This window comes from Paroedura picta, chromosome 9 (genome assembly GCF_049243985.1).
Source record: "Paroedura picta isolate Pp20150507F chromosome 9, Ppicta_v3.0, whole genome shotgun sequence".
In the NCBI taxonomy this organism is placed as follows: Eukaryota; Metazoa; Chordata; class Lepidosauria; order Squamata; family Gekkonidae; genus Paroedura; species Paroedura picta.
Window position 1 is genome coordinate 85371449 of NC_135377.1, and position 72089 is coordinate 85443537.

The 72089-nt window shown below is 43.8% G+C and overlaps 1 long non-coding RNA gene across 1 annotated transcript; it reads right to left on the bottom strand.

Annotated features, from left to right (window-relative positions):
- Positions 1 to 27803: 27803 nt before the first annotated feature.
- Positions 27804 to 57024, bottom strand: LOC143844962 (uncharacterized). The gene is made up of 3 exons (XR_013234206.1): positions 56969 to 57024; positions 55365 to 55480; positions 27804 to 27865 (listed from the first exon to the last, which is right to left on the bottom strand). It is a non-coding gene; the product is annotated as an uncharacterized LOC143844962 (long non-coding RNA).
- Positions 57025 to 72089: the final 15065 nt, after the last annotated feature.

Below are 72089 nucleotides of genomic sequence, written 5' to 3' on the forward strand. Positions count from 1 at the left end.
ACTTGAAATTTCTGAAGGGAAAGAGAGTCATATGGGATGCTCATCTTGACCGTTTATGCACTGGGAACTTCACTGCCCCAGCTCCTGTGCAGGAGCACAAATCAGGGGCAGATGACATGCACCAGGTCAAATGCTCCCCCATGTGGGTGCAGGAAGAGGTGGGGCAACCTGCCACAACTAAAACTCCAGCCTGCAGCCCAGCATGAAACCTCCAGTGCATAAACGGTCCTTGAGGGAAAATCAAATCAACAGATTTGAAAGAGTCATACTTGCAAAAACTGAACTGTATGTAAACAGACAAAATTAAGCAAACCTGACATTTAAACTACATGGCAAGCAAAAGCATAGTAAATTTGGTCTGCAGACATCCTAGGAAATTAATTTGTGGAAGTTTCATCATATAGATGGGCTGGGGACAGAATTAAGCACATTTAAGAAAGGACCAAAAAAGCAGTGGGACAAGGTATCATGGAAATGATGGATGGACTTTGTATCAGGTTCTCCATATGTCAGATTTGGATTCAGAAATAAATTATGGCTGGACCCAGAAAACTAATAATCAAGGGAGGGATGCTGAATATAACTAGAGCTGGACTAGGGCCTATAACCATCCCTTTGGATTCTTCCAGCCAGGGTGAGCGTCATTAATTTTGATCTTGCTTTTGTAGAAAAAAGAGATTGTTCTGATATTTGCTATAGTCAGTAGTATTGTATTTTCCACTGCCTTCACTTGAAGAAAATGGCACTAAAATAGTCATTACGCTACAGTTGACATTTCCTTAGTTATAGCTAGTAAAAGCAACCTTGCTGAATACTAGCATCATTTGGGGTACTGCCAAAAAATGAGACACCATGATAATTTGGTGCTTGGAACATATTCCTGAAAAGAGCCTCAGAGTTCCACTTGATTGGTCCTGGCAATAATCTCAGCTCACCCAACAGCATGGCTTGTCCTTAGATAGCCAACATCTGCCTAGGGAATTCCTGGTGAGGGGTGTCTGTTTAGGGGAATGGGCATTTGGGAAGGCATTTCACCTAGATTCTATGGTATGCCATAGGGTCTGCCCTCAGAAGCTGCTATTTTCCCAAGGGAACTGATCTCTAGAATCTGGAGCTCTGCTATTAGTCTGGAAGAACTCCAGCACTTACCTGGTGTATGACAACCTGTATGATGTTAAACATTCCCACACTTTTTTTCTGTGTTATCCACATTGTTGCAGTGCATGCCGACGTATGCTCCAGCACAGTGGTCCCCAACCTTTTTATCACCGGGGACCGGTGAATGCTTAAAAATCTTACTGAGGCCCAGGGAGGTAGTATTTTGCCGAGGGACGTCGCCTCCACCTGAGCCTCTGCTATTCTTGCTTTCCTGCTGGTGCCCCTGTCTTCCCGCAGCCCGCTGGGAGGCGCTGCCAGCAGTAGCTGCGCAGTGTCATGCCAAGGGGGACTCCCAGCCATGGTGGCCACTGGAGAGCACCAAAGGTGAGCCAGTGGCAGAGTGGCAGGGCAGCCCCTGAGGCAGCAGCCGGGAAGGAGGACGACAAGGAGCCATGGCCCGGTACCAGCTGATCCACCGACTAGTACCGGTCCTCGGACCGGGGGTTAGGGACCTTTGTTCCAGCACATGGCCACTGAAATGCATTTCATTTATTTGTTTGTTTTAAAGAAATTCTCATTTAAATATCTTTTATTTATTTCAGACTAACACAACAAGCCCATCTTAATCTATCCTTGTGGGCATTGTTAAACATTCCAGTTTATTCAACTTTAGTCATCTGTTTTAAATGCCGGTTCCTTAAAATAGAAGAAATAAATTATTTTCTGCAATTACAGAACAGAAAATTCTTTAGGAAAAAAAAGGGGGGGATTTTTAGCCTCCCCAGCCAAGATTGATAGCTTGCCTTTATTCATTAACCGAAGATCTAATTTACATATGAACAGTGCATTTCTTTCCTTTAGGAAATTGTAATCATTAAAAAAGAATACCTCATTAGCGACACTGATTGATTTCTTTCAACAATAACTCATCACAAATTAACCAAAATATAGAAGAGAAATTGTGCTTTAAAGTGTATATTAATTTCACTTATCTCCTCCAACTACCCATGGTCTTTCAAATGCAAATCCTGAATTATATGCCATTTGCGATGTTAAACTGTATCCCAATATGCATGCTAGCGTTCTCCTATAAAATGAGTCTTGGCCAAATTAACATTATTTCATTGCTATGTGCTATGGCATTTAAAACACAACTGTGTGGAAGCAGAATTCCTGCCGGAGGGTATAACTAAAAAAATATGACCATCACGGCATATCTCTGTCAGTTGAGGCTAGTGCCTAAGCAAAACACACATACCCTTCAACAGCAACATTTAGAATATTACGCATCAAGCTAATAAGTAAATCAGGAAAACAACTGAGAAATAGGTAGCTCATATGCATTGGCGGTGCTCCAAAGTATCAAGTCACAGATGACTGCAACCTCATGTGGTTTCAAGGTGTTTACAGGTGGTTTGCCATGGACTCCCTCCATGTCGAGATTTATTGGAGGTCTCCCATCTAAATACTAATCAGGGCCAACCCTGCTGAGCTCCTAAGAGTTGACAAGAGCACTTTCAATGGACTTTAGAAGTAGATTTTTCTGTTCCACAAAGGAAAATCCAGCTGCTAAAGCACCTTGAAAGTGCACTATCCAATGTGTGCAGAATGGACCAGGCCAGGGTCATATATGTTAGGGATGGATGGACTAAGTTGAGGGAGGAGGGAGTCAGGAATTAATGTAAAAAGCAAATAAGTGTAAATTCATAATCCCAGAGACTAAGAGAACAGGCAGGAGAAAGGAGATTATAACAATACAGAAAAACAAATGCATGGCATATTACCTCTCCTCCCCCTCGAACCCTACTGGACCAAGTCTTGGAGACCAGACATATTCCAGGACCAAGCACAATAACATATTCAATCAAAATCCAGCTGCAGCTTGTAGTGAAAATGGAAGTACACCTACTATGTCCTAGTCTAAGATTTTTCTGCATTCTTTTTTTTGTTGCTCATGTGTCCCTGTTGGATTGGCACAGGGGAGGAGAGCACTATCATAAAAGAAAAGTCGTAGTAAAGCTAGTTTAAAATACTGTGCAGAAACCAGCAGAAAAGGTGCAGTCACCACTATGGCCAATTATGCACGGCCGCCGAAACGGCGATTTCGGGTCACATGGAAAACACGGAGGGGGAAGAAGTGAAGCAAACCACTTATGCACGGGACGGGATGCAACAGCGGCAAAACCCAAAGTAACCGATTATGCATGCGGCAACCCCGGCGCCATTTCTGGTTGCTCCCCGGTCACCCGGAAGCTGCGCTTTCTTCTGCGTTTCCCTAACGTAGCTTTTTCGGCAGCATGCACCAAATCTGCAGCCGGTTGCAGCTGGCACTGTGCATTATCGGTGATTTTAGTCACCACCATTCCACCCCGAATGCATAATGCTATTCCCTCCGTGCATAATGGGCCTATGAGGGGGGAGGACAATGCATAATCAAAAATACTATGGTGAGTTTCCCATTATGAAAAGGTGCCACGTGCAGAATTTTTAAAAAGTCTTTTTTCCCAACAAATTTTGCAATATTTCCTGCCATGCACAATAACCCCTGGATCATCCTTGTTGCTCTCCTCTGCACCCTCTCAATTTTGCCCATGTTGTTTTTGAAGTGAGGCCTCCATAACTGCACACAGAGGTAACCATTATAGTTGCTAGAGTTTTAACTAAGATGCTTTTATAATATGCTGCCTACCTTGTATTTTATCTTTTATAGTTTATTTAATCATTTTAAGATCTGTTCGGTTATGTAACCCCATGGCCTATTTTATTATTTTGTTGAAATTTTAAACCCTATTTTTATATGTTTTATACATATTTTATGCCAATAAAAGGTTACTGACTGACTGGCACACAGTATTCCAGGTGGGGTCTGATTAAAGTGGTATGTAGCAGGACTATGACATCTTGCCATCTCTGCATCCCAAAACTGGTACAACCAGCAGTCGGTTAGAACAACTTGAGATGCAATTTGTTGTCATGATCAAGATATATTGGGGGGTGAGCTTAAATAGTTCTCTTTCAAGTTGAAAAGGTACTCCATTTTTGGCTGTTGCTTTTAGCAGCTTTCCTCTTCCTAATCAGCTGGTATCATATGTGTAACCATTCCAGGAAGTTTGAAAGTCATTCTAATCCACCTATGTTTGGCCTTGGTGACTTCAGTACAAAGTGAAATCTGATTGATAATGGAGATTTGTGATGCTACCATGCTAACTTCAGCAAGCCGTAGCCAATTGGTCATCACGCAATGAAGTAACAACCTCTGACACAGGAAATGGAATAACATTGAATCAACAGCAGATTTGGAAAACAATGGGTGTGGGCATAAATAATCTTGTTGCCCTGGTTGACTTGGGGGACATAAAGATGACCCAGGCTGTGGACATGATAGTACCTTTTCTCCTGCCATGGACCTGGAATGCCCCCTGGCCTACTGAAATATTTGGCTGATGAAGTAGTTGGGTAGATGGTTAGAGTACAAGTAGAGGAAAACTCTCAGCAAATGTGTCCAAACACATGTGAAAGCACACTATCAGGCCTGCTCTGTGTTTAGGATAGCAGCCAAGCTAGCTTACTTGCCAGCTACAAGTCAGGAAATTCTTGGATATTTGGGGAAGTAGAACCTAAGGAAGGGCTTCAGTGGCATATAATGCCACAGAGTACATTTTCCAAAGCAGCCATTTTCTCCAAACATCGCCTGGAAGTTGATAATTAATACATGCAATTTTTTGTGATCTCAAAATAAGTTTTGTTTTACATCCAAGAAAATAATTTTATACATAGGTCAATTCTCAACAAAACAATATTTTTCTTGTTTGCATTTCATTCAGCTGTTGAAGAGTCCTAAGCAAAGATTTCAACTCCAATCCATAACACTGTTTCCCGATGTTTCGCCATGGGCTTTGTCAAAGGGAGATGTGGGGTTATAGGAGATTCTCCATTGTAATTTCTCTCTATAAAGAGCTGCTTATAATGTAGCAGCAACAATGTTTCCCTTCATTTAAGAACATAGATTTCTTTTAGTGTATGTGGCAGTATAATAATAGGACTAATCTCTGCAATTCTTAGCATTAAAAGAAAGTTATAGTTTTGTTGAGAATTAACCTTTGTATAAAATTATTTTCTTGGATGTGAAACATAACTACATTTGTTTTGTTTTTATAGCAAAAACTGTGTGCATTGATTGTTATCCAGCTTTTAAGAACTACAGTTGCTTTGTGTATCTCCCTTTTGATTTTTGCCTGTTGTTTTCCATGTACTATTGTGTTGTTTGACCACCTGAAGCTGATCTTCCTCACTGCCCTGGTCCCTACCTGGTGGAATTAGCTCCCAGGAGAGCTGAGGGCCCTGTGGGAGCTTCTGGAGTCTGCAGGGCCTGCAAAATGGAGCTCTTCCGCCAGGTCTATGATTGAGGCCAGGGCAGTGAGAAAGATTGCTTTGGGGTTTCTCTCCCCCCCCCCTCCAGTGTTAGGCAGCAGTTAGGCCATTACCATCTTGGCCCCTCTTCCTACCCCTCATTAGAGGTTGGTTGGGAGTTGGATTACCAAGGAATTTCACCATGTTTGTGCCAGTTTTGTTCTATGATTCTGTCCTGGTTTTAATGGGGTGTTATTGGTGTTTTTATGGGATACCTTGTAACCCACCATGAGCCAGTCTTGGTAAAGGTAAAGGTAAAGGTATCCCCTGTGCAAGCACCGAGTCATGTCTGACCCTTGGGGTGACGCCCTCTAGCGTTTTCTTGGCAGACTCAATACGGGGTGGTTTGCCAGTGCCTTCCCCAGTCATCACCGTTTACCCCCCAGCAAGCTGGGTACTCATTTTACCGACCTCGGAAGGATGGAAGGCTGAGTCAACCTTGAGCCGGCTGCTGGGATTGAACTCCCAACCTCATGGGCAGACAGATTCAGACAGCATATCGCTGCCTTACCACTCTGCGCCACAAGAGGCTCTTCAGTCTTGGTAGTGGCAGGCAATAAATAACTACAACAACAACAACAATATGCACAATGATGTCTGGGAGAGCAGGGAAACAAGGCTGCTGCCTTAACTTAGGAATGCATTTTGCAGGTAAAGGTGCTTGCATCTGCCACAGCTTGGGTACCATAACTGAGCAGGTTCCATCTCACAATGTTTTCTGGAGGCTTATTTGTATAGATTACTTGTAATTGGTGAGGTCTAATGAAGTGGGCAAGGTGCCTCAAAGTGTGTGGCCCACCATTGTCTACTCTTCAGTCATGGCATCCTTCCAGATAGGCTGGCTGAGTCAGAGTTGGTAACCCTAGTTATGCTGTTAAAATATGGAATTTCCTCCCCAAAGTGCTGTCTATTCTCTTCTGTCATGGTCTTCTGCCAACAGGTGAAGTTGAACACGTGGAATCAGACCCTTGGTCTATCAAATCCAGTATGGTCTTCTCAGACTGGCAAAAATTCTCAGTGGTCTCAGGCAGAGTTCTTTTATGTCACCTACCCCCATATATTTTGCTTTAACCAGACATACCAGGGACTGAACCTGGTACCTTCTGCATGTTGACTAGATGCTATATCACAGAGCCATAGCCCCTACCTAAATTTTATCTTTTTCATTTAGTCTTCCTATATTGTCCCTCAATGTTGGATATGTGTTTTAATGGTAATTTTTAGTTGTTTTATATTATATAGTTTCAACTTTGTTTCAATGTTTTTGATTGTTTACTGCCTTGGGGAATCTAATACAAGGGGAGTAATGGGTTAAACTTTAAAAATCATGGGGCTAATTTGCACCATACAGAACATGCAGTGGCTCAGAGACCACCTCCATATTTGTTACTGCTAGAAAAATACCTCCATGAAAGCAGAAATGATGGTGCCCCCACTGATATGCCCATATTTTAAAAGACAGAATATATCACTGCAAAGATTGCTGCCAACAACTTGCCCTAACGAAGAGGCTTTTCAGCATGTCCAGAAAAGAATTCCAGTCTGGGCTTTGAGTGACCTCGGAAAGTTTTGCTTTCGACAAATTTGAGATCGATAAGGACAGCACATCATAAACAGAAGAAAAGCTGTGCAATTAGCTTCCTGACTGCACAGAAGACAAACCATTAGGCACAGTTTAAAGATAGCTTTGGAATGTGCCCATCTGTTTTTGACAAAATACTTCTCTTACATGTTAAATTTCTTTAAAGTATTTTTACTTTGTGCCCTTAAAACAGTGTGTGTGTGTGTCTAAGTTCCCATATTCTACCTGAAGCACCATGGTGGGGCCTCGTGATTGACACATTGATTCATGCTCAGCAAGGGTCTTCTAATTAACATGACCTTTTGATAAGGGGGGAGATGGGGTGTAAGATAAGTGCTCTCAGGAGAGCTATTAAAACTTCAGAGCAATTACTAATGTTAGAGTGGTTCTTTCTGCTATTTTTAAAATGAAGCCTTTAAAAATAATTTAAAACTGCCATTGTAAAAACGGAGGACAGGAGGTTGCTAAGAGGAGTCGGTATGTTAATTAACCCCACCCCACAAAAGCAAACGTTCCATATTAAAGCTTGCAAATAAAATGCAAGGGTGAAATCAAAGATATACATGGACCAACCCCCCCTCCCCAAAGAAAAAGTATCAACTTCATCTGTCTTAAGACGACTTAACATTGGTTTTGTTCACCATAACAGGTGGGTTTATTTCTCTCTGTCAGATGGTCTCTGTACCATGGGAATTCTTAGTTTGCTTAACATCTGGTCCCATGTAGTGTGACTTTATAACCAAATGCAAAGATGACAATGTTTTTTTTTGTTTTTTTTTTAATGGAACTTGGCACTTGCTTTGCTAACTGGGCAGGCATCTTGCTGAGGTATTTAATCCATTGGCACAGGTTTGCAGCCAACCTGTGTCCAAGTTGAAACCAAAATGCCAAATATCATCTGTATGCTTTCAAAAAGAGCCTCTTGTGGCGCAGAGTGGTAAGGCAGCTGCCTGAAAGCTTTGCCCATGAGGTTGGGAGTTCGATCCCAGCAGCCGGCTCAAGGTTGACTCAGCCTTCCATCCTTCCGAGGTCGGTAAAATGAGTACCCAGCTTGCTGCTGGGGGGTAAACGGTCATGACTGGGGAAGGCACTGGCAAACCACCCCGTATTGAGTCTGCCATGAAAACGCTAGAGGGCGTCACCCCAAGGGTCAGACATGACTCGGTGCTTACACAGGGGATACCTTTACCTTTACCTTTATGCTTTCAAAGGAAAAGCCACCTTTATCCCAAGCCAAATCAACTGTGTCTCTAATAAACATAAGTAAAGTTGGCATTGGGCAGAGTTAAAAGGCTGATAGTAGTATGGCTTCTACACCCAGTTTTCAATTCAGAAATTAACAAAAGGAGACTGAGTCTTAATTGTGACTTTTCTGTGGATCCAGCTGATATGGGGAAGACACCAGGAACAGTTTAGCTATGAAAAAGAGGGCAGATATTACAGAAGCTCAAGATTTCCAGTCACAGGGCAACAGATTCAGTGTGTAGCCATGTTGGTTTGTAGTAAAACATTAAATTGCATCCAACAGAGTCTCAGAGTAGAAGGTTTTGAGAGGCAAAGCTCCTTTTGTCAGACACTGATATAAGTGTCATGGCCCCAGGAGCGCTGTCCAAAAGTTCCCTCAGAAAAAACACACAGGAATCCCAGATATACAATCACCTTCCCTTTCCTCTCCCCACAACAGACACCCTGTGAGGGAGGTGAGGCTGAGAGAGCCCTGATATTACTGCTCGGTCAGAACAGCTTTCTGAGTGCTGTGGCGAGCCCAAGGTCACCCAGCAGGCTGCATGTGGGGGACCGTGGAATCAAACCCACCTTGCCAGATTAGAAGTCCACACTCCTAACCACCACACCAAGCTGGCTATGGTGTATTACAAGAGGACACCAAGGGGTACCTATACCCGCTGAACCCACACACCCCAATAACCAGACTTTGGGCATGAATATACTTTTTTCACATTCTGTTTGTTAGGTCAGTTATGGTGTGAAAATAGGAGACAGTTTGTCTGAGTCATGTGTAGGGGTTGTAGAACTGAGAAGGTTGTTTATGCATATCATACGAGAACAGAGAGCTAACAGGGTCAGAGAATAGCTGGATGCATTCAGAACGGAGGGGCACCATCCAAGAGTACAACTCAAGCTTGGGAGAAAACAACCAAACTGATCAAACTGACATGAGCCAGGCACGGCACATGACAATGAACATGTAAAACATGTGGATCCAGCTGTCACAATCTTCTAAGTCCATTGAATCCAGTACATTAGAAAGCACTAAGCTCCTTTAGGATGGCACAGCATTTGCCTTATTTTGGGATTTCAAAAGTTTTTATTTGCTAGAATAGAACTGCATTATGGAATGCATTACTCTTATTTACTGATCTCCAAGGAGTTCAGGGTGATTCCAATGGGGGTGCTATAATGGGAACTTCAACAACAACAACAAAATACTCCAGGAAGAAGAAGAGCTGTAAAAAAAAAAAAAAATTCACAGTCAGAGTAGTTCAGCAGTGGAATAGGCTGCCTAAGGAGGTGGTGAGCTCCCCCACACTGGCAGTCTTCAAGCAAAGGTTGGATACACACTTTTCTTGGATGCTTTAGGATGCTTAGGGCTGATCCTGCATTGAGCAGGGGATTGGACTAGATGGCCTGTATGGCCTCTTCCAACTCTATGATTCTATGATTCTTATATGCCACTTTTCTCTACCCGAAGGAGGCTCAAAACAGCTTACAGTTGCCTTTCCTTTCCTCTCCCCACAACAGACTCTGTGAGGTAGGTGAGGCTGAGAGAGCCTTGATATTCCTGCTCGGTCAGAGCAGTTTTATCAGTGCCGTAGCGAGCCCAAGGTCACCCAGCTGGCTGCATGTGGGGGAGCGTAGATTCAAACCCGGATTGCCAGATTAGAAGTCCGCAATCCTAACCACTATACCAAGCTGGCTCACAAAGAACTGATATCCAGGTGATTGTCAATACGGATGGACATGAACTGCATCAAAAATTATGGTTCATGAATAATTTTGTCCAGTTTCAGCATCACAAAGTCATGTCATGATAGGGTGATCAGCATGAACTTTCCATGAACTTCCAAGCTGTTCATGGAGGTTCATGCTGAGTTGTGAGTGAATACATTCCCAGGCAGACTACCTTTGCCCCATCAAAATGATTACAAAAATTCCAATCAACAACTTGGAGGGAATGTGGAGAATTTGTTGGGCTCTTTGCTGGGAGGGAGAGATGTTTTTAAGGCTCTATGTCTGTTTAAATATCTTCCCCCACAATGCGCCTCTCCCCCAGTGTACATCTCAATGAATAGCTTAGGATCAGCTATTTGTTGGGTTCTGCACTGGAGGAGGACAATGGCATTTCATACCCCAAGTGACTGATTGAGGGCTTATTTCTGTGGATCTATTGTTTGCCAGTCTATGGCCAAATTGATTCAGCTGCATTTGAATCACCTGAATCCATATCCCTGTAATGATAATGAGATTCTAGTGATTTGAATATACCTGAATCGATTCAGTCTGAATTGAAACAGTATTGAATTCCCCACCCACCCACCCACCCCCAGTGTACCTCCCTATTAGAGAATACTCAAAGAAAGTGAATGGAAGTGTTTGGGAGAACACTGGGAAAAAAGCCTCTCAAGATAAAGATTTAAGTCGCTGTGAAAAGCTTAAGAACTAAAGTCTGTATAGTATTGGTTTTATGTCAGAAATTTAAAATGACACATGAACTTTCCCTTTATGTTAAATAAAATATTGTATTATTTTTGAATTTTAAAATGCCTCAAGTGCCATTTAAGTTGTCTAAGTTAAAGAGAGCTCCTGATCCCTCCCTCAAGTTCCTTGGCTGAGCTAAAAGCCAAAATACCATACTGGGACAGACTGGGACAGCCAGAGTCCTTCAGAAAAGAAGAAAACACATTGCAAGGTGTCCCAGTCACAGAAGGGAAAAGGAAAAATGGAGTAAAAATCTTACCTATTGGGGAGGGAAGTGGATGGACAATTATAAAGTCAATCGCTGGAAGAAAACAGGGTAATTATCAGAAGAGTAACTGTCTAGGTGGGCTTTATGGATATAGAGAATGGTCTAAAAGTCAAGAGTACATAGAGCACTAAAGGGAAGAGGAGGAAGAAGAGAAGTTTCTCAACCCTAAGGGATCTCAAATAAACTTACAATCTCAAAACAAGTTACAGTTGCATTGCCTTCCCCTCCCCGCAGCAGACACCTTGTGAAGTAGGGTCACCCAGCTGGCTTCATGTGGAGGAGGAGTGGGGAAAGAAGCCTCTGGATTAGAGTCTCCTATGCTTAACCATATGAGCCTCTTGTGGCGCAGAGTGGTAAGGCAGCCATCTGAAAGCTTTGCCCATGAGGCTGGGAGTTCAATCCCAGCAGCCGGCTCAAGGTTGACTCAGCCTTCCATCCTTCCGAGGTCGGTAAAATGAGTACCAAGCTTGCTGGGGGATAAACGGTCATGACTGGGGAAGGCACTGGCAAACCACCCCGTATTGAGTCTGCCATGAAAATGCTAGAGGGCGTCACCCCAAGGGTCAGACATGACTCGGTGCTTGCACAGGGGATACCTTTACCTATGCTTAACCATTGCACCATGCACCATGCTGGATAGAGTTGTGAATCCAGCTTGAAGATGTGAACACACAGAAGTTATGTCTTATGAGATCCCCAAATCTTACTTCTTGAAGAAAATGCAGTTGAAGCACAGGAAAGACAATCCTGATGTTCCTATGAAACTTGTCTCAAGGAACAAAGATGAAAGCCATCCTGATACAGTTAGAGATATTACACATTAAAAAAGGTACAGGGATGCCAATATAAAATGTTGCGGTTCATTCATGAATAAGAAACCCATGCATTCATCATAAAATACTTTTCTGAAGAGATTAAATTTTTAGATGGCTTGGAACAACCGTCATTATCACCTGCCAATGCAGGATCGCCTGTGAATGATTTCGGCTTGAAATTCTCTGGTAGGCCACACTATATGTGTCATTTAAAAAATAAAATAAAATGAGACTCGATCGTACATCTTAAAACAGGCAGTACAAAATGAGGATGACATTTCAGTGTAAGGTGTCATTTTGCTTTCCAACCAGCTGTTTGAATTTTCTCATACTGTTCGGTGTGTGATTTAATATACCTTGTTAGATCACTAGGTAAATTTAATGGATGCAAATCAACTTTATAAAATGTCACAGGAAAAGAAAGGTCAGAGTTGGACGAGGAAATCAAAAGCAAAATTCTGCAGGTAAAGTTTCTTATAAATGAACTGAGCCTGGATATTGAAGTCATGCCCTTCCATGGGGGCAAATTCCAATATCCTGACTCCCATGAGAATGAAAGAACATTCAAGAGAAATTAAAACAATAGGATGTTTGACTGGGGTTAAAGACACTTTTATATGTACAATTTCTAACCTTGGAAGGCTAACAGCCACAAGAGTAGAACTTTTTCAATTTGCTATGCCAATTATGGCATCTTTTTAATTTTGACAGCCATTTAACAGGATGACCCTCAATGGACATGCAGCTGCCCACCACAACTGGAGTTAAATAATTCAGCAAAACAAATACAGTTTCTAAACATGCAGAAGTTACAAGCCCTGACCTGGATGGCCTAGGCTAACCTGATTTCATCATGTCTTGAAAACTACACAAGATTGGCCTTGGTTAGTTTGCATAATAAAAGCAATGCCCTCCAGCACCATCTTTAGACCCCCTCTGCACCCACCCACTAGCTCAAGAACTGTGCATGACATGACCAGAGGATCTTCACAGGAGACTTTGGGGGGCTGCATTTGAGGTGACCTTGGAATTGGCCATGCAATTATATTGTAATCAGGAGTATAACTACTTTGTTTTTGAGAGCCTTCATGCTTTCTGCCTTTTGGATCACTGCTTTTAGATCACTGCTTCAGGGAGCCTGTTCCTCAACTGATGAATAAGAAGATCTTTTGGTTGGATTCTGCCTTTGATGTGTGTGTGTGTTTTTTTTCATTGGAGCATTGGGGACACCAAGTTGTCAAACCTATTTGACTGAAACTTCAGTCAACGTGTTCCATGAGTCCAGTCAATCAGACAGTGCAAATGACCAACAAAGGTTTATTCAGGAGTTGAGCTTTCGTGTGCACACACAATTCCTCAGATACAAAATTGTCAAAAACTCATGTGCTATGGAATGTTCCCATCATGCATCACCCTTCTATTCTTGCATCAGGGAGTGCATAAGCAAAGATGTTAAACAAAACTCCAAAACTCTTTGGGAGTGACACAGGAAGAAAGCAATCCTGAGTATATCTACCCAGAAGTAAGTCCCATATTATTCCACAGGCTTGCTCCCATAACACTGTCCTTAGAATGAAAGCCAGCTAACTTTTTGACTAATAACTGGAACCACAAAAGGGGATTTTGTTTCAGAACTTCCAGTGTCTGTTTTACTAAAAATTTATGCAGGCAGGCTTGGATTCCATGTGCCGTGAACACGGATAAGAGAGGGGAAGAAATTAGAAGTGTTGTGTGTAATGAGAATTTCAGACCGATTCCTACTCAAGCAAAATAGGATGGTCTCCTGACACCACTCTGTATAAGCTGCTCTTCAGCCAGAAATCACTGGAGGCATCTTGAACCATTACTCATTTACAGTGCAACCCATTCAAATCTCATTTCAAAGTCCCTCGTTCAAGCAGCAAGGAGTCTGAGATGGTTACAGGCCTCTACTTCATCGCTGAAGCACGGCTTTATTTAAATTGCCATAAGCCAGCCGGTGCCACTTAAAGAAGGAAATGAAGTCTACCTAGGCTTGGTTAGATAATATATGCTAAAGTTCTCTTCTCATGTATTTGAATGAGAAAGAAAGCCGAGTAACAAGTGAGAGGCTGGGATTTCACTCGGGAGTCATTATAAATATAGATCGGAATGGTACGGTTGAGGGAAAAGATCACATTGTTTCCCCCCCAAAAAAATCTAAGGTCTGAGTTTTGAATCTGAACTCCAGAAGAAAAAGACATCAACAAAAGTTATCACTTGGAATAGATTTCGGCAAGATTCCTGAATGCCTGATGTTGTTAATTTTGTGCACAAACAAAAGTTCCCATAAAGTATCCTATACAGCTATGATTCCGTGTTGTATGTGCTATGAATAGCAGCTCTTTGTATTCCTTAAGTGGGATCCATCCAGATTTTCTGCTGTTGAAAAGAGAAACAGCATCCTCTTTGACCATTTAAAAAGGCTATGATGGGGATGACAGAATCTGCATGGACCAAAAAATGTGGGACAAAAACTGGACTAAGGAGATGAATTGGATGAGATTTCATGAAAATCTGTATGGATCTAACCCCATGGCTTTGAGTGCTATTCTTGCCTTCACTGGAACTTTCCTGCCATCCCACTGAAATTCCATGTGGCCAGAAGGAATTGCAAAGCCATTTTAACTGAGATCACTAATAAATTATTCAGGGCATTATGGTGGCATCAGCAGCAATGAGAATACCAAGAAATGGAAACAGATACAAAGCAGATCACTAGATTTCAGATTATTATGTGGAATAATTTTTTTTGACCAAGAACCAACTCTTCTTCTTCTTCAGTAATATCAGGGCTCTCTCAGCCTCACCTCCCTCACAGGGTGTCTGTTGTGGGGAGAGGAAAGAGAAGACGAATGTAAGCCACTTTGAGACTCCTTCAGGTAGAGAATAGCAGAATATAAGAAACAACTCTTCTTCAGTAATATCAGGGCTCTCTCAGCCTCACCTCCCTCACAGAATGTCTGTTGCGGGGAGAGGAATGGGAAGGCGAATGTAAGCCCCTTTGAGACTCCTTCGGGTAGAGAAAAGTGGCATATAAGAACCAACTCTTTTGCTTCTTCTCCTTCTAGGTGGTAGTTGGATATTTCCTGGGATTACAACTGATCTCTGGGTGACAGTCACGGACCTAAGCAAGCACCGCTGCAAAGTCCCTCAGATCAGGTACTTAACTAAAGTTAGTTTATTGAATAAGAGAGATACAGGTGTTCACTCTGCCAAAAGTAACATGTAGAACAGAAGGACTGACTGCGACAAAACCCTGAGTTCAGGCTGGAGTAATATAGGCAGAGACAGGATCCCCCATGAAAGAACGTTTGATCCTAGCCGTTTCAAAATCTCGAGACAGGCAATCTGGAGGAGTTTGTCAGATGGCCACATCTGAACTATACAAATACACTAGTTTACCATTTCAAAGGTGCATGGAGAAAATACACAAATTCACACTTCCAAGTGGAGGGGGGGGAATTGTTGAAGTCAGCAGCGGAGGGAATTCCGAGGTCAAGGGTAAGGCACCTGACCATGACAGAGATCAGTTTACCTGGAGAAAATGGCCACTTTGAATGGTGATCTCAATGGCATTATACTCTGTTGATGTCCAATAGACTAGAGAAACCCTGCCCTTCTCAAACTCTACCCCCAAAATCTTCAGATATTTCCCAAACTGGAACAGTCAGCCCTAGAAAGGGATAACTGGCATGATTACATTGAGACGTGTGTAATGTTGACATTTTGTTATAAGCAAAAAGAAGCATCAAAGAGCAGTTCAAAGGAGAGAAGAAATATTGTAAGAAAAGACTGTAGAGTTACAATTACAAACCAAGGAGAAATCCCACCTCAATTTCTGAGAGTTGGAATTTGGCCAGATAGTGTTTGGGAAAAGGAAACTGCTTGGAACTGAGCCCTGCGAGTCAACCTCAGAATGTACAAAGTGCTGAAAAGCCACATGTCCATCTTAACTTTCCACACAAATCAGAATTCTTCCAAGACACATGTACCTGGGTTTTGCCCACACAATCTATACCCTGGTGCATACAGCAAAGTTAAAAACAGAAAGGGTATTCTAATATAAAACACATAACCAAATTGATACAATGACTGATTATACACAGGGCGGGTATTCTGGAGTGGTGGCAGCAGGGCAGCGGGGCTTATCCCCAGTTATGCTTGATTCTTCTGCCATCCTGGCCCTGGCCTGGCCCTGTACCCTGGATAGCCCACAGTATGCAAATGCGGGAACTCCTGCAGGTGCCATACGCAGCCCTCTGGTGCCAGCCTCATGCATAATCAAAAGAGCTGGGCCTTTGGGCCTGGCTCCACCCCAACGCACTGTGTCCCCGCTCCCCTCCACTGCTGCCACACAGCGCACTGGGTTCTTCCAGCTTGTGCGCTATGCTGGGATAATCTGCGTACATTGGGGATTCCCTTCCCCGTGCGTATGTGGGAAGTGGTGAGGCTTGCCACTGCACTGTAAGAACCTGGCAGCAGTCCAGCGTGGCTGTTGCTGTGCATAATTGGTCCTTGGGTATACAGAACAAGAGGCCAATTCCTCTAGATACTAATATCTATGTTTTCAAGCCTCTCAATTACAAAAAGTAGATACATAACAGAGTAGATACATAACAGTAAACAGCTTCTAAATTAGTCCAGAAGATCAAAGAAATATGCCAGAAATGGTGGTGGGGTTGTAGGATGTCATCCTGCTTTTTCTGCACCATGTATGATAGAATGTATCCTACTACCCTGCGCTGACATGGGGCAGTGACTTCATGCAAACAAGAGTAAATGGATCTGTTTCTAAATCTGAATTTTGAGTTCAGTGGCATCTTTAAGACCAACAAAGTTTAATTTTGTGCTACCCTCCTGAATGTATCTACAATATTGTCTTTTTAAATAATAACTTACATTTGCAAATATCAGAAGATACATGCTACTGAATTAGATCACGTCTTGCTTACTTTTCTGTAAAATAAGCAGACCATGTACCCGTAACAGTATTTCCACACAGAAATATCGCCCAGTAATTTTCATATGTATAACAACCATTTTGTTTGCTCCCAGTTCTCTGCAGTTACTGATAAAAAAAACTGTTTGAAACAATAACTATTCCAAGAAAATTGTTATCCTTGGAAGTTCCAAGACAAGAGGCTGGTGGGACAACATAAAGTCTAAATAGTAGGATTGTGAAGGGAAATTCTCTTAATTCTTCTTCATTTCTTTTCTCCCTGAAATCCAACAGCCTGTCTCTTCTCCTTTCTTTAAGAAGATGGAGTCAGTTTCCAATCAATTCCATTATGACCAAAGAGAAATTCAAAGAGAAGCAGGGCATGAAAAGAGGTTTTGCCAAATTTTAGACATGCACTGTGTAAATCAGCCTTTTTCAACCTTTTGACCATGGAGGAGCCCCTGAACTGATTTGGCCATGCCCCTCTGCCACACCCTGGAAATGACATCACTACACAATCCCATAGTCCTCCTTTTGCTCCCCTTGAGTGCCTTCAGTATTACTCTGGTGGCTCTGCCTCATGTAGGTCAGAAAGAAGAGCAGGAGCTGAAAAGACAGCCCACCCCCTTCCATGCCACTTCAGAGTTTCCACAGACCCCAGGTGTCCACAGACCTCTGTTTGAGAATCCCTGCTGTGAGGGCACAGAGACAGGCAATGTTTTCCAAAACCTTCCTATCATCCTATTAGATCACCACCCTGTGGTATTTAAATTTAAAAGGCTGAATTTACAAAAAACGGTGTTGACTTCCCTTCAAAGAGAAAACAAAGACAAATAAAGAAATAAATCAAAGCAATAAATAAATAGAAGAAGAAGAAGAGTTGGTTCTTATATGCCGCTTTTCCCTACCCGAAGGAGGCTCAAAGCGGCTTACAGGGCTTGAAGGAGGTGGGAAGGGGAGACGCCCTGAGTGGGCATGTATACAGCTATGCTTCCCAACCATATTCTGGATTATTTTTCTACTTTGGGGGTTTCTTGAAGCCTGAAGAATGTTTCAGGAGTTTCTCAATGGTAAAAAAAAAAAATTGAGAAAGGCTGATCTAGGCAGATTTGGGAGGAAAACACATTTTGATAGAAACATAAAGAATTTTCCCTTGATATGAGCGAAAGTATCCCAAAGGACCTACACATTCCACTTATAAATGGATGAAGAAAGGAGACCTCCTAGCGGTCTGGATGATACGCCTACTGCAAGTGCTTTCCCTCATGTCCAAAAATCTTTCTGAAACATGCAGCTTAGAGAGAAAGTAGGCTTTAATTGGGATAACGGAAAGGCTTTCAGTTTTACGGGAACTGGCATGACAACATTTTGAGGTCACACATCACTTGCATTAGCCGCACCTGACAAGTTACTCTGGTTGGTGCTCACTGAGCATGCATAATTAATTGTGCATTTTGTTCCCCACCTCCGTCCGCCTTAGTCCTGCAACCTTCCTGGATTGTAGTTAGATGTTAAAAGGGAGAATTATACATGTGTCCCCGTTACCAACCGGGGAATAGCTATAAAGCAAAGATTACATTAACGAGCTACAAATCCTCTAAACGGCCATGGCTGTCACTTACATGCTCTGCATTTGGAAAGGTTCACCATGACACTTAATATTTTCCTGAAGGGGAGAAAGCATTAAATCTTTATGGAAGGCCCATTTCTTCTTTTTCACTCACTTTGACAAGGAGATAGTCTTTCTGGGAACTCTAAGAAAGAGATCTTGGAAGGTCTGTTGCCTTAGAACCTGAGTAAACTTTTCAAAGGAAGCTTGTGTCAAAACTGATTGAACATGGAAGAAACTGAACAACCCAAATACTTCCTTTATATATATACATACACACTGTCAGTGTGGACCCAATCTGCAGATATGTATTTATGTATGTATGTATAAAAAGGTAAAGGTATCCACTGTGCAAGCACCGGGTCATGTCTGACCCTTGGGGTGACGCCCTCTAGTGTATTCATGCCAGACTCAATATGGGGTGGTTTGCCAGTGCCTTCCCCAGTCATTACCGTTTATCCCCCAGCAAGCTGGGTACTTATTTTACCGACCTTGGAAGGATGGAAGGCTGAGTCAACCTTGAGCCAGCTGCTGGGATTGAACTTCCAGCCTCATGGGCAGAGCTTCAGACTGCATGTCTGCTGCCTTACCACTCTGCGCCACAAGAGGTACTCCTCTAAATCTGCAGATTGGGTCCACATTGGCCTATTATGCATGGCCGCTGAAATGGTGGCATGGAGAACACGGAGGAGGAAGAAGCGAAGCAAACCACTTACGCACGGGACGGGACGCAATGGCGGCAAAACCCAGAGTATCCGATTATGCATGCGGCTACTCCGGAGCCGCTTCTGGTTGCGCCCTGGTCCCGGGAAGCTCCACTTTCTTCCGCATCTCGCTAACGTGGCTTTTTTGGCGGCATATGTTGACTCAGCGCCCAGTTGTCACCTGCAGCATGCACAATTGGTGATTTTAGCTGCCGCCATTCCACCCCGAATGCGGACATTCCACTCCATGCATAATGGGCCATTGACAGTAAACAAATTTTTGTGCAAACTTTGTGGACACCCTAGATTTGCAGAACAATCTGAAACTTTAAAAAGGGGGTTAAATCGTCCCCAAACAATGCTGTAAGTAAGTCTAGAGACAATGGACTTACTTCCTCTGTCCTGGAGGCACAGCCGTTATGGTGCCCTAGAGCTCTTTTGAGTTTAGCTGTGGCAGCAGCATCATAAAGGAGCTGTTCTGGACCCAGGCCAGAGAAATTTGTTATATATATTTAGGGTTATCTTTTTTAAAATGTATTGAAATTGAGTCCATTATACTGGTTTTGTGAATTTTATCATACCAGCTTGGGATACTGGCAGTGTAATCCTGAAGAGAGTTATTCTGGATCTTAAATAGGATTATTATCTCTGGGTAAGGAAAGACCTGGAGACTTTGAGGGTGGGGCAGGGAATGGGCAGGATTTGGGACAGGGAAGGACCTGAATGGGGTATAATGCTATGGAGTCCACCCTCCAAAGAAGCCAGTTTTTTTTTCAGGGTTTCTGATCTCTTTAGTCTGCTGGTGAGCTATAATTCCAGGGGGTCCCCTTACCCCACCCAATAGCTGGCACCACTAATCTTAAAACATGACCATGATATGTGAGAGAAAGGCCTTTTCAGTCCTGGCCCCTACCAGGTGGAATGAGCTCCTGGGTGATCTGCGGGCCCTGCGGGATTTGTCAGTTTTCCGCAGGGCCTGTAAAACGGAGCTCTTCCAGCAGGTCTATGGTTGAGGCTGGGGTCAGCGAATCAGGGACATCGCTCCCCCCCCCCCCGGAGTTGGAGTGTACGCTACTCCCCTATCCTTTCCTCTTCACCTCTTTGATAATTGGGGAAGGGATGGGATTTTTAGCCGTCATGTTAGTAGATTGATGTTTTAATGGGAATTTTAATGGGGTTAGTTGTTGTGACCCGCCTCGAGCCTGTCAGGAGAGGTGGGAAATAAAAATGACAATGACAATGACAATGACAATGACAATGACAATGACAATGACAATAACAAAGAGCCAACTTTACCACAGACTAAAATTCCCATGTTCTACTACTATACTTTAATTTACGACACAAGATTGAATGCAGGATCTAAGTTATGGCAACTAATCTGTCTTCAGTGATCCTTCAGTGATCAGATCATCCACCAAGGCCTTCTTATTTAATAAAGCTCAGTAACACACATTCTCAAATGAATTAAGCGGGGGGTTGGACTAGATGGCCTGTATGGCCCCTTCCAACTCTATGATTCTATGATTCTATGAATTGCTCTGTATCTTTGGCTGTCTTCAGAAACCCTACTGTTCAGTAATTATTTACCCCAGGAGAGTGACCTTGAAATCGCCGTGGATGAAGAGTAAAATGAATTTGAAAGATGATTCAATTTAGCCTAAGTCTCTGCTTGAAGGCTTTGTTTTGATCCAAGTGCACAGTCTCTGATCAACCTGTACACAACCTGATCTCTCACATCCAAATGTTACTATTGCATCTAGGATACTTATGGGGAGAGGAGTGTTGTGAGTCAGTAAGAAACAAGATGCTATTTTTATGGGAATTATAGAGAAGGAGCAAAGTCCCAAAACAACAAACTGAAAAGAGACATTTTTGTCATCCACCTCCATATCTTCTAGACAGATTTGTAAACACTTCTTTGGTAATGTCTTAATTATGTAAATACTGCCAATGATGTGCTTTCATTTAGAAAGAGCGAAAGGGGGAAAATTATTGGAGACAGATGCATTCATTTTTAGACACGTTGAAACAAAAATCCGGATAAAATGGCAAGGAGTAATGTTAATCCTGGAATGGTTCCTATCTTCCAAATTTCAGAGGCATATGAAGAAAGGTTCCCTAATTCATAAGCAATTGAAATCCAAGCATATTTCCAGCTGTAAATTCTTTTGTTTTCTATCTCAGGAATTGTACCACTCACTGAAAGCATCAGTTATTCCATGCATTACAGAGAGGAGAGGAAAGATCCAATATATACTGTAACGTGCGGCAAGGAATCACCCACACCCCCAATTGACATGGCGGAGGGCAGACCGGAGGCAATCACCACATGTACAAGGTGCTTACTGCACGTATGCAGCATGCACAGTGTAACGAGGCAGCCAGGACTCACAACACCTACAAACACCTACATACATGGGTCCTGGCCTCTTTTCCCAGCATGCCGCAGAGCAGCTTCCCTCCCTCCCACCCTATGTGATATGTAAACAGCCTCTAGGCTTTGTCTGTGGTGGATGTTTCATGGTTAATATTTCATTGCAGCTGTGGGTTTTGCATAGGATGGAGCCTGTTGGCAAGGAGACTTGTGGGTGATCGGACTCCCTGGGGTTAATGAGGCAGCATGTAAATGAGTGCAGCTTACCTGGCTGGGAGGCCAGGGCCTCAGTGCCACAGACATCCCTCCTCCAAAGCAGCCTTCTCATCTCCATAAGCCTGGAGATTGATTGATTGATTGATTATTTATTTGAGTACTATACCATACTTCCATATGCCTCTGGGCGGTTTTTTCATTGCAGAGTCCCCCCTCCAAAACAGCCATTTTCCCCTGGGGAGCTGATCTCTATCCAGATGTCCTCCAATTCCAGGAGATTTCCAGACCACACCTTGAAGCTGGTGACCCCTGGGTTAGGAATGTTCCTTGAGGTTTGGAGGTGGAACCTCATGAGTCTGGGGGAGCAGAAGGAGGAGTACAGGCTGCACATTAGCTCCATGTTTCCTTGGGTACAATGGGCTTGAATAAAAAATTGTAGGTCTCTATATATTTGTATTGTGTAACCAGCCATGAGCCTTTTGGGAGTGGTGGACTAGAAATCCAATTAATAATAATAATAATAATAATAATAATAATAATAATAATAATAATAATAATAATAATAATAATAATAATAATAATAATAATAATAGTAATAGTAATAGTAATAGTAATAGTAATAGTAATAGTAATAGTAATAGTAATAATAATAATAATAATAAATGCTGCCGCTAGACATGAACTTTGTTCTGCTTCAGACCAATACCCCCCTGGATTTAATTTTAATGGTTATTGTATTTACATTTAATGTTTAATTTGGCACCTTTTAGGGAGCTGAGGGCTTTGTAGGTTAAAAAAACACAAATAAGCCAACACAAAAGATTGTGAGCAAAACAAGCAAACATTCATCTCAGCAGCAATTCGCGGGGTAAATGATATGCATGATTTGGAGATCCCTTGTATCTTTGGGAGATCTCCAGACACCACCAAGAGGTTTGAACGGCAAAAATAAATTGCTGTAATCTTGTTACAAAGTATGGAGAAAAGCAAATATTAAACAATGCATGAAAGAAGTGTCAAGTGCAATATATTAACCACTGTGTACTATCAATAAAATCTAAGAATCAAGATATATGGCAACACAAATCTTTCAAAGGACTAGTGTCTCTCCGCAATAGGAACCTTCAGAGTACCTTTATTGGCATAAAACAGGAACCTTGAGCAGCAAACAAAGGAGAAAGGCCTTTGTTAGAAATCTTACCCCAAATCCTTAACAATGCAGTCTTGAAACATTGGCAAGAAGCCAAAGGTGTGATGAGAAACTTCCGAGGTATACTGTCTATTTCGAAGAGCTCTTTTTCTTCAGATTTCAACAAGTCACAGCCTTCATTATCATAGACAGCCTCCAACCTCCATTAGCATGTTTTGAAACAAGGTTTGCGAGGCTGGAGTCTAAGAACTTCAAGGCTGAATGGTTCAGAAGTTGGAACAATTTCTACAGCGGAAAATAACCACATTTGTTAATATATTTGAACTTGACACTTCTTGTGTGCATTGTTTAATATCTGCTTTCCCCCTCTCCATGCAGCAAGATTACAGCAATTTATTTTTGCTATTCAATTTTGTTATACCTTGCTGTGGTGCCCTTCAATTTGCTTTGGACCACCAGGAGGCTGGCAATCCTAGCTACATCTGAAAAAATATTTTCCCAGAATCAGAAATAGAAATCCGGGAAGAAATGGATTCTCGTGTAGGCTGGGTACAGTCCTTGCACTGGATCCAGGTGTAGTAGTTCTCTGGTAGGGATGCCGGCCTCCAGGTGGGACCTGGGGAGCTCCTGGAATTAGAGCTCATTTCCAAACTACAGAGATCAGTTCCCCGACAGAAAATGGCTGCTTTGGAAGGTAGACTTTGTGACATTGAGCACAGATCACTCCTGCTAGAAAGTCTGGATCCCTTTGCATGCAACAACTTTTTCTGCCAGGGGGGTCTGAGAAGAAATTCTGTGAGGGAGAAAATGGGAGGAGCCAAAATGGGAGGAGCCAAAGGGTGAGTACAGCAGATTTAGCTCTTCTCTCACATTCCACTCCCATTGTGTGTGAACTCAACAAGGCCACCCCAGACCAGAAAGATGAGGGGGGGGGGGAAATCATTTTGTCCTCCTGACTACTCTCCAGTTTAGTTGAAATTATATATATACTAGGGGGAAACCCTGGCAATACAATGGGTGCTAGCACATATGGTGTTATATGGGGAGTTATATTCCTACACTTAAGGGCCTCTTGTGGTGCAGAGTGGTAAGGCAGCAGACATGCAGTCTGAAAGCTTTGCCCATGAGTCTGGGAGTTCAATCCCAGCAGCCGGTTCAAGGATGACTCCACTTTCCATCCTTCCGAGGTCGGTAAAATGAGTACCCAGCTTGCTGGGGGGTAAAACGGTAATGACTGGGGAAGGCATTGGCAAACCACCCCGTATTGAGTCTGCCATGAAAACGCTAGAGGGCATCACCCCAAGGGTCAGATATGACTCGGTGCTTGCACAGGGGATACCTTTACCTTTACCTTATTCCTACACTTATTGTTGTTTTGTCTTATTTTTTGTAAGCCACAGCAAGCCAGTCTCATGAGAGCGGCAGCAAAGTAATCTCAATATAAATAAATGAGTAAATAAAAGATATAATTAACTAATATGTTTAAAAGATGTAAAAAGATCTTTAAAATATATATAATTAAATGTACCTGGAGTAACCCCTCTGGGGGTCTGAAGTAACCCTGGGTTACTACTTTCCCTGGTTGAGAATGACTGCCTCAGACAAATACAGTTCTTTATTACTAGCTATGTAGTAGACTTACTCACTCACACCCACAGAGAGAGAGAGAGAGAGAGCAATGATAATAAAAGTTGCTAATACTGAGCAACAAGCAATGTCCGAGGATATGTAAAAATGGAAAGCCACAACTGCTGCGGAAGATCTATTTAGACGTAATGGGAACAAAACTGTGTTTCATCTGAAGAGCCAATAACAGTCAAGTCTGTTGATTGCAGTTCTGGTATCCCATAAAAGCAATAACACTTTCCACCCTCTGAATTTCATTGTCCTGTCCTACCATCTCTTGTTAGCGCTATTATATTGCATCATATTTCATATCAGGTAGGTATATGGTAAGCAGTTTGTCATGGAAGAATGTGCTGCTGTTATTTGGATGATTGTCATCATTTATAAGGTTTGTAAAGAAAATAGCATGACCCCTCAATAAATAAACAGATAGATAAATAAACCTTTATATCTCTTATCTACAGTCTGGAGGAAAAGTGCAATTCTGGGGGGCTTCCGGGACCCATCCGGAGGCTGGGATCCTTAGGGAAAAGTTTGCGGGTGTTTGTAACAGTCACAGCAGTAGGTTCAGGATGGTCAAATAAAATACTACTTTACACAGAGAGTGAATAAACATGGAATTTACTGCCAGAGGATATAGTGATGGCCACAGGAATAATCAGCTTTCAAAGGGTATTTCATAGATCCACTGAAGATAAGTGTATTAATGGCTACTGGCCAAGGTGATTGAGGGGAACCTCCACATTCAGAGACACTAAACCTCTGAATCCCAGAGCCAGGAGGCAGCATCAAGGGAAGGCTTTAGCCCCTTTTCACTGTTGTTGGCCATCCAGAGGAACTGAATAGCCATTGAGTGAAACAAGATGCTGGAATAGAGGGACCATTGATCTGATCTATCATGGGATGGCCTCGACCTCTTTGCTCTGTTGTTGGTTATCCAAAGGAACAGTTTGGCCACTGCAAGAGACAGAATACTGGAAAAGATGGATGGTTGGTCTGATCCCAGAAGGGCTCTTATCATGAGAAGGCTTCAGTATCATTGCTTTCTGGTTGGCCACCACTTCATATAACTTGGTCTGAATGACTGTAATAAAGTTTGAATCTGAATCTGGTTGGCCACCATGTGACACAGGATGCTGGCCTCGATGAACCACTCATCTGATCCAACAGGGCTCTCCTAATCCTGACATGCTTAGGGTAGATGCAACCATCACCTGTGAAGAGGCCCCTTGTAGTCTGCTCTGTGCTGCCACCATCATGCACTCCTCTCACCATCATGCACTCCTCTCCACTGAGTGGAACCAGAACATCACAGTGAAAAGGCCAGGCGGTTAGTGGGCAAGTGGTGTGGGTACTGAGAGGGATGGGAAACAGTTCTACTGGTGATTGAAACAAGAGTCAGAACTGAAGAGCAGGAGGGAATACTAATAAGAATCACCTCCAGTGAAATTAACCTAATATGAACATATGCAGGGTGCTTCTCTACCAGTTTCCTAAACCAATAAACCAGGGCCCTGTTCAGGATAAATATGGAATTTTGTCTTGCATGACTGCTTCCTCTGTGAGTCCTCTGATTAATTTCTTGTCACAGCAGCTTACTTTTGAAAGGGCCTGCAAAACGGAGCTCTTCGGCCAGATGTTTGAGGTCAGGTGGTGGCCCAGGGGTTAAGATAGCGCCCCCTCTCCCCTAGGGACAGATCGATTCTTCCTATGCCCAATTATTCATCTATCTGCTTTTTTGGAACATCCAGTGAGCATGTATGGGAAACGGTTGTTAACATGAAATTGCCATCATTGTACTGAGATCTGGTTTATGAGGGTTTTAATGGGGAAATTTAATGTTTTGATGTGTTGATTTTGTATGAAGTATTGCAAACCGCTGTGAGCCTGTTCTCCGAGAATGGCAATCATACAAATCTAATTGATGATGATGATGATGATGATGATGATGATGATGAAGTGGCCACTTGCTATGAATGAAGCAGTGATAGATCCAGACAAGCGCGTAAACCCAGAGAAAGTGATTTGCATTTAGGTCCCCTTGAAACCAATGGAACAGATCAGTCATTTCTTTCACGGAGACGACCCTTTATTTATTTTATTATTTATTTAATTTGTATGCTACCCCTCTTGGACTCGTCGTGACAACCCTCAAAGTTAGTAAGTCACATGTTGCAAGTGGGGAGAAGCACCTAAGAGAAGTTGTCTAACAGTGCCACCCTAAAGAGGGAACACCCTTCTAACCCATTTGACTTGAATGGACATATAAGGGTATAACTCTGCATCATATTGCTCTTTAACCCTCCCCCCCCCCCCCCCCGATTCCTGGCTGTGTTAGATTTGATCCAGGGATGTTTGATTGGCCTCTTTTGCATTCTCATTATCATTGCTTATATGTCCCTCTTGCTTAGTTTATTTTTTTCCTTTTCTGCATGTATTTTTCTCCCTCTACTTGTCAATTTTATATCGCAACTCTGTATAGTCAGCATTAAATTTGCAGGGAGATATGCAGGACACACACTGATGTAACATCAAATTGACCACTAGAGGGGGACAAAACACCTGTTTTTGATCCAGTGTCTTAAATTTGTTATTTATATAGAATTCTTACAGCTTTTCCCACCAAGATGGTGTCAAGACCAAAAAGACCCTCTCCCTGGTCAAAACCAATAGCACTCCTTTAGGTCCAGTGATCACCAGCATATTCACATTTGTAAATCTTCTAGTTAAACTGGGGACATATTCTGAGAGCTAGTCCCTTAGATATATAGGGCCCAGAATGTACAGGGCCTTAAAGGTTAGCACCAACATCTAGAATTTGATCCAGAATTCAACCGGCAAGCAAAGCAGCTGCTAGGACAGGATTACCATATCAAGGCTAAGATCTTCCAGGAGATTTGGAGATGGAACCTAGGGAAAATAAGAATCGCAGTGGGGTACATTGCCTTGGAGCTGGTAGCACCCATTTTCTCCAGGGGAACTGATCCCTGTAGTCTGCAGCTGAGCTGTGATTCCGGGCTGATCCAGAGGCTGGCATCCATGTGATAAAAAAGGGCTAGTTTTCAAATTCTCCTGAAGTATCGCCAGTGGGCAGCCCTGTCTTTGCTTCAGAGGAGAACAATGAGTATAGCAGAATTCAAAGTTATTACTGTGGGGAAGGGGGAGGTGTCTGTTGCTAGATACTTCAAATTCTTAAAGAAAAGTGCTACAACAATAATGCAAACCCCTAGTGACACAATTTGCATGCTTGTGATGTTCACATTTTCAAAGCCGTTGCTTTAATTCTCTTTGGCTCCCTTCTGCTTCATCTGTGACTTGTAATTCCCTGGAGGTCTAAAGTAGAGAATGGAGAATTTAGGTATGTAAATAGACTTAGGGCATGAAGTTATACATCGTAGAGGGAATTTGCATAATTTGCGTCTGCGCAGTCTATAAACTGTAGATGTCACCCGAGTCGAATTGCTTTAATTATAGCTTTCAAGCTCCCTTTTTTGGAGATCATTTCTCAGCGAAACTTCAAAACAAAATACATACAAAAAGAAAAATGAAAGCATAAGGGGGTAGGGGAGATAGTGGCAGCACTGGCCTAGTTCTAGAGTTGCCAACCTCCAAATGGTGGTTGGAGATCTCCTGGGATTAGAAATAATCTCTGGGCTACAGATATCAGTTCACCTGGAGAAAACAGTCTCTTTGGAAGATGGACTCTATTGCATTATATCTAACTGAAGTCAATTTCCTTCCCCAAACACTGCCATCCTCACGCATAACACTCACATAGAACTACCTCTAGGATAGTGAACCTCTGTAGTCCATCATGGTATAGTGGTTATGAGTGGCAACTTCTAATTGGGAGAGCCGTTTGCTTCCCCACTCCTCCAGAAGCAGGCAGCTGGGTGGCCTTGGGGTAGTCACAGTCCTGTTAGAACTGTTATCACTGAGCAGTTCTGCCAGGGCTCTCTCAGCCTCACCTACCTCACAGGGTATCTGTAGGAAGTAGAAGGGAAGGTGATCATAAGTCACTCTGGGACTCCTTCAGGTGCTGAAAAGTGGAGTATAAAAATGAACTCTTCTTCTTCTTCTTCTTCTTCTTCTTCTTCTTCTTCTTCTTCTTCTTCTTCTTCTTCTTCTTCTTCTTCTTCTTCTTCTTCTTCTTCTTCTTCTTCTTCTTCTTCTTCTTCTTGACACTTAGGTACTGCAAAGTCTTACAATTACCAAAGTTTGTTCCTACAGCACTGTATTTGATATGGATGCCAGCCTCTAGATAGGACCTACGGATCGCCTGGAATTACAGGTCATCTCCAGACTATAGAGGTCAGTTCTGCCAGTGGACTTTTTGGCATTGTATCTCACTGAGTTTCCTGTCCTCCCCAGACCCAACCAACAATGCACCAGGAATTTCCCAAGATTGAGATAACCATCCTACTGCCCACCCCCATGCCTTGTCAGTGGCCAAGGGAGATGTGGCAACCTTAATCCATTAAATTATTCAGACTGGGTGCATGAATCATAGGATTGCATTGTATCTAATTACACCAATAACTTTAGTCACTTCAGCAGAGGTCCTGGCCAGTCAGATCTATTGATCTTCTCACTGATCCTGCCATGCCTAAGGTTCCCTCACCCAGGACTTCTCCATCTGCTCTCTGAGGTCTCTCCCAAGAGTTTCAGGTCTCTTTAGGTCTTCTTTCTGTTTCCACTGTCCTCTTCATAAAGGTACACTCCACTCAAAGTGATGGTGCTATTTATGGCAGTGAACATCTGGTAGTTCAGCGCTCAGGCCGGTTAAGTTTGTATATTGCTCTCTATTTCTCTCCCCATGTGGTTCCTTCAGTTTCCACATCTTCCCGTTCCTTGATGCCTGGATTGTTATCTCCATATTATGACTTCTTTTGAACTGTGCCTGATTCTGATTCCCAGGGGAGGGGGAGCTCCCATCAAGCCCCTATATTCTCTAACCTATGTTTTGTGGGCCAGTTCTGACTGTGCCTTCAACGTAGATGCTTGCATTTCTAATAAAGAAACTTTCTTCCAAAAAGTTTGTTTATTAAGAATTGAATCTTCTCACAAGTATAACACAGACTTTATATCTGAGAGCCAACATGGGGTCATGGTTAAGAGCAGTGACCTCTAATCTGAAGAACCAAATTTGATCCCATTCATTCATACACAGCCTGATGTGTGACCTTGGGCCAGTTCTCTCTGAGCTCTCTCAGACTCAAGTACTTTACATGGTGTCTGATGTGAGTTGAGGAGGGGAAGGGAAGGCAGCTGAGACTCCTTTTGGTAGTAAAAAACAAGAACAAAAACAGCTCTTCTTCTGGAGAACGGGTCAGTGGTAGTCCCTATTGCCATTTGCACAAAAGAAAGGTCAGCGTGTGTTATCAAACTCCCACCCCTCTTCCTGAAAAACTAGAACCTTCCAAATGTTCCTGTAGTGGGGATTGGCTTGGGGAGGAACCGCTTGGATCTGTGCCTCGGAAATGAAAGAGAGAAGAGAAAGGAAGAAGCAGGATAAAGAGCAATGGACGGAGAAACCGCTTGGTGTAACTCTCCTGTTAAATGCTGCCCCCGTGATAGAAGCAGAGGCAGACGAGATAATGAGCTAATTAATGGACGCCACATTCATAATGATAGAAATATGTCACTTTCAAGGAAGGAAGGGAAATTGGGCTAAATCGGAAGGCTTTTACATTTTTATTCATTATTACCCGAGAGCCAGAAGAACCCAAAGGGCACTTTCAGGTGCCCCTTCTCATCCATTAATGGAGTTGAAGGAGAGGAAATGAGGATGAAGGAAGCAAGGGAAAAGCCACTTATATAGTTTATATATTCATATTAGGACTGGCTGCTAAGCAAAGGGAGAAGTAGTTAAACATACATAATGATTAATACGTCTGGGGACGGGACTGAAGGCTCCACACTTGGCAATAGCCAATTATACTGTGCTTGAAAAAGACCTCCATTCAACTCAAAGAGTAAACTAGGTTGCCAGCTCTTGGTTATTTTACTCATCCACAAGTTGCTACAACCTTGGGGGGGGGGTATCAGGGACTGAAAAACCTGTAACTTTCAGAACCACCTCAACAAAGACTATTTTCTATTGATATCTTTGTTAACTGTTTCATATTCTGCCTCTGAGTCTAGGGATACCAGCCTCTAGGTGGGACCGGAGGATTCCCTGGAATTACAGCTCATCCACAGACTCATCCACAGATCCACAGCCCATCCACAGACTCATCCACAGATCCATTCCCCAGGAAGAAATGGCTGCTTTGGAGGGTGAACTCTATGGCATTGTGCCTCATTGTGTTCCCTGTCCTTCCCAGATTCAATCCTCAAATCTTCAGGTGTTTCCCAACCTGGAGCTGACCACCCTTTCCCTCCATCCTTCGCCAATTGCAAGGAGGGACGAAACAACCCTATCTCTGGTCCATTCAAATGTTCCACATTCCACAGGTGACACACAAGAATCGATCAAACCTTTCCAGAAAAAAACAGGTTTATTTAAGGATGCCAAATCTGGGTTGGGGATTACTGGAGACTTTGTGGGTGGAGGTAGTAGTGGATGGGATTGGAGGCAAGGAGAAAATTTAGTAGAGTATAATGCTCTGGAGGCTACCCTCCTAAGCATCTATTTTCTCCAGAGGAACTGATTTTTGTATTCTGGAGATGAGCTATAATTCCATGAAATTCTACCTGGAGGCTGACCTCTGTTGAGGCTAAGCTAATGGTTTTTGTTTATCTCAACAAACTCTTCCCTGTGGTTGTAAGCGAACTCCTGTTTCTGAAGTTTTAAAAATGCTGCAAAGAGTACCATGTGATAATGCTTGTGGCCATGCCTTCAAACGTTTCACAGGCTGATTTCGTAGCTTTTAATGCACCAGATCAGGAACACAGGTAGGGAAGCCAGTCTCCTGGTTGACCAGGGGATTCCCTGGAATTCCAGCTCATCTGCATGGCTGCACAGATCAGTTCCCTTGGAGAAAATTGTGCTCCACTGAGGTGCCTGTTCTCCCCAGGCTCCATCTGCAAATCCAGGTGTTTCCCACTCTGGATTTGGCAACTTTACCTCCACATCTCCTCCTGATACCCGGTGGGGGGGCAGCTAGGGGTGGCTTCCCCCCCACCCCTAGCCCATTAATAACCCTAGATAGAGCTGTGAAAGTATATGTTATGCAGACCTGATCAAGATAAACAATACTAATTGGGCAAGGAAGTGGTCTTAGTTCTTCTCCCCCATCACTGTTTTAACATTCTACCCAGGACAGAGGTTCATTAGCTTCTGCTCAAATAGTTCATGTATGAAGTCCAACAGCTTCTCATCCCATCACTTACTCCTTTGTCAAGTTCTTAACATAATAATGTGTGTCCACAGAAAATTCATTTTAATCCACATCTGACTTGTATGTGCCATATCTAAGAATTTCAAATTTTAAAAGTTTATCTTTGGGGGGGGGGATTTTGTTTTCAGATCTAGGGCTGAATCTGCACCGGGCTTTTTATCCCCGATGACCTCAAATTAAAAAAAAGTAATCTACATGTTATTTGAATTCCATTTTTATATTTAGCGCTTTAAATTTTCCCCCTGCAACATCTATGATTGATCTGCAATGAAACTACCTTTCCCACCGCATTATCCAGGAGCAGTTATAACTTGCTATATTTGAGAAAACCACTCCCAAAGCCCCAGTGGTTAGATATTCTGCATTTTGCTGTATTAACTTCCCCATCCCCTATATCTCCAACACTGACATAGCAAAGCTGTCACTTGACTGGTCAGGGCATCAGTTCAAAGACTGCCGGGTTCCCGGTTGCCATTCCCTCACAAGACTTATTTTTGCCCTAATTTCTAAAGTGACAATGCTGCAAGCCCACACTTCTCTATGCTGAGATTTGCCTTTTGGATTGTTTTCCCCCCTCATCCCCCCCTCACTTGCTCAGCAAAAGAAAAATAAACTAGCAGCCTCATGCTCCACCATCCCTACCCCCACCCCCGCTTGCTTTGGCTGTAGAACCACAGGAAATAAACCCCTCTCCAACCTTGTGCTCCTTCAATGCTGGCTGGAGATTCATGACCACTGCTCCCCTCCCCACTTTGAGCTTCCCCAATCAAGCAGGAAGGAGAGAGCAGCCACATAATTGTATAACACAACGTCTGTTTCAATTCAGGGGAAAGGAAGGAGGGAGACTCAGGTTCAAATCTATCTGAGTTCAGCAGGATAGACAACAGAAAAACAAAGTAAGTGCAGATCCAGCCCCAGTCACAATGACTTCCAGAGGGCTTAGCTTAAAGAAGATCACTTTGCTTCTCAGAGATAGAAATCTTAATGAAGAGAGCCAAAAATGTCTTACTCTGAAGAAAAGGTTTATTACTGATTTATCTGCTCATTATCCCATTAATTTATAAATCTGGAAAATCTGATTAACTCTTCGAGTAGCCTCGTGTCATCATCTCCCAAACACTGTATTAAATCCATTAGCAAAATAGGAGGCCCCTGAAATTCTACAATGACCAAGGGCAGTGTTGTTGTTTAATTCAAGAGGGAGAAATCAATTGTGGTGATGAATACAAATATTTTTAAACCTTTCCTCCTTATTATCGTAGGCCATCCTCATACTTCACAAGTTCCTTTTTAAGAAATATACCATTACATTGTCAGCAACTCAAGCCTGGGTCACCAATCCTTTTTTATCTCAGCAGCACCCAGCCTGTGGGTTAAATGCTTACAAATAAAGCAGACCTTTGTAAAAATATTAAAAGGTTTATTTAACTGTTATTTTTTTTACAAAGGATATCACTAGACAGTGCAGTCACTATAGCTTAGTAACAGATAAAGTTAACTTTTGGGTGCTTTGCCTCACTTATTTTGCCCTGCAAAGTAGGGCCAAACCCTCACGCTGCCAGTTTATTCCACCTCCCTTTGCTCATCGAGCTACCTGGACTCTAGTAAAGTAATAAGATGAGCTCAAAATGTACATTTTACCTTTTGTTGTTGTTGTTCATTTTGAAGTTCAGGTTCATGTACTTTCTGATTGACGAGTAGGGTTGCCAGCATGATGGGCTTTAAAGGTCAACATGAGTACCCTGAATCTAGGGTTGTCAGGTATTCCTTGGCCACTGACAGGGGATGTGGGTCAGGTTGCCAGATTCAGGTTTGGGGGTGGAGCTGTGAGTGGGTGGGATTTGAGGTGGGGAGAGACCTCAGTGGAGTTTCTCCCCCAGGCGTTTGGTTGAGGTTGATCTAAACCACCGCTTCCCATTGGCCCCCAAGTCTCCTTGCGATGACAATAATTACAGATCTGCCCAAACCACTGGGCCTTCAGTACAAGTGGATTAATGTTTTCTAGTATTCTACCATTCTACAATGTTTATTGTTATCATTATATTGTTGTTATTGTTACTGTTGTTACCACGTTACTATAAACTGAGTTACTTGTATTGTTCCCATTTCATGTAACCCACCTTCAGCCTTTGGGGAGGGCAGTATATAAATTAATTAATTAATGCATTAATTAATTCATGCTATGGAGTCTACCCTCCAAAACAACAATTTTCTCCCAGGGAAATGGATCTCTGTCACATGGAAACAAGCTATAATTCCAGGGGATCCTTTGTTTTCCACCCACAGGCTGACATCTGTCAAAACCCTGGTCACATATTTATTGTTCTTGTGATCTTGTCATGTCATTTTTTTTGCCTGTCTTCATGGTTGCTGTGTGATGTTCCTTTGACCTCTTGCTTGTCATAATTGTGTAATAGTTCTTGGTAGTTTAGGAGGCCTCTTTTTCATTATATCAGTTGAGAGGATTTTTATCTTGACCATTCTTGACTGAGGTATTCTTTTTTAAATACCTGTAGTGTCTGGACTATGAGCCTCTTGTGGCGCAGAGTGGTAAGGCAGCTGTCTGACAGTTTTGCCCATGAGGCTGGGAGTTCAATCCCAGCAGCCGGCTCAAGGTTGACTCAGCCTTCCATCCTTCCGAGGTCGGTAAAATGAGTACCCAGCTTGCTGGGGGGTAAACGGTCATGACTGGGGAAGGCACTGGCAAACCACCCCATATTGAGTCTGCCATGAAAACGCTAGAGGGCGTCACCCCAAGGGTCAGACATGACTCGGTCCTTGCACAGGGGATACCTTTACCTTTTAGTGTCTGGACTGTCACACACACTTTTGCAAGGGGAATCTGGGCTTGGGAAATTGCAGGGCCTGATCTGTTGTGTAACGTGCCAAGATTCAAACTGAGGAGAGGAGTCAAAGGGGAAGCATAAACGTATGCTTATAAGCTTGCCTTTTAGTTTCAGCAAGAAGTGTTTACCATTTCTCATAATATAAAAACTTCTTATCATCAACGAGTTTGTTTACTGGGATCCCAACAGAGGCCTGACTGCATTCAGAACAGAAGAAGTACTATAAACAGTGACAAATTAGTGACAGACCGACTCTCACAAGGTATGTGGGACACATACCTGCTCTGGGCTCCTTGGTCCCTCGTCCCTCCCCACGTCTCAGACACACACACACAAATACCTTCTCCCCATTCAGTCCTGCCCTCGTCCCCCTTAGCTGTCATTTCCCTGCCCTCCTCCCTGCTCCCTCACCATTCCGACACTGTGAGTTAGTGTTCTGTTGCTGTAGCAGTGGGGAGAAATTCGAACTGCTACTCTGCCTATTACTTCTTTAGCTCCCATTAAAGGGTGAGATAATGCATTGCCAAGTTTGCAGTTTCCATCAACATGAATAATTAATTGTTTTAAATGCCACTGGCTTTTTTTGGTGGGGGGGGGGGATGAAAAGTAACCCTTAAAGAATTCATAAATAAGCATGCATAACATCTGGTCCAATTACTTTAAATGCAATCTCCCTAAACACTGGTTAATTTATCCCTTATGTATTTCCGGTCAATAATTTTCAAGTAGATGGCTATATAATTTTTTTTCGTTCTCCTTTTTTAATTGGAAGTTTGTATTTCAAGCCCGTCCTTACCCGATAGTTACAAATTAAAAGAAACAAATTGCCTGAGGATTTCCCACAGATTGTCAGCAAACAATTTAAATCACAAGCTCTATGACAAAAACGCATTTTGGATGACGACAACTAAGAGTCTTTTGCTCTCAATCATTCCAAGTAGTTGTGAAAAGGGTTTGATTCAATTTATTTTCCCTCCTCCGGTTAGATTTGTTGGAACTGAAACAAAAGACTGCAAACAGAATCAAAAGCAGGACTGCTAACAGTTTGTCACTCTCATGTACTCCAAAGTGTTTTCTAAAAATGGGGTACTCTGTCATTAGGGGAAGACTCTCGCTCATATTGAGTTAATAGATGGATATTTTGGCGTTTTGAGCAATAACACCTAATCTTCTAATCTATGGATAAGGCCTTGTTCAGTGTTCCCTCACACATTGCAGCTAGAGATAGATTCAGAAGAAGAAGAGCTGGTTTGTATACCCCTTTTTTTTCTAACTTAAGGAGTTTCAAAGTGGCTTATAATCGCTTTCCCTTCCTCTTCCCCCAAAGGGCACCTTGTGAGGTTGGTGGGGCTGAGAGAGTTCTGAGGGAATGGCAATTGTCCCAAAGTCACCCAGCAGATTGCATGTGGAAGAATGGAGAATCAAACCGGGTCCTCAAGACTGCTCTGAAACACTACACCTCACGGGCTTTCATAGTCTGATAGTGTCAGGATTGTTAGAAAACCCTGTCATAAATTAGCCTGAGTTTCTCCATGACAGTTAGACAGTTAGATTGACCTTTGCCGCTTGGTGCCTGGGAGCTCCAGGCCCCTATATCATGCATGCTTGTTAAAAGTGAAACTATGTTGATGTAGCCATTATCTCTGAATGTTCCTTTCCTTGAGGCCTCTCGGCTGGGCCAGCTTCTGGTAACCATAACACCTTATCTAAGCCTGAAGACAGCCAAGGACATGTGAAAGTAACACTGTTTTTAATTGTATCTGTCTCCTCTTTCTTCCTCCCCTCCCTTGGGAACTTTCAAGTTTTGGGCGGGAGAATTGTATTGATAAGGAGGAGCAAATCTGTCCTCAGGCAGATTTGACTTCTCTAGTCTAGGTGTATGAAGTACTTCTCAATAAAACTTTCTATTTCAAAGAAGTTGGTTGTGAGTCCTTTCAACGTCTGACAGATAGCAATGTTTGGAATAGGGATGCTAGCCTCTAGGCAGAGTCTGATGGTCCCCTGAAATTACATCTCATCTCCAAACTACAGAGATAGCCATAGAGTTTCCAAAGCATCTGTTTTCTCCAATAGATGCTTTGGAGTGTGATCTCTGTGGCACTGTATCCCACTTCGGTTCCTGTCATTCCCAGGCTCCATTTCCAAATCTCCAGGGACATTGACAATGAGTTTATGGAACCAAGGAAGTGGTGGGAGATATTCTTTCCCCTCCCTGTATTGGTCTGCATCAAGATAATGCAGATAATTTCATTGCATTTGAATGTTGGTCTCATTTGGTCCTTCTTGGCTGTTAGGCTAGTGACAACAGTCTAGTCTATTCCTTATTGGATGTCCTAGCACCCAGCCTTCTAGATTCCCTCATCACTGCTGGACTTTCAGTAGAATCACAGGGTTTTTAGCCATGGCTATTCTACTGCTTGTGTCTCACACCTCTTCTCTTCTAAGTGGACAACTTACTCAGCCTCTTGGTGCTTGGCATCATACTTCTTCCTGGACATGCTAATACTATCCCCCTGGTTGTTTTGATTATCACCTAAATAATTTTTATTCCTGATTTTTATATTGTTAGAGCTGTTTTATTGCTTTTACACCAATGGCTACACCAACCTTCTGTCCCCTGCATCATCTAAAATGCAAGCAGGTATCATCAGAGTTAAGAATCAAGAACAGAGTGAGCCAGAATAGTGATTTTGTTAGTGTCAGAGTGAGGATTGAGGATCTTGAGCAGTGGACCAAGAGAACTGGGTACAAGAAACCCAAAATGACAACATTGAGACATAACATAGTGATGAATAATCAAAGGATCAGGGCCATCACTGATGAGTGATAGCTCTTTAGGTTTCAAAGGTCATGGGGCAGCAGATACAACTCTCTGAAGGTACTTCTAAATTGTGTTCATACTTCTGTCATCTGTCGAAGGTTGGCCATTGCGACAATTCATGGTTTTAAGGATATTGGGTCTCCCTGGAGAAGACTGCAAGAGTATTGCTCCCCAGGACGTTATTGTGTATCCAATGTTAAACTCCAGGCCAATGGGTCTAGGAGTGAGTGTCAGAAGAAGAGAATCTCTCTATGTTGGATTTGTGGGGCTAGCTCTTGAACTTGGGTACTTTTTGTGGTGTAGGTCTTCCCCACTTTGACCACATGCAGTAACTTTAGACGGGGGCTAAATCAATAGAGTAGTCTTTGGAATGGACTGCTTACTTGCATGATTACTCATGTGCCTATTCTTTTCTAGAAAAGTCCAAACAAATTTTTCTCATCCCTGTCAGTAGACTCTAGTCAAAACTCTGCAGAATAAATTGAGCCATGGGGCTTCTATCATACACTTCAGCGGGTATTGCAGCCCACTTTGTGGGATAGCTGGGCTGAACTCTTTGATCCTTAAGAGCATGATCTTTCCAAGTGATTCTATTTATTCAGAGTAAATGTAATTGCTGCCATGCACACACACCCCATGAAGAGTGCAGTGAATGGCTCCATGATTATAGCCATGACTAAAGATTGTCCTCAAAGACCTTCTGATTACCATTGTCACAACAAGGGAAAGCAATTTGAGTACTCAACCAAAGGTTCAATTAGCCCTTTCGATGATGTAAATTACTAACATCCTAATCTCATACTGGGCATTGCACAATGTGTTATTTATAACCAAGTGCAAAGCAGGATAAACATGCATTCGGCTTCAAATTTTAACCAGCAGGAAATAATGCTCTATATAGTACAACTAATATTTTCAAGAGCTGGAACCTGGTATCCAAATTTAAATGTTCAAAAGTGCCAGGGCCAATTCCTGCGATGAATGTAGGTGGTGGTGCTAGGAAAGCCAAAACTGGAAGCGTCCAAAGACTCAAAGGCTCCCCTCTGCAAATGAAGCATGACATAATCATTTTCAAGACCAACAGAACCATTTCTCTCTCTCCCACCCTACCCAGTGTTCATGGTAAGGACACCCACAGAAGAAGCAGTTATATTAATCAGTCAAACACATCCAAACGTGCAGGAAAGTAAGCATCAAGAAGAGATATTAAAATTTTATTAGTACAGTGTTTTCAGGGATATTATTTGACTAGAAAGGTTAAATCAACTGACTCTTCCTTTCCTTTTATCCAATAAAAGCTCTATGATTTATCAGTCTTGAGCAGTGGATAGTTGCTGTTAATCACTTATCACTCAATAGACAAAAGGAATTTAAAAAATGCAGATGCTAGAGTTCTTTTTGGATCCCTGTTAATTTAAAATTAACTAAGTGGTAGTTATGTCATGTCTGAATGCACTTGCAAACACAGTAAAATATAATGCCTCCAAAGTTTAGTGTAGGATGCATTGGAAGATCTATAGTGTGCATGAATGAACTAGGGTGAATATTTAGGGGCTTTACGCACCGGGATCTTTGTAGCAAATTGGTCACTGAATGAAAAATCACCATTTAAAATAGTGGAATTCGTCGTTATGCATACCTGCCTTTGTAGTGGTATCCAGTTGCGTTTTGTAGCGTTTCCCACAGGCTTCCGGTCTCGGCAGAAATCGCTAGAAAGGAAGCGCTATTGCCGAGCTCATCCCGCCCCTGGCCGTCAAGCAGCCAATGGGCAGGCGTTAGCATGCTCCCAAACAGCCCCTTTCCCTTTAAGAAAGGTTTTTTTTTAAAAAAACACACCCATTGTAACGAATCTGTGTAGATTCGTTGCAACGGAGAGACCCATCCAGCTGCCTGGGGTGTTTGAGCTGTCGTTTGATCATTGCCACGCTGCCTCCGAGTGAAACCCCCCCCCCTCACGGGCCCGATTTTCGGCTGAATGACTGTGTAAAAAATAAAGTGACTGCTTAGTAGTGTGCTTAGTGACTGAAGTGTGCTTAGTGACTGAAGGGGAGGGACTGAAGCCGGGGAAGCCTCTGTTTGAGCTGTCATTTGATCATGGCCATGCTGCCTCCGAGTGGAAAAAAAAAATCCCCCCTCCCCCCCCTCTCACGGGCCCGATTTTCGGCTGAATGAATGTGTAAAATGTGTGTGCTTAGTGACTGAAGGGGAGGGACTGAAGCCAGGGAAGCCTCTAAACTGAAAGAGGCTCGCGGGTGCGTTATCCCCGCTCGCTCGGAGAAAAAAAAATGGCGAACAGTTTGCCGGAAGTTTGGAGGACAGGCTCAGGAGGAGGGACTTTGAAGAAACCGCAACAATGTTAACGCACAGGTCTTTTTCGCTAGTGTTGCAGATTGGTTGCAGGAGTGTATCGCTTTCCGGAGGGTGAATCCACTTTTGGGGATTTCCCTGAAAGCGCTACAAGGAAGCGCTTTTTGCAGATTGGTTTCAGGTGTGTGGCAGATTGTCGACGACGTTGTGCAAAACAGCCAATCAGTAGCGTTTTCAATTGGCAACCATTGTGCTATTTTGAAGGCGTGCAAAAAGCCCCTTAGTCTTCACAGAATGAACACCCTTAACGGGCTTTGGGAAGACAAGAGATAGGTGTAAAAGGTAAGAGACTTTGGAGGTGGAATACTTTGATGGACAGCCCTTTGAAAGACCGGCTCCAAGTGCTGAGGTAATGGCAAAAATAAGTGAAGGGCTAAGAAGTTTCACTAGGCAGAGAGAGCTGGAGTAACAGGCTGCTCCAAACACTCCAAACACAGCAAGTAACAGCTGAGAGGGAACTAATATTCTAGCTGTGTGCTGAAGAGAGGGTCAGTCTGATATGAGTCTGGATGCTCGTTCAGAGAACAGTCTGGCAGATCCTTAGATGACCATCTGCTCTGAGGAGAAACTCTAGATAGAGAACCATTATTAACTATTTAAATTTTTTGTGTATATTCTATTTTATCTTGATGTAATTCACCCCAAGATAGGGCTGGACAACAAATGTAGATGATGATGGTGAAGAAGAAGAAGAAGAAGAAGAAGAAGAAGAAGAAGAAGAAGAAGAAGAAGAAGAAGAAGAAGAAGAAGAAGAAGAAACTGGGGCTCATTCATTGTCCAAATGTGTAATGGAGATATGGGAGATCAGAAATGGCCACTGTTTTTTAAAGTAATCAGGAATTATCACATACTTTTATTTCATCTAAAAGAGAAACTAATTCTAGAAGGATGGGAAAGGACCGGACTTGAAGTCAAGCATATCCAACATCAGCCTTAGAAAGATGATCAGGATGGGCATCCAAAACTAGTTGCTGAAATCAACGTCTGATTTTATTAAATTGACATTTCTTTGATTGCACAATCTAAACCTCTTGTACAAAGGCAGGGTTAACCGACCAGGTCTGGTAACTACCTGAAGGCTTAGGAGATGGAGCCTAAGGAGGAGGGGTTTGCAGAAATGAAGGACTTCATGCAATAGAGTCCACCTTCCAAGTTGCCCTTTCCTCCAGGGCCTATTCCACACCAGTGGCCCCACTCTGAGCTGCCGTTGGTTCTTTGCAAGGGGGCAGTTTGCCCCGCCTCTTCCTGGTTCCAGATGAGGGAAGATTTTCCACACTTGAGCCAGTTCATCCTGGATTACTGCCTCCACATGAGGCAGTCGGGGCAGAGAGATTCCGCCATCCTTCGCTGTGGCAGCAGATGGGAGGTATTTTCACAAAGGTGGGATTGCATAACAATGGAATTCCACCTTTGTGGAAATTTTTAATATGCCCCAGTTGGCTACGTGCCACTGTGAAGCACTGTGGAGCTGACTGGGGCATTTTTTGCCACTTCTGGGATGCTGTAGGTGGAGGAGGAACTGGCCTGGAAGGCCCGGCTCTTCCCCTTCCACATGGACCTGGCCTGAGATTGGCTCCATTGGTGCCCGGGGTGAAAAAGGAAAAATGGAAATATCTACATTTCCTTTCTGTGGACAACTGAGGGCCTAATTTGGGCCAGGCCTGGGCCAGGGCTAATGTCATTGTCATGAACCCCGGTTTCTGACCTATTTCTGGTATTACAGTGTTCTCCAGGACTCTCCCGGTCTGTTGGTCTGTGCCTTTCCCCGGAGCTCTCCAGTTCCCCTTCCCTCTTCCGTTCTGCATTTCAAAGCACTCTCACACAGGAGGTGGCTTATCACCATTTGTCCTTGTACTCTTTGTGAAGTCTCAACATCCGTCCCAGTTTCTCACCTCTCCAATCAAAGAGCACCCCGGGAGCTTTCTCATGAGAACTCCGATTTAGTTCCTGCCTAAAGTGTACCCCAACCCCCTTCTTACGCATCCCTAGGTATAAAACCTCTTGTTCATTAAGGGTGCCTTTGTCTCTGTCAAATAGAAGAAGAAGAAGAAGAAGAAGAAGAAGAAGAAGAAGAAGAAGAAGAAGAAGAAGAGTTGGTTTTTATATGCCGCTTTTCCCTACCCGAAGAAGGCTCAAAGCAGCTTACAGTGGCCTTCCCATTCCTCTCCCCACAAAAATAGTTTGTTCTGTGAACTTACTGTGCTGTTTAACTGCCTGCTTGGATATTCTTTGAATAAATACTCCTTTTGGACTTTGCACAATCTGGGTCTTGATGTTGTTATTCAAGTGACCTCCATCGGTGGTGACTGCTCTTGGTTCCTGACAGTCATGTGCAAGCAGAGATTAGCCCTGCTACCAGACGAGTACCATCCCGGCCTTTAACGCTCATGCAGAAAAGGTCCATGTGAACTGATCTCTTTCCTTGTGATCAGTTGCAATATGCAGGAAATCTCCAGCCAGCACCTGGAAATTGGCAACCCTTTACACAGGAGAGAGCTTAAACTGAATAATCATGAGCCTCCTTCAAGGCAAAACCATGCCTGTTTTGTGAAGGACATGTGTTAATCCAACTGCTAAGCAAATCTACTGAAACCAGGACAATTGTTCTGCTTTTCCTGCCATCCCCGTCACAAACCTACCCTGGGTCTGTTTGTTCTCTTAGGCATGTTGCACGATTCCCTGCATGTAAAAAACATAGTCTTTTCCGTGCCACCAACCCAAGTTACAAAATCTAACCTATTGCATATCCAGTACCTTAGGAATACCCTCAGTGGGCTACCTATGAGCAACTACAAACATTCAGCACAATATTTCCCCCCCCCCCAGATCATGCTGAATGATGTCTCTGGATATAAATTCCCCCCTCCTCCCCCCAGGCTCTTTACTTACTCCTGTGTGATCAAGAACACCTGAATAACTTATGCACATCCCCCCCTCCCCCACACACACAGACAGCGTATTACATCCACACATGAAAATACTTATTCTGCTTTGTTATTTCTCTGTTTCGAGCTGCTATTAAAATCCCAGCAGCAGGGTCACTTAAAAGGGAGGGAGGGGAATAAAAGAAAGAAGCTACTGCAAGCGTCTTAAGAGCAGTAAAATACGGGGAGAATCTCTTTAAGCCCGAACCTTTTCATGTATTCCTAAAACAATTTTGCATTTATCAAGGAAAGCTTTGCACAACCACAGACACCGCCCCCCCCCCCCCGGCAGAATAGCTATTATAATAAAATGCTACAGTCATTTATTCTGATGAGAAAACAGATGATAACCTTATATTGGTTCTATGGGGGAAAGGGAGGGGAGGGAGTAAAAACGCTGCTGTGTACCTTCGAGAGTAGAAGCTCGAGGACGGTGTATCTTCTGGGTACGCTCGACAGGATTATAAATAATACGCTGCAGAGATTAACTTTCTGCAATCATTCACTCCCCCTTTAAAGCATTTGCTAGCCTGCAACTAAGATCCTCTAAGTCACAGGAGTTACTGAGATGTTTAATAGAAGTGCATTAACACACAGAATAAAGTGCCTCTTTAACACGATACATAATTGACATTAATGCCGCACCGTCCGCATCAGCCTAGCATACATCTGGAATGCCATTAGCACTGTACAGAGTAATTGCTTGGACTTCAAACCTCCCCGAGAAGGACCGGAACAATATATGTGCCATGGCCATTCATTCTAGCCTAAGCAACCTGTCAAAACGAAGGGATCTGATAGCGTTTGCCTTCGAATAGCAAACGTTCCTTTGTACTCTTGTCCTTGAAAGCCGCAAGGCTAATAGATAGCTTCAGAGGAGCAGGCGCTAACAGATAACTGAGCCGGGCATCTGCTTGCCAGAGAGAGAATAAAATAGAGAGAGCCAATGATGCTATACTTTGTGTCTGTTCACTGGACGTGCATTAAGCCAGCGCAATGCTGCCCAAACTGTTCTCGGAAAGTATAAGCGAGTGGAATTCATAGCAGATTCGCAAGAGGGCATCAGTGATTCCTAATCAGATTCTGAGGCTGTGATGGAGGGGGTTGGGGAAGCGGCATCCAGCAGGCTAGTGGAAGTATGCCCAACCGAATGGGGAGGTCCAGTGGGATTTTTATAAGTGTGGGAGGGCTTTGGATGGCAGAGTGTCCTGCCACACCACATACTGCTCTTGAAATTATGTTAACTTAAACAAGAAAAGGACAAGTGACATGGGAGGGAGTTAGAATGATAGAAGCATAGCATAATAGAGTTGGAAGGGACCTCATGGGCCATCTAGTCCAGGGGTAGTCAAACTGCGGCCCTCCAGATGTCCATGGACTACAATTCCCAGGAGCCCCTGCCAGCATTCGCTGGCAGGGGCTCCTGGGAACTGTAGTCCATGGACATCTGGAGGGCCGCAGTTTGACTACCCCTGATCTAGTCCAACTCCCTGCACTATGCAGGACTCTCACATCCCTATCGCTCATCCACTGTCACCTGCCACCCCCTTAAGCCTTCAGTTGCAGTTTAAGAAGCAGAAGCCCCAACGTCCCTGGAGCAGGCTTGCCAGCTCTGGATTGGGAATCCCCTGGAGACTTTGGAGGTGCAGCCTGAGGAATGTGGGGCTGTGGGAGGGGCTGGATAATGGGGTGTAATGCTGCACAGTCTGCATTCCAAAGTGGCTATTGACTCCAGGCAAACTCTTCTCTGCTGTAAACATTTGTTAAACATTTATCGGGTGATATGACCATATATGGTCATGTCGATCTGCTCTCTCTCCCCCTCCTCAAATGGCCATTGTTGGGCTTGGAGGGGAGGGAAAGGGTGATTGTGCTACTTCTGGGGTCTCTTGAAGCCTGAAGAATGTTTCAGGGGGTTCTCAGTTTTAAAAAAAACTGAGGAAGACTGGCTTAGGTTAAACAAGTTTCTTCTCTCAGGATTTCTTCGTTAGCTTTTAGCGTAGAAACAAACAACCCTTCCTGCATGACTGTAGCAGTTTCACTGGGTGCTCAAGGACTTGTTGTTAACTCAAGGATAGTGGTTAAGATTGACAGCCTCTAATCTGGGGTACTGGGTTTGATTCCCCAGTCCACAAGCAGCCAGCTGGGTGACCTTGGGCCAGACACAGTTCATAGAGCTCTCTCTCAGCCTCACCTACCTCACAGGGTATCTGTTACGAGGAGAGGAAGGGAAGGAGATTATAAGCCACTTTGAGACTCTTTAGGGTAGTGAAAAGTTCTTCTTCTTCGTAAACTTAGGCCAACACGTGAACTCCACATTCTTACAACTGTCTCAAAGTTAGTATGGGATTTCTCCAGGAGAAATCTGCAGTCATTTGTCTCCATGAAAGGCCATGTGGAGTGAGTGAGAGGACAAAGGAAGAAAGACAAGAGGGGTCGGAGGGCACAGAGAGGCATCCCATTCAAGGAGAGACCACCTAGACACGCTGAAGAGTGATGTAGTGCCTCTCCTTCCAATGTCTAGGCATGCCAAGTTGCTCAGTCCAACAAGGAGATGCTTTGTTGCAAAAACACCTGTTGGCAGACTTCCTATGCGGGATCACTGATCTCGAGTCTCATAATATAATTTTAATTAGTTTGACAACCTGCAGCTTTCCAAGTCTACCACCATGGATTAGGTATATACCCTGGCCTACAAAATAATTGTTGGTGAAACAGAACGGATATATTGCATCCTTTCGGCTTTGGCCCAGTCGCTTCATTCATTCTGGCGCTACTCGTACTAGCCGTCTGCTCATCCCCAGTAGCATATTGGACACCTTCCGATCTGAGGGGCTCATCTTCCGGCATCATATTGTTTTGCCTTTTGAACTTGTCCATAGAGTTTTCATGGCGCAGATACTGGAGTGGTTTGCCATTTCTTTCTCCAGTGGATCACCTTTTGTCAAAGCTCTTTGCTATGACTTGTCTGTCTTGGGTGGCCCTGCATGGCATAGCTCATAGCTTCACTAAGCTACGCAAGTTCCTTCGCCACAACAAGGCAGCGATCTTTGAAGGGGTCAATAAAGTAGGACAATCAATAAAATAGATGAGATATCATTTAGTGATGCCCTTTTCATTCTTTTGACTGTGAAAGAACCCTTGAAATATTTTTCAGGCTTTGAGGAACCCCAGAAAGGGTGACATGCTCCTTCAGAGAAGTGGCCATAGAAGTAAGATACGGGAACAAGCCAATCAATCAATCAATCAATCAATCAATCAATCAGTCTATCTTTCTATCAATCAACCAATCATTTACCATTTCCATTGTGGAGAAAGTTATTAGGCCTGCAGAGCAACCAGGGAAGTGGTCTCCACTGATATCTACTGATGTCAGCAGCCATCTGAACTTCTGAGAAAGGCCATATAACCCCTGAGGAGCTCTCACACAACCCCAGGGCTTCCTGGAACCCTGGTTGGAAATCCCTGATCTAGTATATAGTAACTATATTTGCAGGTAATGTTACAGTGTTGTTGTAGGGTTTTTTGTTCAATGCTTAATAACATTGGCTGGTCTTTCTGATTTCCTCCTCCTGGGCTAGGATGTCTATATGTATCTGGGATACTTTATAATTGGGTCCATAAGGACTTTTGCCATTCTGACAATTTTGAATGCTCAAAACACCTGTACCTAAGAGCGATCAGTCCTAAAAGCTTTTGAATGTGTGAAAATGCATATATCTGCATTCTATGCAAAACATTAAAACGCTCCAATTATGCTCATGCTACAGTGTGTGTATTTTTAACTAATTATCACAGGGACTCCTATCATCAAGATCAGGTCAACTAATTTGTTTATTTAGATTTAATGAAGATCCTTTTAATCAACACTCAGCTAAAAGTTCAAGAGGATATTTCCGGCAATTAAAACCATAAAAGAATGAATGAATGAAAACTAGCGGGATAAAATCTGTGACATAAAATTAATAAATAAAACAGCCATAATTCACAAACTAATGATCAAATGAAATGGCTGAAGCGCTAAAACCTCAGTGATAAGAGGAAAATGATCCATGTGCAAGCAATGAGAAAAAAAAGGAAAGCATAAAAATAGGAGCAAATATTAAAAGAAGGCTAAAAAAGAAGGAAGGTTTTAAAAATCAACAATTATCAGAATGATTTGACTATTTAAAATGTAGATTGTTGAAACATAGTACCTATTTCTTGTGTATTGGTAGAGTTGCCAGTTTCAGGTTGGGAAATTCCTGGAGATTTGATGGTAGAGCTAGGGAGGGTAGTGTTTGAGACCTCAGGCTGACACAATACCATAGTCTACCCTCCAAAGTAGCCATTTCCTCCAGGAAACCTATTTCTGTGGCCAACAGAATTCTGGGAGATCTCCAGGACAAATCTGGAGGTTGGGAACTCTCTGAACTAGATACTAAGTTACATGGAGAATTTTTTTTTTAAATCATGCTTTCAAATATATTATTTCATATGATTATCTTGTTTCGGTCATAGTTTTTTTGTATTGACCAAATAATAAAAGTTTAAAAATCAGCATGCCAGGCAGAAGGCAAACTGCTGGGCAATGGAATTCCAAAGAAGGAGGAACAGATTTTTCTCTTGTTTACATACCTGCCTTACCTGTAAAAGGGGAAGGGAGAGGAATATTTTAGCTGCTAATAGGTTCCCTTCAGCCTTTCCTCATAGGGCCTGATTCCCCAGGCTCTGGATCATTCTTGTCACTCTCCTTTGTACCCACTTAATTTTGTCCACTTCCTTTTGGAAGTGAGGCCTCCAGAACTGGACATGGGACTCCAAGTGGGGTCTGACCAATGCAGTAGACAGTGGGAATAAGACATCTTGTGATATAGATGTTTTGTCTCTGTTGATACAGTGCAAACTTTATCAGAGTAAAAAGGACTATTTGACCCTCAAACAAATCATTATCTTTTGTCAATGTACATCTCACCTCAGTTTTCCCATCAGAACACATTTTTCTCCCTAAAGACCTATTCCTTTTTACCTCCATGCTATATGACCCTTTAAAATGATGGCTAAGACAACTTTAGATCCTTCTTTGAGTCTGCAGCAAAGGTAATATGAGAATCTTGGCTTTTTCCCTTCTGAAGATTGTCTTGATTGAGAAATAATCAACAATTTATTCATCAGGCTGCAAGGCCTAGTCACCAAGGAAAGAATCATAAAACATGCAACCCTGACATTGTGCACAGAAAGCACCAAGTAATTCCAAACGAGATGTGACTTTTGGAACATTCTCAGGTCTGCTCCACGTTGGAACATAACCTACACACAAGGTCACATTAAGCTGTGCAACATCCGTCTTGTCTCCTTTAGACTGACAGGAAAGAATATTAGCTGAGAGACCTTAACCTTCTTACTCTGTTATCAACACAAATTACCAGAGACATTACTCTAATGTGCCAGTTGACCCTCAAGAGCTGGGCATAATCAACGTCCTGTTATGATAATTCCTTAGCAACAACTCACTCACTTGGGACATGGCTTAACTTGCTACCAAATGTCCCTGAAAAATTTAACCAAACTGATTACAGACAATACCAATCCCCATGAAACTACCCTTCTGGATACACTCATCATTGTCCCACAATGTAATCCCAACAGAATCTTTACAAGAACTCTCACATTTTTATTGGATGCCTCTAAAATGTCACATCGTGTCACCGTATTAGTATGCAAACAAGAACCAACATTAATTTTGAGGAAACTGTTGCTTCCTTGGCTTCTTTCTCACAGAGTCTGCATAATGTAGTGGTTATGATGGACTCTAATATGGAGAGAGCCTCTTGTGGTGCAGAGTGGTAAGGCAGCCATCTGAAAGCTTTGCCCATGAGGCTGCGAGTTCAATCCCAGCAGCCAACTCAAGGTTGACTCAGCCTTCCATCCTTCCGAGGTCGGTAAAATGAGTACCCAGCTTTCGGGGGGGTAAATGGTAATGACTGGGGAAGGCACTGGCAAACCACCCCGTATTGAGTCTGCCATGAAAACGCGTCACCCCAAGGGTCAGACATGACTCGGTGCTTGCACAGGGGATACCTTTACCTTTTAATATGGAGAATTGGGTTTGATCACCCCACTCCTCCACAGGAAACCTATGGGATGACTTTGGGCCAATCCCAGTCCTCTCAGAACTCTCTCAGCCCCAGCTAACTCAGAATATGCCTGTTGTGGGCGAGCTTTTCGCCTGGCAACTGGGAGGTGCCACATATGGAGTCCAATAATATGCCCAGAAATGTAATCTGGCTAGCTGGTCCTTCCATTTTCTCTGGTGCCAGTGGGACTCCTAGCCATTCAGCTATCCTATGAAATGCTGCCAATCTGTCCATGCACAGTGTGGATTCTGCTGGCCCCACAAACAGGAAATGTGTGGCCTCTAAAAAAAATGTCCTTCATGTTTGGCTGCCCATTCTAGGGAAGTACTAATAGCCTCGAAGGCAACTCATGCTTTTGCACATCCCATCGGCATGGCCTTATCAACGTATCACTATTCCAGGAAGTTGAATCCCAGCAGGCTGTAGTCCTCAGGGTGCACTGGGAGAAGGTGGAATGCCAAGTGGACATTGCACCAGGCCAAAAGGGCTGCATGACAACAGTACCAGACAACTGGCAATGGCATGATCAAACAAAGTATATCAAACCACGCACAGCTCTGGGGCTATGCCATCATTGTCAGATGTGCCCTGGGTGTGGGATAGATGGTAGATCATCCAGAATTGGCCATGAAACATTTGGGACAGCACCCTGAGGGGAGACACCCTCAGGTCATGCAGCAGAGGGTTTGAAAATGGCCCAGCTACCCACCCAGATGTCCTTTCTTTATCAATTTTTTCCTGCACTATGTCAGGGAATTCCTGCAGTCTGTGGCTACCTGCTCACCAGTAAAGGGGATCCAAAATCCTTTGGTAAACCCTGACTACAGGTAAGCAGCCAATTCCTTGTTTGGGTATCAACTTAAGCACTGCTGTAAAGCCAGATTGGTTAAGGAGCCAGGATGGCCTCAAGTGGACTTGGTGTTGGCAGAAGGCCCTCCAGGTCCTGATTCCTCATTCTCCTTCATGGATGATTGGGCCCCACAAAAGCCCTGGTTCAGGACAATGCTTATTGACTACCCCCACACATCTCACAAGTATGACTGTAAAAACAAGGTTGTCACTTGCAGCTCTTCCTATTAAAGTCCCATCATGACAAGCTGGAATTTCTCCTGCCCTGGGTATCCCTGTGCCCCTTCTCCCTTTGAACCCTCATGCTGGGGCCCACCTTCACCAGCCAGATGTCATGGTGTTATAGATCCCACCTGGCAAAGGCATTGTGAGAGGCCAGCTCCCTTAACTCTTGATCATATTCAAGGGCTGCCTCCTTCCCCACATATTTCTTGGCCTCAAGCACATTAGCCAGGTATCAGGCCAGGTGCCAGCCTCACTCCAGATAGGCTGCAACCACAAGGGCAATATACTTAGCAAACCCCTGCAACCAGTTATTAAGGTCCTCTTGCATGTTGGGGCTTCCTGATTCTTCTTGCAATGCCATTTCCCAGTTTCTACGCCCCACTTGCCTGTCCTCACAAAGGCAGAGATGTTATGGTAATACCCCTCCAGGGCCCTCCCCTGCAGATTTCTGGGGAGGCAGATGCCTAGGGCATCAGTGTCTAAATACTTTGCTGGAGGTTCCTGAAGGGACCCAACCACTTCTCCAGAGTCTAGAGGTGCTTGGCCTCTGCCTGCCTTCTATCAAGCCGGGCAGGTCATCCTGGCACAACTGCCCCCTTCAACCAATACCATGCTTCCTTATGCACATCCTCCCTCTCCTCCTCAAAGGAGAACTCACCCAAGGTGTGGGTGAAATGCTTCTAGCACTGTTGCTGGTGACCTTTTGATGCTGCCTTCTCCTACTCCCCATCCTGGGGCAGGCCCTGGACTCAGGCTGCCTGCCACTGCTCAATCTCTCCACACTAGTCTCCTATGGACTCATATGCACCAGACAACTGGGCCACTGCATGAGAATACCCCTGCCAATAGTCCACTGACCAGCTGGCTGGGGGGCTCCCCACACTCTTTTAGCTCTTTTAGTGAAGACTCAGAAGATGTACTACTGGTGCTGCTCTCCCGAGCAAGAGGGGGCTGCGGGGTGGCAAGCTGTCCATGTGACCCCTTCTGTCTTGTCTTAGGTGCCGCCCTGTCTTGGCCTTGCCTGCCCCGTTCCCGGCTTGGGGCCCGCACCCGAGCCTCTCCTGGGGGCCATGCTCTTGCTACCATGACAGATGTTGGGCCTTGAGTGGCCCAAGGTCACCCAGTAAGCCTCCATTCCACTGTGGGGATTTCAACCCGGTTTCCATAGCCGAGCCTGTTAGTCTGACCATTATACTATACTGCCTTTCATCTGTAAATTTCAACCAGCTTTAATTTAATATTTCTGGAACCTTCACATATGTGCGTAGTAAGTGGGACAACTAGTGCAGTTTACCTTGTACAAAGTGATGAGTGGAGATATTATCCCGAAATATATTTCTGGGTTATGATTAAGCCAAATGAACTAGCGACCTTTCTCGAGCAAGTGAATTGCATAGGATTGGAGAAGCCACACGGCTTAGAGACAAAACTGTTTCTCATCAATAAGTCTGCAATCCCTTGCTAAGAAGCTTTACTTGTAAAACCCTCTTGGGGTTTACTAAATGAATTTAAAGCAATACGGATACCTCCAAAATCCCACGACAGAATTCACAAGTAAGCCAAATAAGCTGGAAAAATTCTGTTAGTAGCAGAAAGCACAGCAGAATTAATGAAACCTGAAAAAGTCATATCTTTTCCCCCCACCTTACCCCCCCCCCCCTTTAGTAGGCTTTAGCCAATCATTGGAAAAGAATATTTACCATAGAAGGCAAACTGCAGGAATAGGGGTCCTTCTCCCTGCAGTTCTTTATAGTGTCACTGACATTACAGAATACTGCAGCCTTGAATAACACAAGTCCTCTGCAGATGGGAGAGTAAAAAAGAACATGCATAGGGAAGGAGCAAGAAAAAACGGTCTGCTCTCCTCTTACCTGTGCTAGCTAGAACATGAGCCCAGAGCCAGTGTGCACACAAAGCATATATGATTAGATTCAATTTCTGTGTTCAGGAACAGTGCACTGCTTAATGTGCACTCAGGTAGACCCCATTCTCATGTTCTATAGCTTTAGTGGGAAGGCTTTATGTCCCCTGCCCCCAAACTAGGGTGTAAACTGCATGGAGCTTTTATTCCAACCCCAGATCGATTCAGTCCCTGCCCTCTACACAGAATGCGATTTCCTTTTGGATTTTGGGCAATTTTAATGTTCCTTCTACGGCAAGAAGGATTGATCCGGAGTGACCCTACCTTTATTGTGCGATATCTCAGACTGCTTTTAATCCTCAATATCCAGCTTGGGAAAGAAACCTCCGTGGTAGAGAACCTCTGATAGGCTACACCTGGTCATGTGACACACTTGCCTTAAATGAGAAGCCCCTAATTTCTCTCAACTTCTGTCGGTCCTGGATTTTTCCTCCCTCCTCTGCCATTTTCTATCCTCTCCCCCTCCCCTCCAAGAAAAGAAAGAGGCTCCCTGCCTGGCTCCTCTCCCCCCCCCCTTCAAGAAAAGAAAGAAAGAGGCTTGGCTCCCCCCCCCCCCACCTTCTGAGCCTCCCTAACCATGTGCAGAAGACTTTCCTGTTTCAATGGGGAGGGGGGGAAGAGGAAGACCCGAGTTCAAAGCGATCTGAATTCAACAGGATTGACAATGGAATAAAGTAAGTAAGTGCAGACTCTGCCTAGGAGGGACACGTCATATAACAAAAAGTCTTGAAAAATTGTAAACCTTGGATTTTAGTAATAACCACTGGGACATGGTCAGCATAAAGGAATTTCCATAACAGTGAAGAACTGAGAATATCGTTTCAGGTGTGTAGCTGCATTGGTATTAAGTGGCTGAACAAAGTTTGAATCCAGGGGTACATCTAAGATCAACAAAGTTGCATTCAAGGTCTAAGCATTCATGTGCAGGCACACTTCCTCCAAAGATGAAATAGGAATCATCCCTGTGCAGATATCTTTGTAAGGCTGATGGAGTTCCATTTCATGCGGCTCAATGTGGCACCTTCCATCTGTACACAGCCCGTGGCGCCACGGGCGCCACGGACTGAATAAAAGAGTAAGGGGTAGTGGGGAGGAGTTAGGGCGGGACCGGTCCGGGATAAAAACTTGGAGGTGTCCAATCAGGAGCCGCGAAGCGGCTCCTGATTGGGCCCCTCCGAGTGCCACTCAAGGGCCAAGTGGCCAATTGGGAGGCGCGCTACGCGCGCCTCCCTATTGGCCACTTGGCCCGCCCTGGACTGGCCGCCCACACCCGCCATTTCCCCACTTCCCGCTGAGCTGGACGCATCTCCAGCAGGACCAGCGCCTCCTCCTGTCGCCAGCGGCCCGCATACGGCCGCCAGCAGCCCGCCTTGCCGCCCTCCAAACCGGCTTCTCGCCCGCTGCCCACCCGCCGCCGCTTTCTCAGCCCGCCGCACAAGCCAGGAATCGGCTCCTCAAACCGCCGCCGCTGCCGCCGCCCCACGAGGCCCGGGAGACGGCCGCCAGCATACCTCCCTTGCCCAGGCCGGGAATGGGCCCTTAAAGCCGCCGCCGCCGCCGCACGAGGCCCACGAGACGCCCGGCAGCATCGCTCACTTGCCCAGGCCAGGAATCGCCCCCAAAAGCCGCTGCCGCCGCCGCAGGAGGCCCGGGAGACGCCCGCCAGCATTCCTCCCTTGCCCAGGCCGGGAATCGGCCCCTAAAGCCGCCACCGCCACCGCACCAGGCCCGGAAGACGCCCAGCAGACTCACTCCCTTGCCCAGGCCGCGAATCGGCCCCTAACGCCGCCGCCACCGCCGGAGGCCCGCCGCACGAGGCCCGGGACACGCCCGCCAGGATCGCTCCCTTACCCAGCCACGGAACCGCCCACAACAGCCGCCGCTGCCGCCGCACGAGGCCCAGGAGACGCCCAACAGCCTCACTCCCTTCGCCAGGCCGCCAATCGCCCCTAAAAGCCGCAGCCGCTGCCAGAGGCCCGGGAGACGCCCGGCAGCCGTGGGGACAAGCCGACTACTCTTCGCCCATCTGGAGCTGTACCACCTCGATGCCAGCTGCCCGGTAAGTGAGCTGGGGCCAGCAGCGCTCTGCGTGGCTGCGAGGCAGTCCCTGCGGCGAGAGGCTACCGCCCATTCCCCGAGGGAGATCCCGGCCCCACCAGAAGCCTCCTTTCCCCAGCCCCCTTTTCTCTCCAGCTTCTGCCGGGGACGGGCTCTCCCCCCCAGCCCAACTAGCGCTCATTTTATTTAAAATTAAAATGGGCTTAAAATCTAGTCAAGATATATTCAGGTGAGCAGCCGTGTTGGTCTGAAGTAGCAGTACAAAATTTGAGTCCAATGGCACCTTTAAAACCAACAAAGTTTTATTAAAGGTGTGAACTTTCACGCACGTGCACTACTTCCGTCAGCCTTACAAAGAAACTTGCACAGGTATTTATTTTTATTATTTATTTATTTGTATTTATTATAGAGCCAGTTTGGTGTAATGGTTAGGAGTACGGACTTCTAATCTGGCATGCCAGGTTCGATTCTACGCTCCCCCACATGCAACCAGCTGGGTGACCTTGGGCTCGCCACGGCACTGATAAAATTGTTCTGACCGGGCAGTGATATCAGCGCTCTCTCAGCCTCACCCACCACAGAGGGTGTCTGTTGTGGGGAGAGGAATGGGAAGGCGACTGTAAGCCGCTTTGAGCCTCCTTCAGGTAGGGAAAAGCGGCATATAAGAACCAACTCTTCTTCTTCTTCTTCTTCTATATTTATATACTGCCCTCCCCGGAGGCTCAGGGCGGTTTACATAGAACATAAGAACATAAGAACAGTACATGAAACAGTCTATAACTTATAAATAACCATAAAAAGGTAAAGGTAAAAGTATCCCCTGTGCAAGCACCAAGTCGTGTCTGACCCTTAGGGTGATGCCCTCTAGTGTTTTCATGGCAGACTCAATACAGGGTGGTTTGACAGTGCCTTCCCCAGTCATTATCGTTTACCCCCCAGCAGCAAGCTGGGTACTCATTTTACCAACCTCAGAAGGATGGAAGGCTGAGTCAACCTTGAGCCGGTTGCTGGGATCGAACTCCCAACCTCATGGGCAAAGCTTTCAAACGGCTGCCTTACCACTCTGCGCCACAAGAGGCTCTTATGATTCCAATTTCATTGTCTGAGGAAGTGTGCAGGCACACTCAAGCTCACACCTGGAATCAAACTTCAGTGAGGATAGAGTTGTACATGTGCTTCTTCTCTGAACATGCCATGTGGATGGTTATACCTTTCAGGATTGCAATAGTACAATAATCTTATCAAGGCATAAACAAGGTATTAATAGAACAATGTTTGAGTCCAGTGGCGCCTCTGTTGGTCTTCAAAGTGCCACTGGGCTCAAATTTTGATCTATTGCTTCAGACCGATACAGCTACCCACCTGGATTTAAGTGCATTAAGGTTGTCTCTGCCAATAGCTGCACATATTCGACAACACAATGGCTTCCTGTATGGAAAACTGGTGCAATCACTTGATCTTTTGCTTGTGTGAAGATGCTATGAAGAAGGTATCAAAGATTTGTTATCATAGATCATTCCCTGTCATCGTTTCAGCTTATCTGCCTAGACAAGGCAAGGCTGTCTCAGATGTGAGGAGAACGATGGGTGACAGGGAATCCCTGATAATGCCACAGCAACAAAGGAACGAACTCCTACATGAATCAAAATCAACAGAATATCTTGTCATCGGTATGCACCGACCCGGTGCTTTATTGAGCAAAATGTACACAACACCGGAAGGTGGTATTCGGTACAATCTTAAAAAAAAAAAACAAGTGATACATGAAATACAGGGTGATGCATCTTTTCAGACTCACTGGCTGAAAAGAGAGAGGAAAAGACTGATTATGATGTTTTCTGTAGAGTTGCAGGGGCTGAAAACAGCACAGCTAGCTGTGTCTTGTGCAACCTTAAATTACCAATAGAGGCCAGTCAACAGATTCACAAGCAGCATATAAATGTGATAACCAGTGCTGATGCTGAAGGGTAAGATTTAATGCAGCCCAATAATGAGGAAACTTGAACCATCAGTATTAATTGGAGATCTAAGGAAGTTTATGAAGTAAGATTTAGATGAAGATGAAGGCCATATGTGGTCTGAGCTCAATGTACCTGAAGGACTGCCTTTCTGCCTACACCCCTCAAAGAGCTATACACTCAGCTACCTCCAACAGCCTGGTGGTCCCTGGCCCCAAGGAAGCTTGCTTGACCTCAACCAGGGTAAGAGCATTCTCCATCCTGGCCCACACCTGGTGGAATGATCTCCCAGAGGAGATCATGGCCCTGACAGAACTTGAACAATTTGGCAGGGCCTATAAAAGGGAGAGAGCCTCTTGTGGCGCAGAGTGGTAAGGCAGCAGACATGCAGTCTGAAAGCTCTGCCCATGAGGCTGGGAGTTTGATCCCAGCAGCTGGCTCAAGGTTGACTCAGCCTTCCATCCTCCAGAGGTCGGTAAAATGAGTACCCAGCTTGCTGGGGGGTAAATGGCAATCACTCGGGAAGACACTGGCAAACCACCCTATACTGAGTCTGCCATGAAAACGCTAGAGGGCATCACCCCAAGGTGCTTGCACAGGGGATACCTTTACCTTTACCTTTATATAAGGGAGATCCTTTGCCAGGCATTTGGTTGAGGTCAACCTGAACAAATCACCTTCCATTTGCCCCTGCCCCTCCCTCCTATGAAAACCACTGCTGATTTTTCCAGCTCACAGGGCTGTCAGTATGCTGTGGTTAAATTACTATTCTCCATTGTTCTACTGTTCTACTGTTTCAGCATACCGTTCTGTTGTCATCACTGTATTGTTACTGTTTAGTATTAAGTTATCTGTACTGTTCCCTGTTGGCTAAGTTCTATGTAAACCATCCTGAGCCTCAGGGAAGGGTAGTATTTAAATTGAATGAATGAATGAATGAATGAATGAATGAATGAATGAATGAATGAATGAATGAATGAATGAGTACTAGGCTTACCAATTACTTACCTGTTGTGGGTAGATTTCCACTCCACATTCCATCATCTGTCCTTGATCAATAGAGCCATGGCTGAAAAGATGGGAATGACATCACAGTGGAAATGATATCACAGTATTCACTCTAGGAATTTCCCCTAATCTCCATAGGCTTTACCTGAAATGTTGGGGGAAATTTCTAGGTCTGTGATGTCAATTTTATTTATGTCATCTTTTATTTATTAGAAACACAATTATGTAGCTTGGTTTTCTCCCTTCATTTGTGGTATGTGTGTCATTTCATGTGTGAGCAAGTACCCATCCCAAAAAACAGAACATAAACACACACACACGCACACACTGGGGGGGTAACCTTAATACACATTCATCAGTAAAATGCTACACAATTGCTGAGATAAGTACTCTGCTTGATCAGACCAGTGGTCCCTCTAGTTCACCATCCTGTCTCATAAAGTGGTCATCTACCTCCTCTGGATGGTAAACAAAAGGACATAGAAGACCAGGCCTTCCCCTGATGTTGCCTACAGGCTTTGGGATTCAAAGGTTGCTGCTGAATATCTCCAATAATGAGAAATAATGGAAAAGAGACTTGTTTGAACGTTGTTAAGGTATGATAGAGGTGTACTGGATTTTGGAGTGTTCTCAAGGGCTGACTGGCCTAAATGGCTGAGAAAGAAGTTGGAGAGAATTACTGAGGAAGTTTTTAAGATTCAGAATAGATCTAGTCTAAGGAAGCTTGTAAATGCATGGCTTACAACCACGTGTTTGCAAGCAGGAGGCAGGGCAAATTTTACTCCTCCATGCGGAATCAGTCTCAGTCGCCTCTCTCATTAAAGGAAATGTTGGTGACCACTCTTTCACACCGCACAAAAAAACTGGGCTATCTTGTTGAGCTTTTGAAGGGATTGTGGCTGTGAAACAGTCCATCTCAGCTTCGGAGAAACTCGATATAACAGCAGTCCCTGCTGTTGTGTCCCTTCAGACTTGTTTTTCATGCAAGACATAGCAATGGTCTGCCCAGCAGTTGGCAGAACAGAAACCCATCCCATCGCACAGCTGGAGAAGAGCCCGGCATCTGGAAGTTTGATGGCCAGATGGTCCCTCGTGATTTGGAGCCATCCTTCACCCCCACGGAACTGGTTGGGAAGATCAGCTCTGGTTCCAGCTGTAATTATAAATGATTAGAACACAGATAAAAAAACACCACCAACAACAAAAAAAGACAAATGCCTATAAAATTTACCTTGACACGAAAGCTGCCTCTTGGGATTTGGGGGAACCTTCCTCAAAGGAAGGGTTAGGAGGCATAATGAATATTTTAAACTGCTTTGATTTCCTTGGGCAAAAAGAAAAGGAAAGACAGATCAAAGCAGAGTACTTTTTTAAAGTCAAGCTTTCAGCTTGTGAATTTTCTTGAGGCTTCAAATAAGTGGCACAGACATTATTATTAACATCATTCTTATTATCATGATTATTATTATTAACAACAACAACAACAATACCGATTGCATGAAAAGACAAAAGGCAAATGTAGGACTATTCTTGCAGTTACTAAAGGCAATCCATGGTTGCACAGATTCTTGATCAATGCAATCAGAGGAAGAATCTTTGTTTTTCATGGCTAGGCACTTACAGACTCCACGAAGTCAGAGAGTTGGGAACAGTTCAAATAGACACTGGAGTGCAGTTTGATACTCCCAATCCCTCTCCTGGTATATATTAATTTCATCCATGATCAGAATTACAGCACTAGTAATAAATTATGATGAATTCTCATTCAATCAGGGAATGCAAGAGATGTACCCATGGAATCCCAGAGAATATGATAAATATTTCAAAAGGCACATTGGTTTTGACTCTGCATCTTCGTCTCACATCATTAATGAAGAGTGCCGAACACTGTTGTTCTGTTTGCTTGAACTGACTATACATTTGCAAGTTTGATGGAGTGGCAGATGTGAACACACTATTTGCAATGACTTCATTCATACCCTAATCTCCTTCCAAATCCTATATTGAAATAGATGAAACTTAGTGTTTTACATAGACAGTTAGGACTTCATTGGTGCCAGAGGTCTGTAACTTTTAGCCCCAGGGTTATCACATCAGCCAGGGGTCAGGCTCAACTATTCCTATAATAAAATGGACTCCCTTTTCTCCTATCATCCTCTCAGGAGACTAAATAGGAGGGCATAGCCTGAAACTTGGGACTCTTCTGCACATCATTTCTATGTCCCCATTGCTTATTTTACCCCTTTCTTTACATGCTTTGCTCCCTCTAGTGTTCAATTCACTATTAAATCTCTGTAAATCCAGCATAAAACCCCACAATGATGTAATATTAAATTGACCACTAGAGGGAGCAAAATGAATCCATGGGAACACACACAATATGGGTTCAAAGCACTGTCATGGGGGCTGGGCAACACAATCCTTGACTCCATGAAAGAGTCAAAATGCAAAGCATACTAGCTCAGAAGACTCTGCTGGAAGCCATGAACACATCTTCTCACCTAGTAGGTTTCACTTTTGAAAGCCCTGGCTGTATCCACAGATCACATGATACTGCACTATCAGGGCTGTGATGAGCCCAAGGTCACCCAGCTGGCTGCATGTGGAGGAGCAGGGAATCAAACCCAGTTTGCCATATTAGAAGTCGGTGCTCCTAACCACTACATCAAGCTGGCTCTTACGTTTGTGGGTTTGGGAGACACGGACACAGCTCTTCGAAAATAATCAGCTCTTTATTAACTCCAACCAGAAACACTGAACAGAGAACATAGGTACAACACGAACTTATATACACTGTGGTTGTCTCTGTCAAAGAACCTGATTGGCCTTTAACTCAGGCTACCCATTGGTCAATGGGTCCTTCAAGCAATTGTCTGTGATTGGTCCATTTACAATCCCTCATTTGAAAGACGTTCAAGATTAGCACCATGAAATCCACAATACATAACAACATCCATGAAGAAGATTTCAGGTTGAGTTGCCGATTTAGTATTACTACAGAGGCCGATCAGAAACCAAAATCCCAGGTCTCTGAGACCAGACAGCCAGAACTAACCAACCAGCTAAGGATCCCTGGCCCTAAAGAAGTCCGCCTGGTCTCGACCAGGGCCAGAGCATTCTCTGTTCTGGCCCCCAACTGGTGGAATGAGCTCCCAGAGGAGATCAGGGCCCTGATGGAGCTTAAACAGTTCCGCAGGGCCTGCAAAAAGGAGCTCCTCCACCAGGCATTTGGCTGAGACCAGACGTAATCAATCAGCGACCAAGGGCCCCTGCTCCCCCCCCTCCCTCAGAATCCCATCAATAAGCCCTGGACCTGTTTATATTACTATATTGTTTACTGTTATACTGTGTTGTTATTTGGTTACAATTATTAGTTATCAGTTATCACATGTTTTACAGGCTGTTTTATGTATTGTTCTCTGTTATAATGTAAACCGCCCTGAGCCTCTGGGGAGGGCGGTATAGAAGTATGATAAATAAATAAATAAATAAATAAATAGATAAATAGATAAATAGATAAATAGATAAATAGATAAATAGATAAACTGTCTATTTTATTATTGTGAAGCAGCAGGTAGATCTGTGGCAGGGAAATAAAGTGAGTTCCTTTGCGGCTTCGGAAAATCTTTTCAAAACTCAGGCCGGTTTTTTTTAATGCTTTTCTTGCCATGATTTTTAAACAATGCAAGACAAAATGAGCAGGATTTTCCCATATGAGTAAAAGATAGCATTAATCAGCTGAAGCCCCAATCTTCCCAGGTTCTACCCTCAAAATATCCATGAATTTCACAATCCATAAGAAGAAGAGTTGGTTTTCAGACCCGAAGGGGGCCGCAAAATGGCTTACAATCGCCTTTGCTTCCTTTCCTCACAACAGATACCCAGTGAGGTAGGTGGGACAGAGAGAGCTCTGACAGGACTGCTCTGTGAGAAAGGCTTTGACAGGACTGTGACTACCCCAAGGTCACCCAATTAGCTGCATGTGGAAGAGCAGGGAATCAAACCCAGCATGCCAGATTGGAAGCCTCCGCTCTTAACCACTCCAGAGTTGACAAACCTAAGAACCGCTCCTCTCACATATTTCTTACTTCTGCATAGTCTCACAGCAAATGCTTTCAGGAGCAAGGGTGCAGTAGATGTTCCTAATGCCAGTTTAAATAGGATGGGTTCATCATTAGAAGAGTGGGGAATATTCATATTCATAGAACCAGTGAGCAGGCATCTTGAGTAAACATATCAGCATGTGTGCAGCACAAAGGGCACTGTTCCTCCATTAGAAATCATGGCAGGACTCCAAACTCAAGTTCCCACATACGAAGCGCCTCTCTTTATACTCCGGGAAGGCCAGAGCAGCGGGGAGACATCAATAGGTCTTTGACACAGCTAAAATTATCTTCCGGCACGACATGCTTAAGATCATGGTACTAATGGCATTTATCCTTGTCAGTTTTACAGACAGGCAATTAACTACCCAGAACACAATGCAGGCTATGTGGTGGCTGGCTACCATATCCTTGCAAGGACACATCTTTAATTAGACTATCTGCCCCATGGACACACTGGGTTAGATGTTCAGAACACTTCGAAGAAAAGGATAGATTAATGAACATCTATGCTTCAGGATTTCCCCCCCCTCCCTCTTCTAATCTTCATGAAACTACACCTTACTCATATTTTAGCACTTCTTTCCATTCATATTTTACTTGGGACAGTCAGATGACCTTCATGGATTCAAGACCATCTCATCTGGCCATAGGGATGCCTGCTCCAGGTTGGAAAACCCCTAGAGATTTGGCACTGAAGCCTGGGGAGGGCAGAGACCTCAGAGGGGTACAATGCCACAGAGTTTGCCCTCCATAACATCAAGTTTCTTCAAGCGGATTGATCTTTTTAGTCTGGAGGGGCATTGTGATTCCAGGGAATCCCCAGGTCCCACTTGGAGACTGACATCCCTATCTATCTATTACAAATATATTGGCCTCATCACACAAGTTAATAGACCCAAGCTAGAACCAGAGTGGTCAACTGGTCATGACAAAGCATGACCAAGAGGCCCTAAAGGATTGTAATAAGTCTATTAATCACTATTTTTCCTAATCTCTTTCTCCCTCTTCCATTCCTCTCTTTCTGTTTTTGTTGCCTACAACTCTTACAGCCAGTTTTGGAACCACTTTTTTATCTTCTAAAAACAAGAGAGGTGCAGATTTCCGTATTTCTGTTATAGTGAATAAATGTTTTCTCTTCATCACTCACAGCTTAAGAACATGTCAGGAACACACCTGTCTACACCACCAGGCCTTGCCTGCCCTTCTTAATCCCATGGCCCTAAGAAAAATGTTGCAAAGTGTGTAAATTGACCTTTCTTCACCTTCATGCTTTTGGCCAGCCATCTCCTCTATCTTTCCTCATGGTCCCAGTTCACCCTTCTTTCAGTTCCTCACTGGATTCAATGACATTTCTGAGCAGGTTCCACCATCTAGGTGAGACTAGCCTACTGATTCATAGGATTGTATCCCAATGAGACTTTCTCTTTCCTCCCAGATGTAGCTTCCAGGTCAGAACCAGTAGTGGGGAACCGAAATCTTCCAGTGATCCCAGAGTGAGCCATAGTCTTTGTCATGTTTCTCCAGCTGAGCAGGGGACTGATGACCCAACACTCAGACTCAGCCAGCAACACCAGTTCTGGGTGTCAGTTTATCCATTGCCTTCTCCAGCAAACTGGCAGAGATACAGGATGAGGCCATTACTAAAATCACGCCAATGTCCATCACCACTGAAAGGTCTGGAGCAAATGGTCCCTTAGGTGCTGGCAGAGTTGAAGGGGCTTGGTTCTGGTTATTCTTGGCCTGTAGTGGTCCTCTTGGGGAACAGTCTACCAGGAAATGGCCAGTAAGTAAAATGGCCAGTCTAACACAGACAATGAAGGAATGCTAAAGGTGTCATGACCTATGCTTGGAATCATAGGTCTGCCATGCTTTTGTATTCATTAACTTATAGTTTAAACGAGGAGGTAGAATCAACCAGGGGGAAGATAGAGCCTGAAATGATGCCAAAGAGTCTATTGTAACTTTCCTCAGGTTTATTCCTAAAAGTCTGCCATTAATTTTTATATATATGCATTTTTGTCATGAAGCTCTAGTTCCTGAGATTCCTGAGATTTGTTTGATTGCCTTATGCTCCCGGATCTCCTGCAGAGCTGTGGCACCTTCCCAGGCTTGCTTGAGAGTGCCCCTTCCATCTCCACTTGCATTTCAAAGGTTCATCCTGCTCTCACTCTCTTATCTCAAGTGTGTTCTCAGTGCAAGCTCAGTCTAAATACCAGATGGCTGATTGGCCTGTTTTGGCACCTTGTAGATCAGAAGAAAATGTATTGCTCTTTCTGTGTGACTCAATGTTCCCGCCAAATGCCCTATGCCCTCCTTGCCTAGCTCAGGTATATATGCTTTGCAACCCCTTGCCCAGCGTCTCTGTCAAGATTCCCGTCTAAGAGCTTATGTGATGTGCTGATCTTTGTCCTGATTCTCCAAATTGTCAGGATGACAAACTCAAAATAAACACTTAACTTGTATAAACAAATTTGGTTTATTTGCAGTAGCTCTTCCAGTACTTACAAAGCCGAAAACTGGCAAACAAAGCACAGATCAGTTCTTAATCTTTCACTTTCCCACCAATGCAAGTTCATATCACACTTAGACAAAATACCCCCCCCCCCAGCCCAGGTGCTCATCTGGGAATTAGTCCAAGGCAGAGGGGAGCCTCAGCATCGACCTTGGAGAGCACAGCAACAGTTACAAGCAGTGATAACATAATGAGCACAAAGACAGTGGAAAGTTTCAGGATTACAGAGGAGTTCAGACAGTCTTCAAAAATGGCTACACTTTAGCTAGACAGATCCATACATCATGGCAGAAACTTTGGGGTTCTGACACAAATAAAGACTTTTACTTAAAGCTTAATCCTGAAGCCCAAGAGTGATGTCTGTGGGGCGAATCTGCTGGGTCTCAAAAACTTGTTTCCTAATTTCTCTATATATTTTTAAAAACGACACTACAGTTTTTTAAATCTTCGGCAGGACATGCAGGATGGGAGATCATAGAGCAGGGGTGGCCAAACTGTGTCTCTCCAGATGTCCACGGACTACAGTTATCATGGAACAGCCTATTCAGATGCCGCCGCGCACAACCGAATGGCTGTCTATTCCTGGAATGATATTGATGGCATATTTGCAAAACTGCTATAATGTTTATATCACAAGTAGTTATAGGAATAAAATATATGGTATAAAATGAATACATTGCTCTTGTATTTTAAAGGGAGCTTATTGTAACTAGATTTTTACCCATTTTAATATGTGATACTTGCTCTTTGGATTACTGTATATTAATGGTCATAGTTAATACGTCAGATTTGATATGCAGAAGTGATATGTTTAATATGGAATGAGTAGTAATGATTAAAATTAATAATATGGTGATAAAATAGATTAGCTATAAAACGTTTGAAGTAAGAGCTACTGGTAACTATTAACTATTGTTAGTATTAATTATTGTTAAGATTATGTGGAGGAAATGGGGTGACTTTTCTTGCTTTTTGCTTGTCTTTTAAATATATTTTACAATGCATAGCCATTTTTGAATGTTAAGTTGCGTTATATAGAATCCCTTTCTTTTCTGTATCCTTCTCAGTCCTTATGTCTTTTTTTCCCCTAGTAGAAGATATCTATTACAAGGGGAGTTTATTAACTGATATACTCTATACCAGGGGTAGTCAAACTGCGGCCCTCCAGATGTCCATGGACTACAACTCCCAGAAGCTCCTGCCAGTGAATGCTGGCAGGGGCTTCTGGGAATTGTAGTCCATGGACATCTGGAGGGCCGCAGTTTGACTACCCGTGCTCTATACACAAGGTTAAGAGCAATCATGACCCAGCCCAATGCAAAATAAACACGTGTTCGTATTCCTTTAGCAGTCCAGTGCATACAATTATTTAAACATCTTTTGCATGTTTCAGAACCATCTTGAACTTCTGAAATTGCCAATGGCAAACACAGAACGACTCCATTTGTCTTTACCAAGCTGCCAGCCAGGTTTGCATATCGTTAGGCAAATCTGTGTAATCAATTTCTACTAAAGCCAGCCTTGCATTGATGAGAAATCATTTATTCTAGCTCTGTGTCATTGATGCTCATCCTAAGGGATGTGTCAAGGAAAATTAATTTATTACCGACTATTACAGACTTCTGCTTGGGCGTTATTTGGCTCCTTGGCCTTCAACGTATTGATGAATAGGCACTGATGGGTTCTCTCAGGAACGTTTAAAAAACTAATCTCTTAAACAATAGTTTGAAGGTATTACAATTAAAGGAAGCATACAAGCCCGTAATATAATTGACATCCATGAAGGTAGCTTTTTACTCTGAAAGTGATTTTGGTATAAAAATCAGGAAGACAGCCAATGGGTAAGTTCACCAGGTGACTATAACTACCTGTGCAAGAACCCTGCATAGGAGGTGGGCATGTAGGAGGCAGAAAAAGCGTATTTGGACATGGTCTCTGGAGCACACACACACACAAATCAAAGGTGTGTTTTGCAAGAAACACATTTTTTTAAAAAAGTGGGAGCAAAGCATGATGGGAGCCACTATCAGGGTGGAAAGCATATCATGAATTTCAGACTGGGAAATGAGGGGAGGAAAGCCCAAACGTAGAAACACTTGAGTCGACTTACAGCTCAAAGCAAAATCCAAAGACAAGCTACAAGGTGTCTCCTAACATGAAAATGGCCAAAATAACAGATTAGGGTAAGAGACCCAGGTACAGATCCGTACTCTGCCATGGAAGTTTAGTGGATGACCTTAAGCCTGTTGAAATATGCAAGCTCTGAGTTATGCTACAGGGAGCATGGGAGATGCGTTGTTAGCATAGGGGTAGGGGGCCCTCAGGAATCACTGACTCCTCTTGGAGTCTGAAGTGGTGGGATGGAAAAGAGCCTGGATTCAACCCAGTGAAGGAACAAATCCACATTTTACTCTTTTGTCTTCAGTCACCTGTTAAATTTGAATCCTCTCTTTCCTATGTCTGAAATATGTCAAAGGCAAAGTTTGAGTAGATGACTGAAGCCCCTGGAAATGTCACCCAAATCAGAGGGATAATACAGGTCTGGAACAGTATCCACCAGAAACGTTGGAGAAAGCATTCTTGGCATGTTAGTCAGCTTTCATCCCAATGATACAGGCAACAAAAATGTCACAGCCTTTGGGGTGTTTGTCATTGAAATTAGTTGCCTGCTGAAACCTATGCAGATGCATGTTAATTACAAAAACATTGAGTAGAGGAGCTCCAAGGAAGGAAACAAATTTTCTATGAGGAATGATTACGTGAGGATTGTAAAGCACTGCCTACCGTGTAAGGAACAGACTCTCCTCCGAGAAGGGCTGGTCTGGATAGAGTTAAGCTCTCACTGAGCCGACAGTATCATTTTCTGCTCTGGAAGATTGCTAAGCATTCTTTTTCAACTTGGAAATGTGAAGGTCATTTTGGTGTTGAAAGCAATTAGAGCACCTCCTTGTTTCAGCTATTAAAACAATTAAGACAAGAAGGCTGTCCAAGGAAACAGCACCAAAGAAATCCAGCTTATTGGGACCTGCAAAATAAATTAGGTGTTGGAATATGCAAAATCTGCAGTGTGCATGTTTTGAAAGCTTATGAAGAATATCCTACAGGGTGTATTGGAGGAGATGTGTATTTAGCATAGTTACATTAGGAGCTTCCTGGTATTTTCCCTATATTCTCCTGTAGTGTCCTGATCAGTTAAATTGGAGCCTTCTTGTTTCTTTGAGCATCCTTCCTTCCTGCTTGCCACCAGGACAACAGAATTAACTAAGACAACTGAACTGTTAGTTATTTAGGTCTCTTCTCTCTTCTTTCTATAAAAAGTTTGTTTCTCCTCTCAATAAAACTATTTTGTTATTTTAAGCCACCCGGTACTTTGCCCTTCCTTGCATATTTAAACTCTTCCAATATTAGGATGATGACCAAAAATGTTATCTAGCCCCCTAAATAATGTTGCAAATGAGGTTTTGATTTTTTAAAAATTTAGCAAGATGTGGGGACATTCAGATTGGATAGGGAAGTACTGCAAGGGGCTTGTCACAAAGGCAGCCATTCATTTCCCTCCCCACCCTTGACAAGATTAAACCCTCAATCAAAATGTTAGCAATGCAATAATGATATTTGGTTGCCAGTGGAGTACCAGATCAGGTTCAAGGTTCTGGCACTGACCTTTAAGGCCCTATGCAGTCAGGGCTCTATGTATCTAAAGGACCATCTCTTTCAAGATCTCCCCTGGAGGAATCAACTCTTGACAAACACCAGTTTGCTGGGGATCGCTAACCTCAAGGACATGCACCAAGTCTTGATCAAAAAGGCCCTGGTTCCAACCTGGTGCAATGAGTTTCCTGTTGAGATGTGGGCCATGACAGAGCTGTTAACGTTCCACAGGGCCTGAAAACAATGGTCTTCCACCAGGCCTCTGGCTGAGACCAGGGCTGTCCAAAGTTCTATCAATCTCCTTCCACCTCCTCCTTCTTGGCTCCCCCTCTTTTGATGTAATCTCCAGTTTGGGGTAGCTGGCAAAGGGGATGGGGATGGGTTTTAAATGGTATTTCATTGTAATGTTATTATTGTAACTGGTTTTATCGAATGTTTTACTGTTGTGAACTGCCCCAAGCCCATAGGAGAAAGGGTGGAATAGAAATTAAACATCATCGTCATCATCATCATTGTTATTGTTATTACATACTAGGAGGTAAGTTCTATTGAACTTGGTGGGATTTCCTTCTGAGGAGATGTGCTGAGGATGGAAGTCTTTCAATTCAATTATTGCTGCAGGGTGCCACACTAAAGAGGGCTACATCCTTCTGAGTTTGTTGAAGCCAATGATCTTAGAATGTTAATTCTTGTGGGGTTGCACTGTTAGCCACTTTGCAGATGTTATCAGAAGGGTCCCTACAGTTTTTCGGGACACTGTAGCAGACCAGTATTGGCCAGCCATTCTTATCCTCCATTGTGGCTGCTGCATGGATCATTTTACATCATCCCTGAGGATTTGAGTGGATTGACTGATCAACTATAGAGGCAATCTTGACTGGGCTGAAAAAAGTCCAACTTTTCAGCATTCAACCTTACACCTTAGGCACTTTAGGAATGGTGGGGCTACGTAGCAGGCACAAATGTTCACCCACTGAGGCAGTGAACTAAGGGTGCCAACCTCCAGGTGCCACCTGGAGATTTTCCTCTTTTACAAGTTATCTCCATAGGACGAAGACCAGTTCCCATGAAGAAAATGGCTGCTCTGAATCCATCTATGGAATTATATCCTGTTTAGGTCCCTCTCCTCTTCTAAGCCCATCCTCCCCAAGCTTCATCCACTATCCCCCCCCCCAATATCTTTTCCCAATCCAGAGCTGGCAACTGGAAGGCAAAACACATTTCCCTTAGCCTGATTTGACTATATGAGTGCACCAAATCGGATTCAACTGGCTTCCACAGAGCCTGGATAGATATTGTGCTTTGCAGTATTTGCCTAGGCAGGAAAATTCAGGCATTGAATTATTGCAGCAGTCTAGTAACTCATGATGGATGTCTCCCGCCGTACACAGAGTGAAGACAGCTGACTGCTCTGACTGTCAGATTTCTCTGTGACATCGACATGTACCCAAATACAGCTGGCTCTCTGGCAACATGCCATTGTTACGGGACACTGCTGCCACCTCTGGATTCCCTTTTGAATGGCCTTGGCAATAGTGAGGAGCTAGTTAATAAAGCTGTCTCTTTCAGGGCACTGAAGCTATTCCATTCATTTTAATGTGGCCCATGGAAGTGGGACAAAGAATTCTGGAAGCATGGTCTTGAGACTGGGCTGATTATCCATCCTTCTTGATATCTGACATGGTACCGTTGCTCATTAACGTGCGGGTCTTATCACTGGATGTATTCGTTGAAGCGCATGGATATTCTTGCTATCAACGCATCTCTTCTACATTTTGACTTTTGCTACCTGGCACTTCCACCCCCCCCCCTCCATTCCTCAGTCTCACAATACTTGTACCTTTCCTGACTGACAAGGACTGTCTCAGGAATGAGATTCTGTGCAGATCTGAGGATCAAAGTGCAGATTTGAAGCGATAGGAACAAGCATCCCACAGCATGAAAAAAGTACGGACGGGAGCTTATGAAATGCCTGGCTTTCCACTGAGACAGCTTGTAGGGGAGGATTTGGCACTCTTCGGCATTTTGAATATAGGACAGTTGATCTCGTCAGAAAATAAAGGGAAATGTAAGGTGCAGCTCAGTATTCATATTATTGTCTCATAACATTTTACATTCCCTCCCTCTGCTATGATAAAATATCATTCAGAAGATGAACACATGAAGCTGCCTTAAGCAAAAAACAGACCCTTGGTCCATCAGTGCCAGTATTGTCTACTAAGGCTGGCAGCAGTTCTCCAAGGTCTCAAGTAGAGGTCTTTCATATTACATAACCCTGATCCTTTAACTGGAGATGCAAAGGATTGAACCTGGAACCTTCTGCGTGTCAAGCAGATGCTCTACCAATAATCCATGGCCCTTCCCCAAGATCTGGGCTGTTAGTTTCTCCTAATATCAGGGCCATTTCATATAACATGTTTCTAGGATCACACCTATCATATATTCTGAATAAACCATCTTTGACTGTTTTAACTGTGTGTCATCTTTTAACTGCACATAGCAGCTTTTATTTTGTAAGGTTTCAGCCGACTGCATTCAATAAGAAATCTCCATATGCAAGAAAGTTTCTTTATTGGAAGGTGCAATGATGCTTGCTACTTGAGAGTTTTGCTAAGACTAACATTCATTGCCTGCTGCCCTGCTTTAACCTGCAAGTCTCCTCTGCTCCACTCACCAGTCCATTTAGGTGCCAAGATCCCAGAGTGGTATCCTTCAATTACCTGATGAGACATAACTGCTCTTCAAGACTGTTGCCAGAGACAACAGTGCTAGGGCAATGGAGATGAGAACAGGAGATGAGATTCCCCCCAAACTAGCTAACCCACAACTGCTATAATTCACATCTAAGAAATCTAAATAATAAATTGCAGGGATAGAAAACAGAGTAAGGCAATAAATAACCTAATGGCAAAACAAAAGAGCAAAGGGAAAAATCAGGCATGGTTTTGACATATTTGTGTTCCATTAACTCATTGGGCCTTTATGATATCTGTGTTCCAAAATGACTGATGCTTTGTTAGTTCCTTTGAGTTTACAGAGAGAAGGTGGGGCATATATATTTTAAGGAAATATAGTTTGGGATTGGAAACATAGTTGTGTTAGCAGAGATGGTGAGAAGGATGTCACAAGAGACCAGTAATATGCAAAGCTGACAGGCCAGGATTCCCCCACCCCACCTTCAACTGCACGACAAGGATTCACCCCAACTTCTGTTTCTGTAGGCTCAGGGTCTTCACAAAACAGGCGGGATGAACAGTGGAGGTAAGATGGAGATCATAGTAAAAATTATTATTCCCCCTCTATCAATGACAGGAATGTATATTATATGCTTAAAAATACTATGCTGAGAATAGGGGAGGGGACCATGGCTCAGTGGTAGATCATCTGCTTGGCATGCAGAACGTCCCAGGTTCAATCCCTGGCATTTCCAGTTAAAAGAATAAGATAGGTAGTGATGTGAAAGATCTCTTTCTGAGACCCTGTCTGAGGAGACAGTACTGACCCTGATTGACCAATCACCTGATTCAGAACAATAACAACAGCACAGGAGCACATGAAAACAATGTATGACAAAAAAGGACCCACAATCTGAGTGTGGCCAATATCTATCCTTATCCATCCATGGTACTCTATAATATTTGTGAAACTTACTGTGGGGCGGAGCGTGTCCATCTCCCTGGAGAGTGTCCAGACTCAAATACAGCCCAATCAGGATGCGGTCAGCTTAGGCTGGCCCCTCAATGCACTGCCCTCCCTCCAGCCAGTGGCAGCATGCAGTGCCAGTAGCCAGTGGTGGCGAGAAGGAGGCTCCAGCTCCAATGCTGCTGCTGAGCCCACTGCCCCACCGTTGATGAGCACTCCATGCAGGAGACTGTGGAGAAGCCATTCCACTGCTACACAAATGGCACTGGGGATGCCCAACTACTGCTAGTGGCCTGGCGGCAGTGGTACTGGCCACCTGGCCCCCAGGTGGTGGAACAATGGCTGGAATGCCACCATGTGCTTGCTGTGTAGCCCTGCCTCACCTGCCAGTCCTTCATGCTGGCAGCAGCAGCAGTGGTGGACCTTCACTGCCCACACAGAAGCACTGCAGCAGCACATGGGCCGCAGCGTTACCCTGCCATCCAGTTTTACATTATTTTTACATTACTTTACATTATTTTTATTGTTCAGCTCAACTTTTGAGTTCCTACCTATTAAGGTTGGGTTTTGTTCCTTTTTTGGTTTAGGATCCTTTTATCTACATCAGGGGTCCCCAAATTTCCAAGCCTGAAGGTTCATTTGGAATTCTGACATGTTAAGTTCAATTGGTAGTCATGAGAATTGGAGGCCTGAGGTACTGAGAGAGGGGAGGACAAAGACATGGAAAGATTTGAGGGGAGGGGGTTATTTTCTCATCGCTGGGACAGGTGGCAAGGTTATGCATTGGGGTTTTATTTTTTTAACTGTAACCCGCTGAGAGCCGATTTTCAAGAGTGGTGAGTAAAAGATTCCAATAAATAAATTAAATAAATAAATGGTGGGTCCAGCAACCAAACGGAGTTATCAAAATGGCTGCCCCAGGTAGTTATCCAGTCTCCTCTTCAAGCTGTCTTGTAGCCACCTCCATTTCCTGTAACGGTGAATTCTGTGCGTTCATGACTCTTTGGCTAAAGAACTATTTCATTTTATCTGTCCTGAGCCTACTGCTCATTAATGCCCTTGAGCAGCCACAAGTTCTTGCACTGTGAGAAAGGGAGGAAAGTAATTCTCTCACAACTCAGCCACACCTGCCTCACAAGGTGCCTGTTATGGGGAGAGGAAGGGAAGTCTCCTTATGGTAGAAGAAAGTGGGGATTAAAAACAAAATGAT